This window comes from Liolophura sinensis, chromosome 10 (assembly GCF_032854445.1).
Source record: "Liolophura sinensis isolate JHLJ2023 chromosome 10, CUHK_Ljap_v2, whole genome shotgun sequence".
Classification (NCBI taxonomy): domain Eukaryota; kingdom Metazoa; phylum Mollusca; class Polyplacophora; order Chitonida; family Chitonidae; genus Liolophura; species Liolophura sinensis.
Genome location: NC_088304.1, coordinates 11,516,638 through 11,588,726, shown reverse-complemented (window position 1 = coordinate 11,588,726; position 72,089 = coordinate 11,516,638). Strand labels below are relative to the sequence as shown.

Below are 72,089 nucleotides of genomic sequence, written 5' to 3'. Positions count from 1 at the left end.
TCATTGTGCTATCACCACTTAGAAGCGCAGTCAACAAAAATAACGAAGTCCGATATATCGTATTTGTACTTTCCTAGATTCTTCATCTGCATATAAATACACACGAGAGTGCCTTTGTCGCTCTTATCACCAAGGTACGTCGATAATAAAAGCAAGCTAAGCTTTAGAATCCGCTGTCCCTAGTCGAGAGTCGCGCGACACATTTCAAAAACAACCTCAGAAAACAGGTTATAGGGACTTAGTAGTAAACAAAACCGGTAGCATGTAAGAGGATAGCAGTCAGTAGCTTCCACCGATGCAGGGAAGACAGCCGATATTCAGGGCATGACATCCGGTCCCAATTTAAAACTCGTCGCCTGTGATCAATATTCAGGCCTAATACAAATATTGTTGTCTCAGAAATAAGCATAGATGTTTGAACAATCAGATGAAGATGAATAACGTAGCTATGACAGCTATATGAAACAGATTGTCAGAAATCTGGAACTGGCGAAAATTCTTTTATTCCTTGTCAGCAAGTGTTGACAAAGGTTTGGTGGTGCAACTTCTTGAAACCGCGACAAACTGGGTTTTGAATGGGGATTTGTGTCTTTTAGAATTCCAGTAAATTTGTGATATATCAGTGTGGCAAGAAGGAGTGTTTGTGCATTTGGTGACTTAGCTGTTACAAGTCATGACTTCAACCATAAGGAGCGTCCGCATCGGGGACGGCAGATCCAGAGTCAATCCTGGGTCGAGTCACACCTAAGACCTAAAAAGAGGAAGTTGTAGCTTCCTCACTTGGCGTTCGTTATTAAGGGGTACTGCAACGACTGGTTGACCCGTATTAGTACAATGGCTCGGGCGAGGCGGCTATCATGCCTTGGGTAAGTCGTCTCAGTAAAGCAGCACTAGGCAAAGGAGCGGTGGAAATTCGTTATGCATCAGGAGGCACATTACATACACTGAGCACCCCGTCGTCATATGACTGAAAAATGTTAAGTACGACGTTAAAACCTCAAGTACGCACTCACTCACTCGCTCACTCACTCAACCATAAGGTCACGCTATATGAAACATTTTGACATGTATACACCGCACACCACCTACAGGTAAATACAAGGATTGACGGCCTTTGTGTGTCCAATTTCCCTTCGAAGACCATTTGTCTTCCACTAATATGGTGTGCATTTAATAAAATCTTAAGGCCATCGTGTAAGTGTAAATTTCTCAAGTAAACATTAAGAAACACGTAAATAACTAAAGAAATTAGGCCGAAAGACATTAAGACGTTTAACGCCCAAAGCAAATCGCCAGTAGCAGTATTAAATTTAAAGTATATTGCTATACAAGGCATACCGATACTAGACATCGAGGCTGAAGGGAACGACTTACGTTGTGCCCGACTTGCCCAAGGGCAGCACGCGACAGATGTCCGATTAATAATCAGAAAAGATGTAGGATAGTTTGGTTTTTTTTTTCGATTGACTTTATTATGTCCTTTAACCGAATAGAGCGGTTTGCACGTGACATCATCACCTTCAGAGAACAATAGCCAGTCAGCCATATCGGAGTCCTGCCTACCTGTCTTGGTATGGCCACATTACTCCAAAATGGCTGCCAGAGGTAGGACAATAAAAGAGGTCTCTAAAACTGATCGGAGAATTGTTGTTTCTGCTGGTAACAGGCCCATAAAGAAGTAAGCTCGATCGTAAATAGATCAGTCAATTGAATGGGGCGTTTATGCAGAATATGTTCATTATCAGTATTTTGAACCTGTAAAATACGGGGGTATAATATTGATCCCCTTTAGATCATCGAAGGGGATGGCAGGCTGGCGCGGCGAAATAACCCATAACCTCTCACCAATGAGGTGGCTGGGAGTTCATACCTGGATAGATCTGTCAGCAACATGCGGATGGCCGTGGGTTTCTACACGGCTCAGCCTGGTTTCTTCCCACCAAAATGCTGATTGCCGTCGTGTACAGGTGAAACAGTCTTGAGTACGGCGTAAAACACCAATGAAATAAATAAATAAATAAATAGATCATTGTTGTCTAAACAACTCCAGTAAAATACAAAAATATAAATTGTAACAGAAATTGGTAATATGTTTTTCAGTAATGCAGGCAAGAAATTCGATATTCTGGGCAGGACAACTAATTAAAATTTCGAGCTTGAAGTGGTGAATATCTTACTGGTAGAAAACAAATATGTCTCTGTTGCGCTTTCATGTTAGAGTAAATGCTGACAGCACACTGTCAGTACATTTGGATTGGTTCTTGCTCTAGACCTTCTGCATTGTTTTAATCTTATTGAATGTTAAATGTGATGACAACTCGGCATTTTAAGTAATTCTAGACCAGTGAGGTGTAGTGAATTGCAAATAACAGCACTGCATTTTTTTTATTAAAACAAAATCATGAGATTAACTGACAAGACGCCGTATTTCACGGATTACGTGTGACCATTTACCAATTATCACACTATTGTCGCTGCTTTGGTTTTAATCTTTATGCTGGAAGATCAGTTATTATACTCAGTTAATTATATGCGAAGACGATCAGTTAATTGCGGTTAAGGATACGTGAGTGCCCGGGACACGTCACCCAGGGAAAGCAAAAAACTTTTTCATCATGCAGGACGTAACATTTGTAACATAGAGACTTGCATCCCCCATTAGTGGGGGATAAATGGTGTTCAATGAACATAAAAGTTCACAGATGTCCTTAGACCATTGTCGACCGCTCATTGTCACCAAGGTTTCTATGAACAGTTACACCAGAGCGATGTACAAATCCTCTAAGGCTGATATTGAACCGAAACCCCATGTGAGTTGTGGTAAAGGGAGCACTCATATTACTCTACGAACTAAATCCCACCCCTGCAGAGTACTATGCTTGTCGCCACATAATAGAGACAAATGCTCTCCATTTTTATTCTATAGGAAGGTAAACTTCAATTAGATTTGGAGGAGAGATGCATGAATTAAATATTGTCTTTGAAGAAGCATTAAGGTAGTACCAAGAACAGAAACACCAACACTGCCGCTTGACATTTAGCGATAGAACTGGGAAAACAGTACATTTTCTCTAAAGGTCAAGATATTACGGCAGGAATAAGCCAGTGCTGAAACGGAATAATCTAAGCCGTTGAATAAAGCTTCATCGACTGCCCTGAGATATATAAGGACACTTCAGCTAAAATTTAAAAAAACGTTAAATGTCTGTCCAAAATACTGACATTAGGTGGGTTCTTGAAAAAGTGAGTGGCAAAATTTAGTTTCACTCTAAGTTTCTTAAATTTTACAATGTGTATAGTTCTCCTGTGAGAAAATATAGCCAGTGACCACAACCTAAGGCACACCTGCTTGATAATTGTGTCTAATTCCGCTTAACCCTCGACTACAAAGGCCTGCGTATTCATTATGTTGAACAAGATCAGCACCTTGGATGCATTTATTTATTTATTTGATGTTTTAAAAGCTGTGCTCAAGTGTTGAATCTACGAACAATTGCAATCAATGCACAATTTATTCACGACACCTTCATGATCTAACATTGTGCAGGACTTAGATTCTGGTTTAATTCATTCGCCAAGAAACCTTTTCTCGAACGCAGTCGGATTTTTCCAACACACCGTGACATGTATATGCCAAATAGGACGCATATATCGTCAGCCAACATTTTTTTGACCGCCATCATAGAAACTTGGTAGGCCTACGGCAGCCAACTCAATAAAATCTGTATTAACCCAATGGGACCTCTACCGCAGCCTAAAGCGGTTCGTGGGCAAGATGTAAAGCTCTTATTCACTCTTACTTTTGTGATAACGATGTGTAAACAAACTGTTAACGTATTACTCATACATTCAATGGCCAATCTACCATTTGACCGAGTAAAAAGGTAACCGATGATGTAAATATTTAGTGCACTGTTTTAGAGCACACGCATGATTTATTTATTTGATTGGTGTTTTACGCCTCACTTAAGAATATTTCACTTATACGGCGGCGACCAGCATTATAGTTGGGGGAAACCGGACAGAGCCCGAGGGAAACCCACGACCATGTGGTACGGCCGGAGGAGCATACTACATGTACTGCATGTATATAGTAGTTTATGTGGCAAGTATCCACTAAGCGTAAAGCTAAACGCAAGGACTCTGCACTTCCATTTATAAATGAAGTGTCACCTTTGTACCAGTTGAAAATCGTGTTGTGGAATAGATGTCAGTTGATTAGGATCATAGAGATATTCAATGGACTGTTACCACGTATTAAGGAGTTTTGCTAGCAATCGACCAAATGTGGATGTAATCTGTGCGTCTGTGCGCATACTAGCCGTCAGCAATGGTGAACGTTCCTGGATAAATAGTCGCAAGGCCAATTCCCAACTATCAAAGAACCAGAAAAGTACATTGAGTACGAAAATAGAACGGAATCATGTAAAGAAATGTCGGAAAGACGCAAGGTATATCTATAATTTATAAGGCTATAATTTAAAAGTTAATCTAGACAGACAAATGAACTTCACAATAGGGTGATGTATTTATATTATTGTATCAACGAACGAGTTTAACACACTATCACATCGCTTATGATACACATTATTCTGACTTCGTTTATTGTACTAAGCAATTTCTATTGTAGCAATGTATGTCTAATTATGTAATAGATAGGCTGAGAAACTCAAGCAACTCAGTGGGCAACGAGACATCCAATAGATGGTATAACCCTGTGTAGTCAGCGTAAGGGAAGACGGATTTGTTATCAATTGGCCGCGTGGATTTAGCAGTGACCTGTTCGATTAAATATAACAAAAAATACAGCCAAGAGAGCCAATTAATTACAAAAATGCAGTGATGTTAGTTGCAATCTATAGACGTCACACGTCTAGAATTACCCAAAAACGCTTTATTGACTATACATTTAATAAACAGTGACATGGCCACAGTGGAAGGTTACAAGGCCTTGGGGATGTTTAGGGCACCAGAATAATCAGCTTGCCGTCTAAAAAAATCATTCTCTATGAATGTAATAAAAGATGGTATAGAGAGTGAAACTGGAGCAGCGACGCGGCAGTGTGATAGCTGGCAAATGGTCACTTGTAACTTGTGAAATTCGGCGTCTTGTCAGTTTACATCAGTCTCTTATTATAGCTGTTCGTGTAAGTGCACAGTAGCAATTTACACGCTTTGTAGCACCATGGCTTAGGCAGAATTAAGTGAAAATAAAGCAGTGATGTTAATTGCAGTATACTAGACGCCACTGATCTAGAACCACAGGCTCTATGAACAGTACATATTTCAACCAATGGATTACATAAAACTATGAGCAATTCTTTTGACTACAGGACTTATCGAAATCAAGGCCACGTTCCCGCTGTCTAGAATCACCGATTGCATGGTTTATTTATTCAGGTTGCAGGAAGACTTTCCGACGTACGGCCGGACAGGAAACCAACCTGAACGTGCTAACCCCGGCGACTATGGAGATCCCCAGATTGTATGAGTTTTGAACCTAAATAACTGATTATTAATAATTGTGTCCTTTCCCTAATAAAGTCCTTAAGCAGTTTTTCTCGTGTCAAGGTCATCCTAGCATTTTTACTTCAACTCGTTGGCTATAAATCGTTGTTTATCGTTTCTTTCGTTTCTTTTTACAGCGGCTTTGGTCTTTTTCTGTGCAAGGAAAAACTTTCTGTTGCCGTGATTGCTTTGATATCAAATCTTGGAAGAAAGAACGACTGAAAATTTTGGCAAAAAATACAAAGGCCCTTAGAAAGGCTTTAGCGGAAGACAAAGAATTTTGTCACCACAGTCGGCAAATACACCATAAGACGTCGCAGTAAGGAGATGTTTGATGTAAGGAACATGTATTTGAGGGAGAGTTAACGAAAATAATACGCTTCGGAGTAATATTTATATCCGTATTTTTTATGCGTAATTTTGTTCCACCGAACGATTCATTCGAGAGATAAGTATCTCAAAATCTCAAAAATGTTTTTTGGTTTATGTTCTAAGCAAAAAAGGAATTTGAACATGAAAAGAGCCTAAGCACAGTGATTATTGATAAATGTACCTGGTTAGACACATATACCAGTGAACCACGGCCACTTCACTTTGCTCTCCAACAAGAGTCTTGGTCTAAAGCTCTTCCTATTAGAAGTGCTTAAAATGATACTTTGTACAGCCTTATTGCAGAGGATAGCATTGAGAGCTAAAAGCAAAAGGTTGAAATAGGCCATCTCGTATGCACCCATGCTCCATTTTTCTTCATTTTTTTTAAATTGTTGTTTAACGTCATACTCTAGAACACTAGACGTTTGATATGCCGTTTTAGAGGCACACGGGTGAAACTGAAAACCCCAAGTATATGAGAAGGTATAAGTTAGTGACAGGGTTTACATTCCATGCACATCTTATTTGTTGTAGGCAAGTGATCCCCAAGGAAAAGTTAGTGACTGGTCAAACGGCAGCACAATGTTTAAGACTTGTTACCAATGCCATATACGGACATGTGCAGTGAGGGCGAGATAAGCAATATACAAATCCGCTGTACAAGCTCAAGTTTGAGTCACATAGTATACTAAAGTAATATTTACACCTCACGTGAGCAAAGTTATTTTACAGGTAACCGAGTTTCACTTAGTCAGCACGAAAAGTGTCCGGGCAAATAAATAGATTGATTTAAAAAAAAACCTTGTGTTATATTCTCCATATATACACATTACCAATGAAGTCTGGACACTTAAAGCTTTGTGTACATAATACCTAAGATGTCTTTGTCACGCGACCTGCTCAGTCTGCTTATTGCTTAAGCAGAACTGTGTCCGTTAAGCCCCGTTCACACTCAGCCAAATGTTGTGCCGAACCATTAACAAAAAGTAAATTTCTCAGATTGGTAAGTTCATGTTTACGACATTCTTTGAAATTTTGAAGAACTTCAAACGAACTATAGCGATCTCCACACTCCCTGTATGACAAACTTACGAATAATTAAGAATGCGTTAGGACACTATATGTCGTAAATTCATATTCATTCGCAAGTATTCCGTATTTATTCTGCATATAAATCGGCTTTTGAGAACTGACGATGTAGCGATGCTTCCGGAATGATTAAGTTATTTTACGATTGGTACCCATAGCTTGGCGAATATTTATGTAGGTTTTAGAATTACGAATGATTACAAACTTTCGTCCAGTTACGAAATTTTTGAACTTCTTGAAATTGTCGACGACATGAAAAATAGAATACGAATTCATTTCGAACACCCACGAACCAACACAAAAGACCACGAATGCAAATACGATTACGTTACGATGTCAATTCGGTACGATTCAGTAAAAACATCGTCTAAGACTCAACAGGCCTTTAATTAACATAATGCTGTACTTAAGTAATATTCATCTCAAGTTTTACTTTTACTTAAGAGTGTTTCGTAAAAGTGGGATGTGGCCTGTTCCTTGATGGCTAGCTTCATCAGGATTGGGTAGAATAAAATGCTGTAATATTACAAGATTCAAGGACAAATATTGCAGAAGACGTGGTTGTATATGGCGAAATCCAAAGAAGACGTAGGAATCCCAACATATGCAATATTACAAGATTCAAAGACAAATATTGCAGAAGACGTGGTTGTACATGGCGAAATCTAAAGAAGACGTAGGAATCCCAACATATGCAAATAATCTTTTCATCACCCGTTTCCCTCATTTACGCTAATTAAACAATTGCGTCAAAGACTGGTCATTTGAAGACATTTTGTCGTTCAAAGGAGAGAAATAGACTGTCTCTCGAGTTTCCTGTCAGCCTCACACATTAGTCGTTTCTTTGTGGCGTAAATATACCGATAAATAAGATGAAGCTTCACATTGGGAAAAAGGAATTATATTGAAAATGGGTAGTAAAAGGTAGTTAGTATGAGCGAATACCGTAATGACCAGGTCTAACCTGACGCCTCCGGCCATTGCAAGTGTGGCAAACTACGTGCTGTGCCTGTAAGCACGCTCCCATGTAAAAACGCGACCCGGCACCTGTGCGAGGTCAAGTGACCACAATTTCATGTGATTGAACACCAAGACGTATGCATGACATTTGCTTGTGAAGATAATTCCCATGCCACGCCTTACAAATGTTGAGTGTGAACGTGTAGATGGCCAGTCTACTGTGGTTGTTGCACGTGCCATGGGATGCAGTAAACGAGCAATTCACAACCTGAGAACACTTGTGCATCAAATGGGTACGGCATTTGATCGTCACAGGTCAGGATTGTAACATGTGCCAAAACATGCCGAAGACAATCAAAACTGGGCTACGTCATTTGCGTAATCGTTTTTTTTTCGACTTGAGCGCAACCCCATCGACCACGCATCGGATGCTCTTGGAAGAAGTGTTCGTTTCCTTGTCGCGAACGCGGGAGGGTGGGGTGGTGGGGGCATACACGGTACTGAATAACCCACAAAACAGATGGCTATTCCGTGTTGACTGGAAGGTGCACAAAACGCATTTGAGTGTCTAATCCCGCTTTAGTGTACGCTCAGTACCTCCATGAACCAGATTTATCCACTAGCAACTCACTGTATTCTATGTTGGTATGTATGTTGGAAGTAAAACGCATGAGAAGTTTCTTTTCTCTGTTCAGCATAGCATCCTAGTTAAGGTTTACACAGCAGAAAAAAATTTTATTTGTGCGCATGAAATTTGTCACAATGCAAATTCCCAAAGACTAGTTTCATCACTAAAATTAGCTTGACAACCTATTAAAATTATACATACATGTAAATGTAACGGAAGACAGTTACCTGGAAGTAGAAGTAGTCTTCATGTTTAAAACATTGAATAGGTCCATATCTGTATTATACAAAATGTCATGATATAAGGTATCCCATTTACGCTTTTATTGTATATATGTATGCACCTGTATGCTTTAGGTTTATTTTCAGTCACATGACGACGTGAAGTCATTGGGTGTGTATACATGTGCTATGTCTACTTGTGACAGCGCGAGTTCAAGCCGCCAAAGTGCTGCTGCCACTGAAGAATCATGTCGAAGACACCGGACATGACACCCTACCCAGTCACATTATACTGACACCAGACCAACCAGTTCTGTTTCCTTGCTCTAACCTGTCAGTGCTGAGCGTTAAGCAAACCAGCAACAAGTGCCATTTTTAAAGGTTTTGGTGGTTCATACAAGCACAACATTGATATTAAAACCACGCTTTCCTTAGACTCGGATCTACAAAGCAGTCGTGGGCAAAGTTGGTTGTTGATATATTGTGTTAGGTGGCTATTTGTAAGAGTTATGTGGAGGAGAGCCTATTGTATAGTGATAAATATTGTACATGTGGAAACAAATTTTCGGTATTATATCACGTCGCAGATTTTATGTAAAAGCTGACGACATCTCCGGATTTCGGATGTCTGGACGACTTTAAATGACCACGGCCTTGAGTCTCTTAAGATGGCCGTGACATTAAATAATCATTCAACCAGACAGTTATTGTGGTGGCGCAAATAAAATGTGTCGTCTAATTGTGTTAACATTACGTTTTCTTCCGTCTCAGACATTTGGCAAAGCAGAAATATACTATTGCAGACAATTTAGGCCACAACACTCTGCCCTATGTAGAGATAGTTTTGTCTCTTTGGTCGGTTAATTAGGCCAACCCCCACTGACTAATTGTTGGTAACTGTAATGGTAGGAAAGCCGTAACCTTAACCAACAAAGGTTCTTGTCAATTAGAAACACTTAGTGTGCCTTCCAGCCACGTCAAAAGCGACTAATGGCTTCCTCCTGACACACAAGTGGTTCACGTGTTTTCTTTATTAAGCTTTTTTCAAGAAATGTTCCATTTACCTCGAATAATACTTTGTGTGTCCTGTTGTTGGGTGGGTTTGGAAAGTCTGAAGCGTGAGCTTACCTGCACATGTAGATTTTAAAGTAATAAACTTATAGCATTAAGACGTCGCCGACTAGACGAATAGTACAGTTGGGCCATGCAAAGCGCAGTGCGTGAAGTTAGTTAAAACTATAATCCTCTTCTATGAACACTTGTTACAAAAACTCTTTCAAGGACAATTAGAAGAAGGTGTTTTTTTTTTTGTATGTCAACTTCTCGGTTTATTACGCACGACGTTTTGGTCTGAGAGCTAACATAAAATTTCTAATATATACAGTGTGTAAGGGCTACAAAAAGGGTCGAGACTCGTTCAGGTAACAGAAAACCAAAGATAAATTCAACCAAATAAAAAAGTCAGTAACAACAGATTGGAAGAACAAAGCAAAAAAGCGGCAAGCTTACGAGACTGGAAGCCTGTTCAGGTCTAAGCACGTCATATGCACAGGAAATGAAAAAAGCGTTTGTCACGATTCACCTTAAAATCAGCCCGGATATATGTTTTTTAACCGTATGGCTTCGAGGAATTTTGTTTTGGCTTTTCTTTACAGCAAGAGGTTGTGTTGCTTTCCATTGAACTCTGTTGTGGGTTTTTGGTCATACAATCTGCAGAAGCTGCCTTTCCGTCACATTTTTAAAACATTTGCCCGGTATTCTTGACTGTGACGTTTTGTAGTCATTGTTTCTCCAACATAAAACCTATTATAGCTGCACAGTATTTTGTAAATATTAACTTTTTGTATGGGTTACAATAGCAAAAGACTTGGCTGTTTGTGAGATTTTTGTGAGGTTGCATCCAGCATACAATCGATGAATACTGTGCAAAAAAACTTCTTTTTATAAAAACACAGAGCAAGCAGAGGATGCTGACCATAACAACGGACTTCAGATGTGTGGATAACCTTAATTTACCGCAATCTTCAGGCCAAGGAGGGGGATGCTTTTGATCGATGTCTGTAACGATGAGCTGACCATAACAACGGACTTCAGATGTGTGGATAACCTTAATTTACCGCAATCTTCAGGCCAAGGAAGGGGATGCTTTTGATCGATGTCTGTAACGATGAGCTGACCATAACAACGGACTTCAGATGTGTGGACGACCTTAATTTTCTTCAGGCCAAGGAGGGGATGCTTTTGCTCGATGTCTGTAACGATGAGCTGACCATAACAACGGACTTCAGATGTGTGGATAACCTTAATTTACCGCAATCTTCAGGCCAAGGAAGGGGATGCTTTTGCTCGATGTCTGTAACGATGAGCTGACCATAACAACGGACTTCAGATGTGTGGATAACCTTAATTTACCGCAATCTTCAGGCCAAGGAGGGGATGCTTTTGCTTGATGTCTGTAACGATGAGCCGACCATAACAACGAACTTCAGATGTGTGGATAACCTTAATTTACCGCAATCTTCAGGCCAAGGAGGGGATGCTTTTGCTCGATGTCTGTAACGATGAGCTGACCATAACAACGGACTTCAGATGTGTGGACGACCTTAATTTACCGCAATCTTCAGGCCAAGGAGGGGGATGCTTTTTGCTCGATGTCTTTAACGATGAACTGACCATAACAACGGACTTCAGATGTGTGGATAACCTTAATTTACCGCAATCTTCAGGCCAAGGAAGGGGATGCTTTTGCTCGATGTCTGTAACGATGAGCTGACCATAACAACGGACTTCAGATGTGTGGATAACCTTAATTTACCGCAATCTTCAGGCCAAGGAGGGGATGCTTTTGCTCGATGTCTGTAACGATGAGCTGACCATAACAACGGACTTCAGATGTGTGGATAACCTTAATTTACCGCAATCTTCAGGCCAAGGAAGGGGATGCTTTTGCTCGATGTCTGTAACGATGAGCTGACCATAACAACGGACTTCAGATGTGTGGATAACCTTAATTTACCGCAATCTTCAGGCCAAGGAAGGGGATGCTTTTGCTCGATGTCTGTAACGATGAGCTGACCATAACAACGGACTTCAGATGTGTGGATAACCTTAATTTACCGCAATCTTCAGGCCAAGGAAGGGGATGCTTTTGCTCGATGTCTGTAACGATGAGCTGACCGTAACAACGGACTTCAGATGTGTGGACGACCTTAATTTACCGCAATCTTCAGGCCAAGGAAGGGGATGCTTTTGCTCGATGTCTGTAACGATGAGCTGACCATAACAACGGACTTCAGATGTGTGGACGACCTTAATTTACCGCAATCTTCAGGCCAAGGAGGGGGATGCTTTTGCTCGATGTCTGTAACGATGAGCTGACCATAACAACGGACTTCAGATGTGTGGATAACCTTAATTTACCGCAATCTTCAGGCCAAGGAGGGGGATGCTTTTGCTCGATGTCTGTAACGATGAGCTGACCATAACAACGGACTTCAGATGTGTGGACGACCTTAATTTACCGCAATCTTCAGGCCAAGGAAGGGGATGCTTTTGCTCGATGTCTGTAACGATGAGCTGACCATAACAACGGACTTCAGATGTGTGGACGACCTTAATTTACCGCAATCTTCAGGCCAAGGAGGGGGATGCTTTTGCTCGATGTCTGTAACGATGAGCTGACCATAACAACGGACTTCAGATGTGTGGATAACCTTAATTTGCCGCAATCTTCAGGCCAAGGAGGGGATGCTTTTGATCGATGTCTGTAAAGATGGGCTGACCATAACAACGGACTTCAGATGTATGGACGACTTTAATTTACCGCAATCTTCAGGCCAAGGAAGGGGATGCTTTTGCTCGATGTCTGTAACGATGAGCTGACCATAACAACGGACTTCAGATGTGTGGATAACCTTAATTTACCGCAATCTTCAGGCCAAGGAAGGGGATGCTTTTGCTCGATGTCTGTAACGATGAGCTGACCATAACAACGGACCTTCAGATGTGTGGATAACCTTAATTTACCGCAATCTTCAGGCCAAGGAAGGGGATGCTTTTGCTCGATGTCTGTAACGATGAGCTGACCATAACAACGGACTTCAGATGTGTGGACGACTTTAATTTACCGCAATCTTCAGGCCAAGGAGGGGGATGCTTTTGCTCGATGCTGTAACGATGAGCTGACCATAACAACGGACTTCAGATGTGTGGATAACCTTAATTTACCGCAATCTTCAGGCCAAGGAAGGGGATGCTTTTGCTCGATGTCTGTAACGATGAGCTGACCATAACAACGGACTTCAGATGTGTGGACGACTTTAATTTACCGCAATCTTCAGGCCAAGGAGGGGGATGCTTTTGCTCGATGTCTGTAACGATGAGCTGACCATAACAACGGACTTCAGATGTGTGGACGACCTTAATTTACCGCAATCTTCAGGCCAAGGAAGGGGATGCTTTTGATCAATGTCTAACGATAAGCAACATGATTCTTTTTTTTTCCTTCCACCAATCAGATTCTATTTTCCATTCATGCTGTAATCAGTCAATCTCATGCATCTCTAAGTACTCATACATTCATAATTTTGTTTTAACTATTTTCAACTATTTAAATTTTCCCACCCCTTTAGAAAATCGTCGCCTTTCCAGGATATATCAGCTATATATTTTTCGATTTTATAATGGTCAGTTACCGTTTTCTGCAGGTTAATTATGTTTAATTTGGCGTCATTTCGTCTCATGTCAAAGATGTACTTTTTTGCTAAAATTGTCAGTAAATTTAAAGGTGAAGAATTGTGTTTCTCGCTTTATCCCATAATAATGACTTTGGGAGTTATTTTAATATCAGTTTTCCACTTTTGTGATAGCCACTGTTCGTATTCTGTCCACAATTTACGTGATTCCGGACATTCAATGAAAGAGCGTGCTATAGTGTCCTTACCGAGTCTGCAATAATTACAAATACTGTCGTGTCTCTGTCCTGTTTTAAACAGATAATATTTTGTTGGCGTTATCCTGTGTAAGATTTTGTATTGAAAATCTCGTAGCTTGGTGTATTGAGTGCATTGATAAATAGATTCGAATACCTTTTCCGAATCAGTTTCTTTATCTAACCTTACAGTATCGTTCCATTTTTCGTGGATTTTGATATTTTGCTGCAACTCATTATTTAATAAATCGTAAAAGCGTTTTGTTCTTCGTTTTTGTTTAGTCAGTAATCGTATGTTCGATGGAAGGGAGGGGCAATATACATCATGCTTCTCATTTATCGTGAGACACGCGGTTGGAACATTTCGAATTAACCTATCATAATCTAAGAAGGTACCTTTCACTTTAAATTTTTGTTTGAAATCTTTAAATGTCAACAAATTTCCTTCTGAATTTTTTAAATCTCTTATAAACCTTACATTATTTTGATACCAGACATGATTCTTTTTAATTTTTGTTTTGCCTTTATTTCGTCACACCATTACCAATTAGATGAAACGTTACAGCGAACACCGAGGGGCCTCCGTGGCTCAGTTGGTAAGCTCGCTTGCGCAGCGTAATGAACCAGGAGCCTCTCACTAATGCGGTCGCTCTGAGTTCAAGCCAGCTCATGCTAGCTTCCTCTCCGGTCGTATGTGGGAAAGTCTTCAGCAACCTGCGGATGACCGTGGGTTTCCTCCGGGCTCTGCCCGGTTTCCTCCCACCATAATGTTGGCCGCCGTGGCATAAGTGAAATATATTCTTGGGTACGGCGTAAAACACTAATCAAATAAATAAATAAATAAATAAATAAATACAGCGAACACCTAATATACGAGAGGCATCTGGATCCCACGACACATACATAAACTGACTTAATGATGTAAACATTTGTTTAAATGTGAGGGTAAATTTGACTTAATCACAAAGCACAAGACAAAAAGAGCACACCTGATTTGTGTCCGTGTATTATGGTAACTGTCTTACAAATACAAAAAAAAGCAAAAAGTAGTCGTTAACTGTGATTGCCACAAACCTGTAGGGGCTGCTGGTGTAGAACAGACGATGAATAAGTGAATAGATGATAAAACCAGAGCTGCGGCGACTATGTGACAATAGATCGTTGAAATCTGGCTCCTTGTCTGTCTACCACATATAAGGTTTTATTCCGTTTGCTTTTTGTTCATGTTTTGACAGCTGAATCCTTTCTATTCCATTTACCTCGGGTAATACTTTGTCTGGGTATCCTGCTGTTGGGTGCGTCGAGTAGGTTTAGAACGTCTGAAAGTAACCAAAATCCAGACTTGAATGCAACCAAATAACAAACTCAGTAAGAACAGATTGGGTGAATATGGGAATCCATGCAGGGGTAAACGCTTTTCAAAGTAAGCTTACACAAGACTGGAAGCCTCTTCTGTTGAACGTACCAGTACATCATATACATGTACACTGGGAATGAAAAGAATTGTCACGATGGGCCCCAAAATCAGTTTGAGTTTTTTCTGAATAGCTGAAAGGAATTTGGAAATGCAGAGATTAGACAGTGAGGGGTTTGTTGCTTTTCGTTGAGCTCTCTGTAATATTATCTGAATTGGTTGCCTTTGCGTCAAATTTTTAAAACAATTCTGACGACTGACCAACATTAAATTCATTACAGCTAAATTCTATTGTGCAGATTGTAATATTTCGTAGAAAAGGGGTATAATGGCAAAAGCATTTGGGTATTTGTGATTGTCATGTGGGACTATGTCTAGTATACACATGTGGCTCTAAATTCTGCTAAAACAACTCCCTCGCATAAAACTACATGCAGCACTAGTTGAAAGTGGAACTTGATCATAGCACCAGATTTCAGACGTCTGCAGTACTTTTATTGACCGCGATCTTTAGACCAACTAATACGATGCTTTTGCTCGATTTCCTTGCCAACGAGTGACATGATTGATTGTAATTTTTTCTGATGTTCTTATTTTATCCGATCATTATGCTGATTAAACGTTACAGGAAGCGCCTAATATCCCTGAGATATCTGGGACCCACGGCACACATTTAAATCAACTTTGAGCTGCATGTACATGTTTTTTAATGGAAAGTTAAGTTGAAAGGACCATGTTGTTAAATCTGAAAACGTAATACAAAAGACACACATTGTGCTTTACTTCTATGCAATGTAACTATGTTCCAAATATAAACGCAGTTTTTTCTGCCCGTTAACTGTCACGTTTTAATGGAAATAGAGTGAATAGGCTGAGAACGGGCTACATCTGTGGTTTTTCTGATCCCCTAAGGGCTGCTTTCACAGATACTGTATCTCCATGATTCTGTAGTCAAGCTGGGCTCCTCGTTTAAACATTTTCTCACCATAATATGGTTGCAATAATGCTTTAGTACCGATAAGGCTTTATCATTCTTTCACTCCACCATTAGTTGATAACCGGGCTGGATGGGTGGCTAGATCCAGGGTCAATCCTGGGTCGTGTAACACCTAAGGCCTTAAAGAGGAAGTTATAGCTTCCTCGCTTGGCGTTCAGCATTAAACGGATAGTGTAACGACCCGTTGATCCGTATCAGCATAATGGCTTGGGTAGGTCGGCCTACTTGTCTTCGGTAAGATAAAGCAGCGGTGGAAATCCGTCCTGCAACAAGGCGGTACATTACACGTGCATGCACTCTAAAGACTCCTTCGTCGTCATATGACTGAAAAAATTGTTAAGTACGACTTTAAACCCTAAACACTCACTCACTCCACTAATTCATTCAGTCAGTGTGTAGGTCATGCGTGGTATGCTTTGCAATCAACATGCGGATGATCATTCATTTTCACAAAAAAAAACAATCAATTCACGTGCAAATTTTCAGGGTAATTTTCCGGAGAAGTTTAGCAAAGCTTATGGCAAGACTTACTTTACTGATCAAGGTTTATTGTCCTCGCTCCTATCAACCGCAGGCAAATCGAGGACGAGTGCGCGAGTCCAGCTTTCGCTAACACAACGATTCTTTGTCAGGGAATTTATACATTCTCACTAAATATGAAGCCTTGTTAATCGGTTAGTGATGTCTATGTGGCTTTTGAGATGTCGTATTTTCCTCCAGTATGTGATGGGCATATCTGTACATGTTTGTCACATGTGGGGATGTTCGTTATAGAAACTCCGTAAATGACAATCCGGTTTCCTGCATCTATGAAAGTGATTACAATCGTTCCAATGACAAAATCTTGAGTATAGTGTTACAGAAGTAAACAAATGAATATAATAAATACACAGACTGATTAATTCCATTGATTTTATGTTAATGCATTTATACAGTGCATTGCGGATGAAGCTAAATCTTTTTGGGCGCAACCATTTAATCGACAAAGTTATTTTGGTGACGGCAAAAGATCCTAATAACACAATTTGCCACAAAATTGCGTCAAAATTAGGTTTTCTTCCTTCTCAGACGTTTTGCAAAGCAGAAATGTACTTTGGAAGACAAGTTGAGCCCACACTAAGCCGCATGGGGATGTAGATATAGTTTGTGTCTCTTTAGTCGGCCACCCTCACGTTGGTCGGCGTGGGTAATGGATGGTATCTGTAATGGCAGGAAAGCTTTTAACCTACAGAAGTTCTTGTCAATTAGAAACACCTACCGTGTTTTCCAGACAACTCAAAAGTGACAAATGGCTTACTGCAATGAAACGATTGAATCACGTGTTTACTGTATTAAGCTTCATTGAAGAAGTGCTATTCAAGAATTGTTCAACAAGATACTTGTTGTGCTGAAATGAATGTAATAACCCCTTAATTGAAACTTAAATAAAACTAAGACACAAATACAAGTATTAGCACGTCATATTTACTGGAAATAAAGAAATCTCTGTCACGATTCAATGCCGTGTTTTGCTGTATGACTTGAAGGAATGTTGTTTGGCTGAGATTAGATCGGTTTACACTGAGGGTTTTGTTGATTTCTAGTAGCGTGTATAAGACACAACTGAGGTATATTGACAAGAGGCCGTACCTCACTGATTACGTGTGACCATTTGCCAGCTATCACTCTATCGTCGCTGCTCTGGTTTTTCTCTCTATGCTGTACGTCTTAATTATACAAATCTCGTCTTGTAGCATTTGTTAATCTATGCGTCGAAACAAATACTCGTATACCAGTCTCATCCAGTATTGACGTCGCAGGTCAACAGTCGCGAGGCTAATTCCTAACAGTGTGTAACAAAAACCACCAAAGAACTAAGCAAGTATATAAAGTGCGAAAATAGGACGGAATCACGCAAAGAGAAGCAGTTAGCAGAGTTAGAGTCCATAATATCAGGCACTTATGATTGTGTCTAATTCCGCTTAACCCTATGGACCTATGGACTATAGATTCACCGTGTTGAATTAGACAGCTACCTTGGATATATAAACGGTTGCCATCAATGAGCAACTGAGATACATACTTTATGATCGACAACTTACATACTAGTACTGTACACTGTTCGAATACTGATTTCTCGTTCGCCTAAATCTTTCCTTTCCAACATATTTGAAAACTGTTGCCTGCTTGTCATTGCATTATTCCGTCTTAATTTCGCACTTTTTATACTTTATCATTTCTTTGGTTGGCTTGTGTTAATCATCGTTTAGAACATTGTGGCAAATTTCCATTAACCACGCTGACCAACATGAGGGTTACATAAGTATCCGGTGGAAGAGACGAAACTGTTTCTACACACGCCACTGTAACATAGCTTTAATTATTTCCCAAAATACGTTGGTGTATTTTGGCTATTAAAGACAATGCATTAAGAGCTAGATTGCTGAGACATTTTGGACCGTCCTGGGGGTCAGTTAAAATGTCTGGGGCAGTTCATCAGTCAGATTTTCGTAAAAAAACAACCTGTTTCCCCTAAGAGGGTTTGTAGTACAGAGTGATATTGACAATTTGTTGAGTCGCTCTACAGCTGTCAAAATGAATTTGATCGCACGTCTTCACACTGTAACACACTCAGAGGAAGTGAAGATGTGTTTGGTGAACTAGGTCTAATGAAAGACACTATGATTAAAATTAAGTTGCATACTGCGCTACAACTGCTAGGCGAGGACATATTTCACAACTTAAGCAAGTTGAGGAAGTGCTCAAGCGCATGGAGCGTCTTGGTGTGATAACTTCTGTCACAGAACCGACTGATTGGTGTTCACGTATGGTTGTTGTACCTAAACGTGGTGGAAAAGTACGCATTTGTATTGATCTAAAGCCACTTAATAAAGCCGTTAAGCGTGAGTTGTATACTTTACTAACCGTCGATGTCATACTTCTTAAGCTAATAAATCCTAATCCTTCCTAATAAATTGACAACTTTCATAACGTCTATTGGCAGATTCAGATTCTTGAGAATGCCATTCGGAATATCAAGTGCCAGTGAATTTTTCCAATTTATCCAGTGTTCTTAAGAAAGTGAGTGAATCTGACATGAAACTGATTAAGGAGAAATGTGAAAGTAGACAGAGTAGTGTGGAGTTCCTGGGACATTTGGGTAGTAAGAATGGTTTTAAGCCTCATCCTGATAAAGTTCAAGCCATAAAGGAACTATACCCACCTACCGACGTTAAACAGCTCAGGCAGGTAATGGGTATGATCAACTATTTGGGGAAACATGTTCCTGAAATGGTCGAGATAGCAGGACCGTTTGATGACTTGTTGCAAAAACATGCAGTGTGGTCCTGGTATGAACCTCAAGAGCGAGCGTTTCAGAAATTAAAGGACTTGATTTCCGAGTCACCGGTCCTAGCTTTTTATGATGTTAATAAGCCGACAAAAGTGAGTGCTGACGCTAGTCAGTACGGTACTGAGGCTGTGTTCATGCAACAACACAGCGGTGGGCTGAACTCGGATCCATTGCTTCATGAAATCAGATTGTCAACTGAAAACGATCCCGCCTTGCAGCAAGTGTTTGACTATACCATGGAAGGTTAGCCCAGATTCGTGCACAGTATTGATAATGATGTTCGTGAGTTTCACAGAATCCGTGGTGAACTTAGTGTTGTTGATGGACTGTTAGTGCGTGGGACGCCCGTTGTTATTCCTGGGTGTACGCTGGAGAGTACAATGGAGAAACTTCATCATGGGCTCCCGGGACTGACTAAATGTCGTGAGCGAGCCAAACAGACAGTCTGGTGGCCAGGACTTAATGGCGCAATTGAACGTGTCGTGAAACACTTCCAGCACTGTCAGGTTAACAGCACTGTCAGAGCTGCTCAACGCAACGAAACACTGCGATCTGCATCACTACCAGAACGTCCTTGGCAGAGAGTTGGTGCAGATTTGTGTGAAGTGAATCGTAAGAATTATCTCGTAGTTGTAGACTACTATTCGAGATATATTGAGATCGCTTACCTACCCACTACAAAGGCCAGTGTAGTTATTGGGAAACTGAAGAACATATCTCGTTAGTGTATCCCAGAGACATTCTTAAGTGATAACAGACCTCAGTTCACTTGCAGTGAGTTTGATGTTTTTGTGAAAGCGTATGGCATCAAGCATGTATCTAGTGGCCCTCAGTTCCACCTGTAAAACTGTGAAGTGAAAAGAGCTTTGCAGACAGCAAAGAACACTATACGTCAGAAGGATCCATTCCTTACATTACTGTCGTACAGGGGTACGCCTATATCTAGCTTAGGCTACAGTCCTAATGAATTGATGTTGTCTCGGAAAGTTAGAACGACTGTTCCTGCCTCGCCCAGTATGTTTTGGGCTAAATGGCCTAACAGAAGCGAGATCCAGCACAATGATAGCCGAGCTAAATCCGACCAGGCCTATTATTTCAATGAGAGGCATGGTGCCACAGACTTGTATGTGTTACAGCCCAGAGACAACGTTCGCATCAAACTTGACAACGACAAACAGTGGAGTCCTGCCGGTACTGTTGTTAAAGAGTCTGGATATACGAGATCCTACATAGTACGTGGCGAAAATGGTGGATTGTACCGTCGAAACCGAAAGCATTTATTCCATGTACCAGGAGATACTCATGTGTCGATCAATCAGGCTGAACCACCTGATTTGACTGTGACTAATGACGCGAGTGTACCGACAGCAATCTCTAGTCCACGGCAGTTGTCACCAGATCGTTCTATTGATGGAGCATCTGATCAAAGGCCATCATTTGGACGTCGTATCAAACCGGCCAAGCGATTAGACTTGTGACTGTAATCTGTAGTTTGTAGTCTAACTGATGATAATCAAAATGGACAGTTAAGGTGTTTTCTATATGAGTTATGTTTGTCGTGTTCAAGGTTTAAAATTAATGTGTGCTCTGATGAAGTATCCCACATTAAATTAAATTTCTTTCAGGAAAGATTTTGCTTTAGCAATTTCAAGTTCCGGACGGACAATATCTAAAAAAAATTAGGAGTGTTTTTTTGCTATATCATTTGTGTTGCTGGATCGAAAACCTCCCCAGCTTAACTGAACTTGAACTGTAAACTTAAAAGGGGGAGATGTTGTTATATGTCATTGCATTGTACGTAGAACAAGGGAGACTACTGTAGTTGTCACGACAGTTTACGACTCTGCACCGCTTGTTGGTAATAAACACTTCTATGTCACCCCATCGACGAGTCCATGTGGTCATGGCAGTTTGTACAAATTAATTTGAGTGGAAGAAAACCTAAATATCGCACGATTTGGTGACAGATATGTTAAGATTTATTGCCGTCACTACAATAACTACCAGTGATTGAATGTTTATATAAAAGATGCAACACTTAAGCGTTCTTTTCATGTACAATTGTGCTATGGATGTGCATTTAATACAAAATGATTGAAATTAAGCAGTCTACGTATATATGTTATTTTAAGTATTCCTTTCAATGTTCGTTAAGGCCATGATCAAGAAGTTTTCAGTTAAACTTTCGCGTATACTGATATGCACTACTAATCTTATTGTTAAAAATCCCACGTCGTCGTGAATCCAGTTGGTGAATCCGCTAATAGATCAGTTATCATTTCGGTCGCCATTTTGAAAGAATCGTGGAGACGAGTCATATCATTTATTCGCGCCTTTCTATTGGTCTGTTTATGTATCTGACTGAGCTGCTGGCTTACGTACTGCCGCACACGGTGAGGTTTTTCGCTCGCCTGACAAAATATCAAACACGCTAGTGTGCGTATATAAGTAGCTCCACCAACGTAACTGATAAGCGATTGAAGCGACTGGCCACTTATACTACGTATTTTGGCCTCCCACATATCATGGCAATGTGCTGGGAGCAAATTTTGCAGTCTTTACTGTGTTTGCCTTGGAAACAAAATCGCTGTGGAAGCCCCATGAGTAAGTCTTCTCCAAACTGCAAACCTAGTTTTCATCAGTCGGCATGCATAGTAACAAGGTTTAACTCTTCTGTGTACGGATGTAAATTAATATTGGCTGGGTTTCCCCCAAAATATTCCGCTTGACGAATGCGTGGGTAAGGATTTGAGAAGCTGCATTTCATTGTCTGGGTACGTGACGTACCTTGACCTCGTGGGAAAACCCAGAGCACTGATAGGTTCTCTATGACTGACCTAACAACAGGCCAAACTCAAAACATTTTGCTGGTAATATGTGCATACCATGACAATAAAATCTGCCGCTTATCATCCGAGAGACAGAGGTAAAGGTAGTCAATTACTCAATCCCATCAAGGTTTAATAGAAAAGTTTCTATGTAGTTTCTGTGTTTTCCATTGAGACCGCAGTCGTTCCAAATGTCCATTTTCCATTTTAAAGACCGGCACTGCTATGCAGACAGATAACGTTTTCGGCCCCGCTAGTCGACAAAAGTGTGGTCTCGCATAATTATATCGACATCAGGCAGCACTAGCCCGGGTTAATATTTTACGAATCTGAGATTGAAACACTTCGTCTTTGCCGCTAGATATTGCCGGCAAACATGTGTCCCATGCCACGGTTAACGGACAAACGTTCTCCATTTTTCCGCACTCTGCAACTTATACGTAATCCAAACGAGCGTTTGCCTCTTAAATTCAGTCCTGCTAGATACTTGACTCACACTCTCGCGAGTCAAAAACTGCGCGCACACCATGAAGTTTTAATTACTCGTGGTAAAACAACTGAGGTTTTGGCTGTCGTCTGCGGCGGACTTGACTAATAAACAGTTAGAGTGCGTAGATCTATAAATTTGCTGACCAAGCGCTGTTGACATTAACCTGAGGCTGTGGGTTCACAGTGCTAATATTGAGAGCCACGCTGGGTATATGAACCATTGCAATTAAAGTGCAACAATATACGAATACTGATTTCACTTGCTACCCTAAAACATTCCTTGCGTCTTTTTAACATCATTGTTGACTACTTCTCTTTGCATTATTTCGTCCTAATTTCGTGTTTGATATATTTATGTAATTCTTTGGTGGTTTGTGTTAAACGTCGTTTTGCAAATTGGCCTTGCAATTATTTACCTGAAACATACATTTTCCTTGACTGCTGGTATACGAGTGTCTGTTTCGACCCACAGATTCTCTGTTCTGGGTTTTCGTTAATATGGTCTAAAATGGCTGACTTTCCAAATCATTAAAGCAGATATATGATGTCTTCTGTCGTTCATGAGTCACAATAAGTCAACAACATAAAACTCATTACAGCTGCACTGTGTTCAGTACAGATAGTAACTTTTCTCTCCAGTTTAGTACCATGCCAAAGTCATGTGGTTATCTGTGATTGTCATGTGGAGCTGTACTTTTTACATAGTGATAAATGCCACAAAAACAACTCATCGGTAAAAAAAACAGTGTAGCGGACCTCAGACGTGTGCGCGACTTCAATTCACTGCGATATTTACCCTAAATAGTAGGATACCTTTTCTCGATGTCTGTGCCGATGGCGATATAATTGTTTCTAATTTTGTTTTCGCTGGGGCTGTCGTTTCATGGCATCATTACCCGAATCTAACGTTAGAGTGGAAGCCTAATATACCAGAGACATCTGGGTACCATGGCACACATGAAAATTGACCTGGATCTTGAAATAGAAGTTGAATGGACTCTAGTTTGTATGCGAAAGCGTGACACACATATAGTGGATTGGTTCCATGCAATGTAACTATGTTTGAAATGCAAATGCAGCTTCGTCTTGACATTAATATTGACACTTTATTGAAAAGTAACTGAATAGGTTTAGAATATAATTGAAGACGTACAGCACAGAGAGTAAAACAATAACAGTTTGATAGCTGATAAATAGTCATACGTAACCGATGAAATACGGCCTCTTGTTAGTTTATCTCAGTCAGGGTTTTATTCTCACTGTTCACGTAAAGGCATAAATAGTAGCAATTTACAGGCCCCCTAGCAGCATGGCTTACGCTGCGTTATGTACAAAAAATGCAGTGATGTTAATTGCAATTTATAACACGTCAGTGAATTGTTCAAAATGGTTATTGTTTCCTGGTTTAAACATGTTATGTCCGAAATAGTGTTAAACCGTTATCATAATTTCATTAGTTTCTTCATTCATACATTTATTCATACAATAGATGTCGAAATTTTAAGAGTTACGTTTTAAACAATGCCGGCATTAACAGTTGTCATCCACTTACATTGATTGCGACTTAAAATTTTCTCGCTTCATATTATTGGCTGTAGGCAAATTGAGGACGAATGCGCGAATCGAGGATCTCAAAAAACTCAGACGGTTTCAAAAGTAACAAAAGAAAAGGTTAACATGTCAATGCAGCTGGTAAAGACTTTTTGAAGATGTTGAAAGAATCCTGTTCCTGTTCAAGTATCAGCACGTCATATCCAGTGGAAATAATGATACCTGTGTCAGGATGTCGCTTAGGGTTTTTATCCGCATGTCTTCAGGGAATTTTCTTCGGCTGAGAACAGATCGATTTCAGAAAGGGGTTTTGATGTATTTCATACAATCAATTCTGTGTTGACGGTTTGTTTTCGACAATATGATAAGAAATGTAGAATTCGTTATAGCTGTATTTTGTAGATAGCACCTTTAGGATAAAACATAATGGGCAGCTGTCTTTTACCATTGCTTTCAATCACCTTGTGTAGCTCAGACACACACAGTGTCCTCGAGCGTCAATTCACACCTCTGGTGAGTTTAAATTCCTACTAAACTGCATTTACATGAAAAGTTAGAATAAAAACCCTGGCTGAGGTAAATTGGTAAGCGGTCATATTTCACCCGTTACGAGTAAACTTTTGCCACCTAAAACACTGTCGTCGCTGCTCTGGGTTTACTCTCTATGCTGCACGTCTTTACTTATATTTTACGTAACCATTTCATGTGCACTTCGTAAATATCCATTAAATTAGAGGTAGTTATTATGGTGACGCGAATGAGAGGCGCCTCCGTGGCTCAGTTGGTTAGCACGCTAGCGTAGCGTAATTTTCCAGGAGCCTCTCACCAATGCGTCGTTACGAGTTCAAGTCCAGCTCATGCTGGCTTCCTCTCCGGCCGTATGTGGGAATGTCTTACAGCCACCTGCGGATGGTCGTGGGTTTCCCCCGGGCTGTGCCCGGTTTCCTCCCACCATAATGCTGGCCGCCGTCGTATAAGTGAAATATTTTTGAGTACGGCGTAAAACACCAGTCAAATAAATAAATAAATATGGTGACGCGAATGAATCCTAAAAACACACTTATATAGCAAAACAGAAATGTCCTTTGAAAGGCAATTTTGTGTACATTAGCCTGTGGTATGTAGATATGGTTTCGTCTTTTTAGTCGGTTACATTGTTTCCCGTGATTAACGAATGGTAACTGTAATGGTAAAAAACCTTGACCTTAAGGATTACAAAGATTACGGCAATTGGAAACACCTACTGTGTTTTCCAGACACCTCAAAAACGACTAATGGTTTCCCGCTGGCTTACTTTATTAAGCCTTATTCAACATGTGTTCCATTTGCCTCGAATGTTATGTTGTGTATCCTGTTGGGTACCTCCAATGGGTTAACAACGTCTGAAGCGAGAGCGTCATTGTACATACAGAGAAGACGTCGACAATTAAGAGAATAGGTCATTTGAGCTGCGCAGCGGGCAGTGTGTAAGATAAAAAAAAAACATATCCCTTATCAGTGAACAATTGTTAAGAGACTTTTTGAAGGACATTTATATTTATTTATTTATTTATTTATTTATTTATTTATTTATTTATTTATTTATTTATTTATGTATGTATGTGTGTATGTATGTATTTATTTATTTATTTGATCGGTGTTTTAAGGCGTGCCCAAGTATACGATGGCGGTCAGCATTATGGTGGGAGGAAACCGAGCAGAGTGCAGGTGGGAAAGGGAGGGAGGCATTTAGTAGGTGAGATGTTTGTAATATGTTAAATAAATTGTGTGGATATCAAAATCTAACATTATATACGGTTTTATACTATGTGTCAGGGGGATCATGAAAAATCCAGATTTGGTAGTAAACATTTTTATTTTCAATGTAATAACGACATCAGTGACAAAGGATTCGTTGAATATGAGAGGAGTTTTGGGCACTGTTTCAACCCGGTCCGTTCTGGTGGAAGAATTAGTACATCATACACACTGGGAGTGAAGACCTGTTTACAGCTAGGGGTTTCGTTCCTTCCCATGCAATTAATTCTGTGTTGAGGGATTTTCTGCAATATGGTCTGAAATCGATGACTTATCAGCAATTTTTTGACACATGTTTTGATGTTCAAAAATGCAAATATATTCCCAGCACAATTCTGTAAATTCCCAGATCAGAAGTATAAATCTGGGCTACAGCGCCCACAAAAGTTATATGGTCGTGAAAGAAATGGTTACTTAGTAATAACCCGCCAAAAATGCCCTCTCGATCTAAAACGCCAATTTTCGTTCAAACAAAGCACTGCATGTTTACTTTACAGTATGAAGATCAACGTTAACCAGAAAAATATCTTTACTGAAACTTTCGATTCAGTACATGTTTGGAGCTTTACAGGTCGCATGCTGGCCATAACAAGAAGAGTAAAACAGAAATGATTGTTTTTCATGTAAAACCGCAGCCGAAACGGCGAGACCTGGATTCGGTCACACGACGTCATTGGTTAAGGACCAGATTGTCCTGGCCAGCCAGTGCTTCAAATAAATTACGCAAACTGAATAATTTCAAACATTTTTTTTCTTGTGAAGTGTTGCCTCGAATGGTACATTGAGAATGTTTTCTTTTGTGCGTCGAATGGATTCACATCGTCTGAAAACGTCCATGACTAAGAAAACAGCGTATCTGAGCTGCACAAGCGACAGTGTGTGAGGTCAGAAAAACCATAACTATTAAACATTAAATATTCAAAAATATTTGCCTGGCATTTAAAGGCTGGGAGGTCGTAGTAAAGGTGTTTATTGGGTTTATTGCGGACGACTCTTTGCTATAGAATCTAAAGCCGCTCTTAAGGCTGATAAAAAATAAAATTTATTATACTATGTACTACGTGTAAGGGTGAGATTAAACAAATGTGCATTAAGTAATGTTCAGTTAACTGAAACATCATGCATTCTATGCAATGACAAAGCCAGGACGAAGGACTGGGTGAAAATGGCAAAGAAGAGAGAGTAAGCATTGTTTAAATGTTACACACGATGGGAAGCATATTCTACTTAAATTGGCTTAGTATTAAAAAGTCATGTCCAAGGCGAATCAAAAGAAAAGACCTTTGTCATGATTCACCTTAAAATCGGTTTTGAGTGTCTTTTATGGGTCTGTTGGTGAAATTGCCAGATTCCCATTACAGAGATATGAAAAAAATGTGAAGAAAATGTCTGAGGTAGTTTCACCGTGTCAGTGCGCCTAAAGAAATACGTTGTGTACTATCGTCAAATATTAGCTTCCTTTCATGAAGTTTTCTTCATTACTTCGTTTGGGATTTATATGTAATGATTACGCCTTGAATAAAAAATGTAATTATGTTTTGAGTCGTGTTTTCATTTTTTATTGTTTCAGTTTTATGTTTCGAAAGGTTATCGTATGCGCTTAGTTAGTCGTAAAAACGCTGAAGGTAGCCATAGAATACCGGTACCGGTAATGTGTTAGTTATCAGACGGTGAATAAGCCATCTGGCCTTGATTTTGACCCTTTTGATGTAATTCTGAAAAAGATCTATAACAATTGGACAGATTAGCCAGTTGTGACTGTGTGTGTCTTTTAAACTAATTTTGATTTTCGCACCGTAGGCCAATCGCTGTGCAACGTTCACGTGATGCTTGGGCCTCGTGGGCAACAAATCATTGTGCAACGAAAGTTTTACCAGGGCCAGCAGTTGCTGAGAAGTACATACAATGTAAGTGTTTTGGGAAGATTTGATTGTTAAAGTTTACTTGAAAACTTGCAAATAAATTATTTATTTATTTGATTGGTGTTTTACGCCGTACTCAGGAATATATCACTTATACGACGGTAGTCAGCATTACGGTGTGAGGAAACCGGGCAGAGCCCGGATAAAACCCACGACCTCCCGCAGGTTGCTGGAGACCTTCCCACGGACTGAGGCTCCTGTGTCATTACGCTGCGCTAGCGCGCTAACCAACTGAGGCACGGATTCCCATGCAAATAAATTAATTGTTATCGTGAACTAACATTTTTTGTATTAGACGTAACGTTACTTCGAAAGCCGTTAGTTTTGCGCATGTGCGTGTGGCCATAGTCTTCACGAACTCAGTTCGAAAGTGAAAGTAAACTTTTAAAACAAATGTAAAGACATTCGCTCTTTAATTGTGTTGTTGAGGGATTATATTGATTCACTAAACATGAAAGTGCATTTATTTCGTAGATAGTAAGTTTTCGTTTAAATGGGATACAATGGCAAAGACATGCGGCTATTTGCGAGAGACATGTGGAGCGGTACCTAGTATATTAAAACGATAAAAACTGTGCAAGCATCTCTTCTGCACAAAACCACAACGCGGGTTGTAAGTGGAAGTGAACCACAACAATAGACTTCAGATGTCTAGACGACTTTAATTAACTGCTATCTTTAAGCCATGAAGTAGGTTGACTCCGCTTGATGTCAGAGTCGATGACCAATATAATTGCTTCTTATTTTCTTTGGACTGGGGCTCTTATTTCATCCCATCATGACTTATTACGTGAAGCTACAGGGAGCGCCTAATATAATACAGACACATATAAAGTTTCTTGGGGATGTGAACCTTCTTTGAAATGGAGGACAGACGGATCGTTTTACTCAACTGGAAGCTCAGTACAAAAAGTACTTATATGTTGAGGCTTTTTCCGTATGGTTTGAAGTTTTGAAGAAATGCTTTAATGTTCGACTAACTTCGAACTCTTTACAGCTGGCTATGCTCGACTTCAGAGCCGATGAATAACGTGACTCAATTGGTTTATCTTGTTGCTCTGGTTTCATCGCATCAGTATGGATGCATCATCACCTAATATACCACAGACATCTGGGTTCCATGCCAATTATATAACTTGATTTGATCAACAATATACTCTGAGTCAAAACAGACGTTCGTATACCAGCCGTCAGTCAAGATGGACGTTTCGGTTGAATAATTGCACGGCCAATTCCCAAGACGACGAGATAATACCTCTTGTACATCAGTTAGGGTTTCATTCTAACAGCTCATATAAATTCTTAAATAACAGCAAACTACGCGTCCTGTTTGAAAGGGTACCACTATCGGTGAGTAAAGATGAGAAACAACTGGCTTGTTTAACTCGATGTGAGGCGATGTGAGGCTATGTGAGGCGATGGGCCTTACACAAGATCAAATAAACAAACACGAATACGTTATATAGTATCTTAAAGTGAGTTCCTCAATCTACGAATGACAGTCCGATACCGATAAGTGCTTTATTCTCCAACTGGATGTGAATGTGTAACTTCTTCAGAAGCGTCCGTGATGCTAACTTCAGTAGCGTTCGTGATGAAGAGCTGTCGATGTATTCTTCCTCGGAAATATACGAAAGGTCGGATGAAATATACCAAATGACACAAAGAGACAATGAGCGATACAAGCTCCAAAATAACGTCTCCAAAAAATAGCAAGTGGTAAAACACAAGCTCACAAAGTGTTCTGTACAGAAAATGGAGTACAAATGACGAATGTTGAATGGTGTAAAAGCCGACATCTCCAAACCCATCAAATTCTTTACAGTGAATGACTGCACTCAGATGACTTGAATGAATGACTGCGAGCTTCACTACTCCCTCGCTCATATTTATATGTTACCGCAAAAGAAAATTCTGGATGGTTTGATCGTAAACATGTTTACAACACCAATACGTATTTCCGAATGTACAGTTACACTAAACCCTTCAACACCGAAGCCTCGAGAACGTTGGACTGACCTACAGCGTAGGCTATAATCGAATATGACAGGTTATTCAGCATTGCACAGTGATTCACGTAACCCTGTAAGTTATTTTGCTTTGAGATGGGATCGATTTTTCACTTGCAGGATAAAGCACTGTCAACTCGAGAAACAGACATTAGGTACGCCGCAAGCGTAGATAGTATCACAGTGGCAAATCGTATACAAAATGCACTCGTAACGTTTGAGCAAATAACTGACAAAGAGATATACCCCGTGATTACCCATGGAACGCTGAATGGACTAGCTATTGTGTATGAAGTTAATTCTTGGGTGTAAATCTGGTTTGATCAACAAATCAGGACGGCATCTTGCTCTGCGTATTAAGCAGTGATGTGCGGTGATCAAATCTTACCTTACTTCAAACAAAATAATACATAAGAGGTAAATATAATATTTAATAACAATATTTGTTATTGAAACAGTCTCTTGTATACGAAGTGCAACAGTCGCCTGCCGACCGATAGGTAAGCTTTTATATTAATATCTATTCATATTAGAAAAGCTCAAATTAGGCTTTGATCAGTGACCAACTGTTCAGAACTAATGTAGAATTTATGGTTTGGGTGCAATGTGAATACGTGCATTTTTTATTTCTTTGTTATTTAATGTTATATGACTCACTTGTACGATGGCGGTTTATTTGTAGAGGAAACGGGGATAAATTATGGACGTTAGACTACGCAAACGTCCAAATAAGAGCCGTCGATCGCTTTTGTGAACAAGGCTACAAGAGAGAGCAGGGAAATCTACAAATAAAAATTCCCAATTCTGGGTTTGAACGCACACCTAGGGAATGGCAAGCTGGGCACCTTAACCACTCGCTCCACAAGGTGTTTATACATTACTCTTTACATCTGACATTAGCACGTCTAGTAATCATCAAGCAACATAAGCCTTCAGTCAAAAATTGCATGTTCTTAAAAAGTTACATTCCGAACGGGAAAGAACTAAATTTTGGTCGTTACATTGTTCTGCAATAGAGAATCAATGTACAAATTTTAAACTCCCTAAATTTAATGTTTGTAGATGTGATTGAATTTATGACTTACGTCTTCACACGTTTAATAAACTTGCAGGACGGATTTTTACCGCTCTTTTATCTAGTGCTGCTTCACAGAGACGACTTACCGAAGGCAAGTAAGCCGCTCCTCCCGATCCATTATACTCATAGGGGTCAACCAGTCGTTGCACTATACCCTTCAAGCTGAACGCCAAGCAAGACTGTTACAACTTCCTCTTTTAAAGTCTTAGGTGCGGCTTGACCCAGGATTGACCCTGGATCTACTGCATAGCGGACGCCATACCAACTGTGCTATCTCGGCCAGTATCAAGCGAAGAAGAAAATAACAGACAAAGAAATCTCATACAGAATGTCAAGGCAACAAGTTTATTACAAAAATATAATTTTTAGGATAACAATTATGTGGAATGAAACAGAAACAAAGTGATAATTTACATTGGTCTGTGACATATATATTAACGTCTCTTGCATACGCTATATTTAGGAATCAATGCCATAAAATATATAAAACTTATGAGCAAATAAATTTTCTGGAAAAGTATGTACTCAGCTTTGTAGAATGTAGTGCTTTAGGACGACCTACTCGTCCATGTAACCATTTGTTGTTCTTTGTTTTATTTGTTTGTTTGCTTGTTTCGAACATTTTCGGCTGGAAGATGTTTTCTAAACACAATTTCGAACACTGTCTGCTCGAGTAATTTAAGCTATGCCATCATATCTTGTTCATCTACCTTGCGGTGTGGCGGTGAAAACTTTGAGAAAATAGTGCCTTTCATCCGAGGAATGCGTAAGGATATCACGATCATGAGTGCGCCTTGGCATCAGAACAGATGTACTAAGGTTCAGGTCATCGAGTGCTTTGATCAGAAAAGGTACGTTTAGTGCAAGATACCAGTCAACAGTTTTCAATGTTGCTGAAAAGACGTAAGGGATATTTTAGGGAAATAAATGAAGTGAATATTCAAAACGTGTGACATTCAAATATCCAACGTGACGATTTAACTCAACACGATAAATATACAGCCCCTTGTGCCAGTTAAGCAGAATTAGACACAGCCGTGGTGCATATGAAAACATGTGTCGTGAATAAGCATTTCATACCTCACAGTTGTTAATGTCTAACAACATAAAATTAAGCGAAACACAACAGCCTAGAAATACGTTTGCGTTGTAACTTTCACTCATACAAGAAAAAAAAACCAGCGTACAAGTGTCTTTTCATGGTGGGTGCACGGTACAAATTATTATCTCTTTTCACAATTTAGGATTGTGATGTTAGTGACAAATTGCGTAATATAATTATGATATATGACAGGTGGGGTTGTGTTTCTAAATAATTGGACAGTTTGTGATATAAGACGAGCTAGGACGTTGACACCAGAATTTTCTAGCCAAGCATAGAATAACATGATGGTATTTTATTCTTTTCTTTGATCCTTCAACATTTATAGCCGCTTACTTTAAAGCATGTCTTTGCACAGGTAACACTTGATGTTGGAAAAATCGGTCCAAAATACACAAAACAAAAGGAATAAGGCTGATTCCAAAAGGAAACACGAGACAGTTCAAAAATAAAAAACTCTCTGTCCGAACAGGTTTCAATGGAGATCGTCTTTTATATAATATATATATATATATATATATATATATATATATATATATATATATATATATATATATATATATATATATATATATACAAATCTGCATTATACAGTATTGGTAAAATTAGTAAAATGATCAACAACATCACGATATTCTGAGATCATGCAGATTGAGGATAGCCTTATGATATAAAACCGGGTGAGAACATTTAAACATATGAATATGAGATCTGTTTCATTGTAAAAAGGCATCATATTCTTCAAAAATGTCTTCCTTGGTATAAAAGTCTAGAGTACTAAGGAGTAACAACCTTACGACATTTATGTTGTAACATTTTCTTTTAAGGTGTCTTAAAATGGTCACGTCATGATACAAAGGGACGTCACTGCGTTGTCAAACCTGTTAAATATTGTACACTTACGGAGAGTGGTTTTCAGCCAAATGGAGTTTCGGAAATTATCTGAACAGCTATTCGCTCTACCGCCCCCTCACCCTATCCTCTCAATCCCCCCGCCTCCCTTTCTCTCCTTCACAGCTCTAATCGTCGATGTACAAGCTAAGCAAACAAGCTTCATATCACAGTATGACAAGTCGGCTGGACAGCTTGGTTTCACACAGCTTCTGGTGTAAACCTTTGCACAGCTCCATGATCGTAGAAATTTTCACTTGCAGATCGCATGAGTCCACGCCTTGAAAGACGTCTTTCAGCAGAAAGATGAGGGGTGTAAATGTTAGGAATATCAGCCAGTCACATGCAATACACGTCAAAGATCCACATTGTCAATCTTAGTTTTGCATTGTCTCTTTTGTGTTCAGAGTTTGTCTCCATATTTCACCGTTTGTGCTTGACTTTGTCACCTTCCCCGGTCAACAAATGTAATAGAGATCGTGGTATGTGTATTAACCAAAGAGATCAAAGGCACACCGGGGTAAGCACCCAAAGGGTCTCCTGAGCAGAATATATGGATGACTAGCTACCTACACTCTGCGTCGCCAGAAAAATTTACAGCTTTCTACTTTTCTTCTAAATGCACTTATAACTTCACACTTTCCTCCCAAATGCTCAAATAACTTCCGGAAAGATTTTTAAATTCACATTATGCTTCCTCGAGAGTTCATACTTTCACACATTCTTTCCGAATGAGTTCGCCACTACACACTTTCCTCCGGCGTAGAGTTACTATTGAATGGCCAGCTCAGAGGTATACACGACAAGCACATTTTCGTATGGATCTCAGACACTCGTACACACTTCCCACTCTCCGTGCTTTTCATAGTTTTACTATTGATTCTACAACAGGCTATGTCCGCGAAGGCACGTCGGAAGTTGTAGTTCACGGCCACGTATATCAACGGGTTGACGAGAGGCGCAAATTTGGCGAACATTGCAGGAAGTACCGTCAGGTTGAGGGAAGTCTTGGTTGAGCTGCCATACGACAGCCACAATGAGGTCACGGCATATGGCATCCAGCAGACGAGGAAACCAAATACCTGAAGGGCTATCAGCTGCAACAGAAAGATAAGACGATCTGAGATCAAGGATTATGGCATACACAGACGAGAATTACAATGTGGTCCAAAAGTTTAAAAGATCATACAAACAATTTGGTCTGAGTTCCTATTGTTTACAGCAAACAGACGAAATTAAAACGTGGGTTGAGACACCAAAACAGAAAACTGACATCAGAAATACAATCACGAAACTATCCTAGACTTAAGTCAAGACTTCAGTCATTTAATTTTTATGTTCCTTTCCGTTATTTTAACTGAAATTTGTTGTACTTAACTTACCCGGATTTTACGTTTTCAAACAAAATTTTGACATTGTAATTTAAGATAATACAGTTTTAAAGTGATTTAAAATTTTGAGTTAAGTCTAAGCTTGCTTTGTGATCCCATGGCCGGGTTCTATCAAACCAATGATTTCAAAGGCTGAGAACCAATTAGGAACTATGTCTGAGATCCCAAAGGCTTCACAAACAAAGGAAAGATGACAACAAGGTTGGACACTGTACACAGGATTCAATCACTCAGAAATAGGAAAACATTATCCTTCTACAAAACCAAAAAATGGTACTAAATTTCAGAGTTTCACCTAAAAGTACATCAGAAATCAAAATAGTGTGGAATCTCTAGTCTAATCTTTTCTAGTCCGTAAAAAAGACATGGTCAGTGCACGTGCGAAAAGATGACACACGCTATCTTAAATCGAAACAGTGGCCATCAGCGCGATAGGTGGAAATTTCATTTATAGACAGTTTAACGGCTTCCGAAATATGGATTCCGTCCATTACTTACAATAGCTGTTTTCTGATCTCCAGATTTGCTCTTCCTGCTTTTAGCACAGACATTGGTCTTGCCATGCTCCCTGACTTTATGCGCTATGCACCCGTAACACACCATGATGATGGTCACGTTGATAGTGATGTACAAAGTAAGGCAGCCGACAAAGGAGACAGCTTCTGGGGAGTGATTGTACCAGTCTACCGTGCACGAGGTCTGTGATAAGGAAAAAATCAGGTCGAATGAGCATCAACAAGTCATTAGCATCAAATAACAGTATGATGACAAAACTACAGTTTGACTAATTCTCGACCAAGGACGTCCAATATGTTACAATTAACATCATTGCATTTTGTTTTTGTTGTTTAGCCAATTCTGTCATGGGCGTGCACGCATTTCCATGAACAGTCAAAATAAAGTGCGAACTGAGATAAATTGACAAGAGATGTTTTTACATCGGTAGCGTGGGACGATTTGCCACCTATCACACTGTCATTGCTGCTCTGGTTGTACTCTCTGTGCCGTATTTTGTTATAATGTAAGTGACAATATAAATATCACTATTGACTATTATCAACAATGTATGTAAGACTATAAATAACATTTTGGTAATTGTAGACCAGTAACGTCTAATATATTATAACGGACATCCCTGCATTTTTATTTTTAAATGATTCACTGTATTTTTATTTTTAAATAATTCTGCTAAGGAGAGTCGAGGTTTCCTTTTGTGACCATTTACATAAACATTTAGAGTAAAATCCTAATTGAGAAAAATTGCCAATTCTTCCAATGGTGTCGTGCTCTGACTTGACTCTAAACTGGGCTATTTTAGTCTAGACATGTCCCCTAGATTACGCTAGGGGGCGTGTAAATTGCTACTATTCATGCATTTATATGAACACTTAGAATAAAACCCTGACTGAGGTAAATTGACGAGAGACAGTATTTCACCGGTTACGTGTCACTATTTGCAAGCTATCACAGTCTCTATGCTGTACGTCTTAATTATATTTAATATTAATAATGCATGTAATGATATAAACCTCATTGTAAACAATACCAAGTAACGTATATGACGACAGCAATGTATTTGTTGATGAAAATAGCACTATACGCATTTGCTATGTATGTGATGGTACAAATTCCATTATCAGCATTAGCTTTGTATGTGGTAAGAGAAATCACCTGTGTGTAAGAAAAGACGTAGTACAATCAAAAAGAGCTGTTTGTGTGATAATATACTTTCTATGCATACATATAGCTGATTTTAGCATATGAAGTAAAACCAGAGCAGAGACACCAGTGTGATAGTTGACAAAAGGTCACATGTTTATTTATCTATTTATTTATTTGATTTGTGATATTTGATTTATACGCCGGCAGCCAGCAATATGGTGGGAAGAGACAGTGCTTAGGTTTTAACGTCGTAATTAACAATTTTTCAGTCATATGACGACGAAGGAGTCCTTGGAGTGCACGTACGTGTAATGTGCCTCTTTGCTGCAGGACGGATTTCCACCGCTCTTTTATCTAGTACTGCTTCACTGAGACGACCATTATATTGGCACAGATCAACCAGTTGTTGCACTATCCCCTTAATCCTGAAAGTCAATGAAGGAAGCTGCAACTCCCTCTTTTAAAGGTCTTAGGCGTGACAGAGCACGGATGATCAGCAGAATTAGGTAAAAGCTGTCATACGTTATATGTGATTGGTACTCATGTCTGTATAAGCTATTCCGCGCTATCCAACGTGATAATTAAATCAAGCACAATCTTCATTATCTAATGAATTGCTTAATTAATGAACGTTTACCTGGAAGGGTTCCAGGTGATATCTGCTCCAGCCCAGAACAGGAAGAATGGCGAATAGTAGGGCTTCTATCCAGATAAAACACAGCACTGTCACTGCCTGCTTCACCGTCCGAATTTTAAAATCTGAATAAAATATTTTCAGAAATAATTTACATTAAAATTACGTACAGAAATAAAATTACACATTTGCTACATTATGTACTTGTCACGTGGCTAGCAACAATGTTTCCTTGGGTCTGTAAGATAAAATCTTCTACAGAGGAACATGAGATCAAATTACAAAGTCATTTAAATATGACGTCTTGACGCAACCTGCGGATGGTCGTGTTTCCTATTCGGCAGTGCTGTGACCCCAAGACTTGTAAACAGTGGAGTCCTCAGGACACTGAGTCGCGTCATATACCAAAAGCAAGTTGAGTTCACAAGCGATTGTGTTATAGGTTTTTGTTTAAATCTGTCAAAAACATGAAATATAAATTTATTATTGTTTATAATTAAGAGTATTTCACTTATACGATCATGTTTCTTAATGGAGGAATCCAAATGGAACCTCGAGAGTGCCACCACCCTTCGCCATAAACCACGTGACGTAAAGTCGTACCAGGTCATGTTTGAATACGTGGCTCTTATTGACCAAAATGCTCCCAATATGCAGAGAGGGCATGCGAATAACTGAGTGAGCAAGGAGGCTAATATTTATTTATTTCATTGGCTTTATGACAGCGTTCAGGTTTAGGGGTTGCGGTAACTGCCCACTGCCGGGAACAAACTATCACCTTTCACTAGGTACCTGACCAACTTCCCCACTTCAAGCCGCTGCCAAAACAGTGAGAGTTGGAATCGAACACGTGATTTCGTGGGTCAACGGCAATAAGCCAGCACTTGAACCATCGTAGCAAGGGATGCTCGCAGGTCAGATTAATGGTTTGTGAGTTGATTAATTAATTCTTTATTTCATTGTTGTTACCTGAGTTGGGACGACAGACGGTGATGTACCGGTCAAAACTGAGAAGGCTCAAAGTACTCATGCTGACATTGCCGAAGAAAAAGCCAGAGAAACCGTACCATTGGCACCCAGCCACTCCGTACAGCCATTTCTGTGGGAAGACAACATTCACCAATCAGTGGCCTTTGTGATAATACCAACCATGACAAATGACACTTTAGCCAATTGGGTATTTTTTTACATCTATATTGTGTTGCAGATTCAGGCAACTTCGATTTGTTCTGTAGATATGCGTTTACAGCTGTAATTTTACATAAAAAGTGGCTCGGACACAACAAAAGGAAACCCTAGTGTTACTGAAACAACTTTTTGTGTAATGTAACAGCATGTATATTTATTTATTTATTTATTTGATTGGTGTTTTACGCCGTAACCCAAGAAAATTTCACTTATACGACGGCGGACAACATTATCGTGGGTGGAAACCGGGCAGAGCCCGGGGGAAACCCACGACCATCCGCAGGTTGATGACAGACCTTCCCACTTACGACCGGAGAGAAAGCCAGCATGAGCTGGACTTGAACTCACCGCGACCGCAATGGTGAGAGACTCCTGGGAACAGCATGTATACTACTGGCTTGTGTACGTGGCAAGGTATGGGGGTAACCTGCGGATGGTTATGGCTTTTCCCGGTTTCTTCACACCATAATGCTGGACGTCGTCGCCCAAGTGAATAACTTCTTGAGTACAGCGCAAAGGCCCAATCAAATTAAATAAATAATAGAATGTATACATTTCGGTTTTAGGTTACATGTATAAGTGTTTTAATTTTTGCTTTGTTGTTAACCTGAACAACATTTCGCAAAGACGACGGTTTTGAGGACCTATGTAGGAAACCTCCGCACTTTAACAGGTGCACCAAGGGTCAAATTGAGACCAGGCCGCAGCCGGACACAAAACACGTAACCCCATTGGTAAAGGGCGTGTCTTCTTCCGGAAAAATAGATTGGAAGAGCAATAGATAGAGGAATATCCCAATGGGTATTTTACTGTTCTCATTGCTCATGAGGCCTTACTGAGAGCAATTGGCGGTCAAGGGAGTTGAAGATTGCTATCTTCCACAAACATTGTCGCCAGTAAATTGCCAAATATTGACCGTCGATGAAAAAGACCACCACTGGTATAAGTGAAATATTCTTGAGTATGGCGTTAAACAACAATAAAATAAATAAATAAATCAACCGGCGGCTTTGTTGACAATTATTGCTGTATATCAAATATACATGCTTAAATGGCTAAGTAAGTAAATTTCCTGATCGCTTACCCCTGCAAAGTTGGATCGGATGGCGAATGGATAGGCCAGTACCACAACCCCGATGTCGGCTAGGCTAAGGTTGAGCAACTGGAGATTGGTGGCCACTCGGAGATGACGAGTTCGAACGAAGATGAAAACCACCAGCAAATTAGCCAGCAATGCTAGACATCCTGAAACAAAGGCAAAGGCAAATTTATGACGGTTAATGAAATCTCAGTAGACTAATTTGAGGCCTAAACAGATTATCATGTCGAAAAATATTATTGTCTGTTGCGTCAGGCTCGATAATATTTGACTGATAACATGGCAGTCTGTGGAGGACTCTGGGATATAAACCAAACATTTAAACAAAGATTATCGCGTGTGCAAACCATAAAACCATCGGTGCATTGATTTAAAGTGATCTACAAGACACGTTAGACTGTGCAAATGTTAAATGTTGTAAGGCCCAGTAGGAAACGTGCGATCGGCGAACTGTCCAACTGCCCTTGAAAAGACGTGACATATCCCCGGGGAGGTGTGTTTTTACAGTGATGTGTATTTTTACGGTTACGGACTATCGCTGTAGTGCAGTGGATGGTCATCGCCATCACGGTGATGGGACCAGAAGTGACAACAGAAAACAGAAAAGACTGATGTTCATCTGATACACCTGCATTCTTTTCATCAAAATGTACACAGCATAATTCTATAGGACAATTTTACCGAAACAATTTTACTGATGACTCTGATTCTAGGCGACACGATGGCTTGAGCATAAATAGTACCTATAAAGATAAATAGAAATGAACCAAATACCGAACAGACTCTAATGTTTGCAATTTTGTAGCATATAGGTATATAGGACGTGTTTGTCCCAAGTTAGACCTCATCTGTGCATGCGTACGATCCGTACATCATGTGGAGTGACTTATAACCTGGCAGATGTGGCGAATGTTTGTCAGACGCTGATGAGATATAAGGCTAGGTAGTACACTTAAAGACGTGCGGCATATACAGAGAGAAAAACCAGAGCAGCGACGACAGTGTGATGTCGTGAAATACAGCCTCTTGTCAAAATACCTCAGTTAGGGTTTTATTCCAACTCTTAATGTAAATGCTTAAATAGTAGCAAATTACACGCCCCCAGCACAATGGCTTAAGCAGAAATAGGTGAAACAAATGCACTGATGACAATTGCAATTTATTAGACGTTACTGGTCTAGAATTACTCAAAATGCTGTTTTGTCATTGCATGTAACATACAATCACATTAATGCAATGCAAAGGGACCAGGCATCGGGGGGCTTAGTCCAAGAGTAGAGTTCTGGTTTATGCAGGAATACAATGTAATTAGAGCATGACGTACAGCATAGAGAGTAAAACCAGAACAGCGACGACAGAATATGCGGCAAATAGTCACACGTACCCGGGGAAATACGGCCTCATGTATATGGTGTCCCAGTGGGTATTGACCGATTTCTTCCACCCGTGGGATATAAAGTACACAACTAATGAATAGCCGTAGTTACTAACCTGTGGTGGACAAGTAGATGCCCATTCCCACATACACATGTTCCGGAAGTACAATGTGCCCGAAGATTTCTTCCTCCTCAGTCTGAAGAGTTATGTTTATTTCAGCTATTTTGCCATCGTTCTCTATAATGAGTATCTCGGACTCCAACAAAGCCATGCTATCTGCGAATAGATAAAATGACAACAAACGATGAGCTATGAATTTGTAAAAGCAAGCGTGTTGATATGATATCATCAATAAAACATAGCAGAATCAAGCGTATAGCTATTGTATATGCAGCCCTGTACTCCCCCTTCATAAAATGAACCAGTAATCAAATAATAAAACACGTAGCTATGCATCAATCGCTACAAAGTGACACAATAATGAGAAACGTGTAGCTATGCATCAATCGCTACAAAGTGGCACAATAATGACAAACGTGTAGCTATGCACCAGTATCTGCAAACTGACACAATAATGACAAACGTGTAGCTATGCACCAGTGTCTGCAAACTGACACAATAATGACAAACGTGTAGCTATGCATCAGTATCTGCAAACTGACACAATAATGACAAACGTGTAGCTATGCATCAGTATCTGCAAACTGACACAATAATGACAAACGTGTAGCTATGCACCAGTATCTGCAAACTGACACAATAATGACAAACGTGTAGCTATGCACCAGTATCTGCAAACTGACACAATAATGACAAACGTGTAGCTATGCACCAGTATCTGCAAACTGACACAATAATGACAAACGTGTAGTTATGCGTGTAGTTATTAATATGTAAACAGACGCAATAACGACTAACGTTTAGTTCTATTATCTGTAGACAAAACAGCTACCAAGCTGCAGGTAATCTGCCTGCAAACGGACACAATAGCAGCAAGGTTTGCTGTTTCAAGCAGAAAAATAGTAACAAGCATTTAGCTATGTGAGTATATTATCTGCATGGCAAAATAAAAGAACAAAATAGATTCATCATGCATTATGACGGCTCTTCATAATGTTAAATTAATGAACTGAGCTCAATAGGATATTTTAGTGTTAATCCACAAAGCCTCGTCTGTCAACGAGACCTGGTACTCAGCAGAGGCATTACTCGGTTTCAGATAAAACAATGAAAATCGACTTTTCCAAAAAATTGCGTTAGTCAGTTAGAAATTGGTTAACTTATTTCATCAGTTAAATGTAGACTTATATGTACATGCTGGAGAACGGGAATTCGCCCGCGCTCATATTATTGCACTAAAACCAATTTTTTATTGTTTTTGTTTTTTGTGCGGTACTTTTTTTTACTGCTCTCTTACAAGACTACTCGAAGGACGCAGAGTGACGCGACAAAGGACGGGATATTGTTGGACTACCTGATGTACGTCTATATCCTCATGGGGTAATCCATTGCTCTTTGTTCTGATACTTACACTGTTTGTTCTGTGAAATCTTGCATAGGGAGAATTGTAAAGCGATTGCATTGCATGGGACCTTGGTTTCTCAGTCAAGCATAAGCAGAATTGATGCAAGAAAAAATTATTGAGGCAATAAAAATAGTGAAGGAGTAAAATATTGTGAAAGCTGTCCATAAATAAATGAAGCGGTAAATAAAAACTTGGAGCAATAAATAAATAATGGAAGCAACAAAACAAAACAAATTTAAGCAATATAAAAATAATGAAATACAAATCTAAATAAAGTAACAAATAAATTACACAAATGAAACAGTAAATAAATAATATATATCAGTATGCAAGTCATGTATACAATGACTGGTTTATTCTATTAATTCCTCACCAGACAAGAGTAAAACTCATTCTTACGCCAGTATTGTCGATGCTAACTGATCCATCATACATTTATCGCACTTAGTTGACAACGGGCTAGAAAGGTTTTAGCTTATCCACTATGTGCTTAACTGGTAACATGATTTGCAAAGAGATAAATCAGTCTTCAGTGTTGTGACCTAGTATTACTTGTCGACGTATTACTTCTCCCATATAAACGGGTTGGTCTGGAGTGACCCTGGGCTATGCTAATGTACTTTGATCGTTGCAATGACTTCCGCCCTGAAGCTTCCGTCATCGGTGAAGATGTCATTACATGGTTTAATGAAATGACAATAAATTGGTATTGATTGGGTGCTAAGGGAGATGGGAGATAATTCAGGACCCGTTCTGGCTTATAGCTTGTAGCAAAGGAAAACGCTTGGGATTCTCAACCGCGAAAGCTGGGGTGATAAAGGTGGATGTATGGAAAAACATGAAAAAGACAAAGCTCTTGTCTAACACCATGTTACTGAGCCCACAATATTGGTTAACGCAGAGTAAACCTGGTAGAATCTGTGCTGAACTGTAAGTCACCCCTAAAGCTATTTACATAACCACGCTATGCCATTGCCCTTTGTAACAAGCCTGACATCATTTGCAATACTCCAGAAATCGGGAGCACGCTGCGACGTTTAGTGCGATCAGAGAGGTCCGCGTCGCTGCAGGCACACTAGGGCTCAATCCCAAAGCATGTTGATTTTTATATTTTTTTTACCCTACGGTCGTCACAGTTTGAATTTTCTTTAGCACAGTTTTTAAAACACCCACCAAATACATAAATAAATCGAATTCAGTTCGGTTTCCTCCCAACATTGTTTTGGCCGCCGTTGTATAAATGAAATATCTTTGAGTCGTACGTAAAATAAAAATGGCATAAATATATAAATACGTCATATATCCGCAGTATAACTCCGCAATAATTAGGATTTATTGTGACTCAATAGTTCTTGGTTTTCATTTACCACCACCAAAAAGTAATACACCGTCATACAGCAAGAGTGTAACTCCCCCAAAACCTAAGACTCCAGCATGCTCCTATACACCGGCTTTTGTTTTGCCACTAACAAATGGGCAATAACGTCATATATACCAGAGCAGCAATAACAGAGGGCACAGACTAGACCTATAGTTGGTCATGGTACACTAAAGGTCACAGGTATCACCCATGATGGATTCAAGTTCTCTGGAAATAACTGGGAACTAACTGTGTATTATGTCAAACCCGTGAGTTCTATTTGATTTAAATTAGTTCAAAGGTTTTTAATTACGTTAGGGGTATAGTATATAGCATTTCACCGTATTGCTGAGACCTCGGGTAATTAGGCAGTTAATTAACATAGAGAAGTTATACTTCCAAACATAAAGAAAATGAACAATGCCAATTATTGAAAAAGCGATATTGGGAGCAATCGAGCCGATTCAGTAAACGGAATTTTAAATATAATTTTGAGCTTAACATGTTTTTTACATTCCAAAACAGTTCGTTTTTAGAAAAATCGCGTTTCTCCTAGCCGCTGACAAAGTGAAACAAAAAAAAATCTAAATAAATAAAGCACGGAAATATTCGTGAGTGAAATCGAATCAGAAATCACTTCATAGCAATCCTGGTCGACATCACCTGTAAATGGTAAGGACTGGGGAGCACAGGTAGATTGAAGAATACGCTTACCTGTGTCAATCATGGTGAATGTAAGGTAGCCTGGGGTCGGTAACACAAACAACTGGCATCCATCCCAGGCCTCCAGCCTACGGTGTTTGCCAGTAAGATATGAGGGCTGTCCAAGAACAGCAGTCACTTTTGTACCTGGTCACATTCGACACACCATCCAGTCTAACATATCGTTGTCAGCTAAGCTCCCCGACGTCTCCAGTAAATCCACAACCTCTGCTGTGAGCTGCCGACGATTGCCATCGATTCCTGGAGAACCCAAGACCGGTGGACTAAAACGCACGCGTATTAGGTACTGAAAAGTTCACCTGTCACTCACTCGAGCGGTGACACCACGTGCTAACGTCGGTCACGGAAAAGTCGGGGAGTCTCCGACATATCGGCCAATCTCGCTCTCTCCCTCTGGCTAAGTCTGTCTCTCCAAACAGCTGATACCAAGAATGTTTGAACCCAGGTGTAGAATTCAGGTCTTGTCGCATAGCTTCAAACACAAAGTGTGTGGGCATGTGTGTATTTGTGTATCCATACGTGCAAATGAAGAAGATAAAATAATTAAATAACAATACAGCATTATCATTAATTCTACGCCAATTCCGTCTAATATGCAGATGTTAATTTCACCCCATTTTTTTAAATTTTAATTCCGCTATAGCCATAATGCTCGGTACTGTGCTCCTATCTAAAGTAAAACGTGTGGAATAAAACCTTAAAAGGCCAGGTTTCATAGGTTACGTGTGACCATTTGTCAGATATAACGCAGTGGTCTTTGCAGCGGTGTTACTCTACATGTTACAATCTTCTATATTAAATTCAAAGCTTAACATTTTTAAGCTTAACTATATATATAATTATATATTTTTTATTTTAGAGCAATTTTGACGTTTGAACACATTTCTGTCCATATTTTAGATCCGTGTAGCTTGTTTTACCTGTGATCAGTAATATTCATGCTGGTGACAATGGACGTTTATCACACCCAGTGTTTTTTTATTGGATTGGTGTTTGAACGCCGGACTTTTTAAGCATTTCACTGCATGATATACTTGACTTTGGATTGCTCTTAAAACTTAATAAAACAAAGGTGCTGTCGAAGCAGCGAGAGCTGGATTCGAACCCTGATCGATGAGATTGATGTCTGGAAAGTACTTGACGAAGGACCGTGATTTACTCCCTGTATTTATCTGACTGTTATTTTATTCCATGCTCAAGAATATTTCCCATATACGTTGGGTTGCTAGCAGACCTTCCCACGTAGGACCGGTTTTCAATAATGATGGAAAGGCGTCAAAGAATGAGCTTACAATTCGTAAAGTACAATTTCACGGTATGCCCCTTCTGTACATGTATAATGAATTGTTGCACAAATCCGCTTTAAACCAACGACGTTTCCCGGTCATTGATTTTAGGAAAAGTATGGCAAGGAGTGTCCAAAATAAAATAGTTGACGTGACAAAACAATACAAGACAATGGATATAAACTGTACAAATGCACATCCGAATATCTCGCTAAACATTGTATAGTTCTAAGGAAATGGTCCGTTTACACTCGGGTATATCCTTCATTTACCAACCAGTTGTGCAGTTTAACTCAAATGATAATGTTGAAATAAGCACTACAGAAAAAGATTTACAAAACTTAACAGAGTATTATAGCATTTTCAGCGAAAAACATATTAAGTTCGTAAACATTAAAGTCGTATCAGATAAAGCTCTGAAGATACATTTAAAAGAGTAACTTATCAGGAGTCTGTTCATTTACTTATTTTCTGTTTTGCCCCGCATTTAAGAATTTTTCCCTGATTCGACTGCGGCCAGCATTATGGGAAACTGGGCTCAGCCCGAAGTAAAGCCACCTTCATCCGTGGGTTTCTGGCAGACCTCTCCAGACCTCTCCTGGACTAAGCTCACAGCGACAACACTGGTATGAGGTTCTTAAGATACAGTGCTGCGCTAGCATCCTAACCAATCGGCCACGGAGGACCCCTTACAAAATCGATAATATGAACTTAATGGTTGCAACACCGATTAAAAAAATAAATCTGATGTCTGCCTGGTGATCATTAACCGGCAAGAAAAGAACTAAGCTTCCGAATCAATCGTTACTTATACTTCTTCAAACATTGCACGCAGAGCTGTAGCTATAAGGTAAAGCATTTTTTACAAGATCCTTAATTATCCGACTCCAAACCATCAATTATAGACCTATATGTTTATGCACATGCTTGAGCAAACTGCACGTCCCCGACCACTCTGGATTAAGCAGAACTAGGTAAGGAAAGATGATGTCCTGCATCATAAATCGCTGGTGTGCACTGCCCGAATTTTCCGAGTGCAGAATTTTGGTCTGAAGAAATTGATACTTTAAATTTGCTGGCTACAATATTTATTGGGGGAAAACAATCTAATTTCCGAAGATCAGCAGTTTTGACTTGCTTCTATATTTATTTTCTTGGTATTTAGTGTACGTGACAAAGAACATGGCACCATAGCGCTGCATGGTAGCGAGGATAGTGGATTGATTTTCAACTCAAAAAAGGCAACTTTACGTCATAGTCAAATTTTGCCAAAGATTTATGCGTGACCAAAGAGGCTTTAGTGTAGATTGTGTAAGATAATGTTGATCAAAAGACAATATTTGTTTAGTAGTTACCGTACCAGCCCCTACAAATGAACAAGAAGCTATCTTCAAGGAGGGAGATAACTAGTCCAAAGCAGATTTAGTTGTTTCTCTTCATCTTAAAGGTAGACAGTTGGCGAATGCTGTATTTCGTGGATTTAGCGGAGGCTTTCTAGCTTGTGCGTCTACGCGGGTTATGGTGAACAGATTATTTTATTACATTTTGCCCATTAGAGAAAAACCGTATAACTGTTTGCGCTGTCTAACGTTCGTTGAAGACCGCTTGTCTTCCATCAATATGCTGTGCATATCTGTATGTAGCATGTGGGAAAGTGACTAACGTGCCAAAGGTCAGTGGTTTATATATACGGTGTCCACCAATCATGGAACTGACCGTCATCGTATATAAATGAAAATTACTTGAGTATTTCGTTATGCAATAATTAAATAAATAAATAACTACTGTAAAAAAAATAAAACGTTCATTTTTATTGTCTGGGTTGCTATGCCTATGTTTCCGCGAGGCATTTGGTTAGGTTTACCTCATGATTGCCCAGTAGGCACGTGTTTTAAAGTTAAAAGCTGTCGTGTAGAAATGTTTAACAGAATAGCTGTTAATTTTACACCGTTTAACACATATGCTATGAGCGTCCTTCATAAATTACTGCTACGCGTTCATTTCCATAGGGCAAAGGGTTTCGTATTCATTTGGAACTTTTGATATTCAGCCGCAATGATAAGTGACACTATCAGTGTTTTTACCCTTATAGTGTAACAGTGCGTTAAATATTTCAAGCAGTATAGAAAATTGCTTGAGCATCTAGAAGATAACCTTAAAAACACTGCTTAGATAAGATAAAAAACATGTTGGAAAGTGAAATATATTTCGGTCGCAGATATTAGAAATTGGTACTCTGAACACCTGATGGGAAAGTAATCTGACCGTTATAGGATTTTATAGCAACAAGTCAACAGCTTTTATTTATTTATTTATTTATTTATTTGTTTATTTATTTATTTATTTATTTATTATTTATTTATTTATTTATTTATTTATTTATCTGATTTATATTTCACGTAGTATTCAAGAATATTTCACTTTTACAACGACGGCCAGCATTATGGTGGGAGGAAACCGGACAGAACCCGAGGGAAACCAAAGGACATCCGCCTTCTCACGTATGGCTGGGGAGGAAGCCAACATGAGCTTGACTTGTAAATGTTTAAAAAGCAACTCATTCGTTCTCTTACACAATGGCTTAAGCAGAACTACATGTAAAAATGCAGTGATGTTAAAGGAGAAGAAAGCATTAAAATGATGTCAAAATCAGATGAAAGAGCGTGCAAACTTACATGCAAATATGCTCCTTAATTTTTTATTTCCTTGTTGTTGAATGCTGTACTCAGGACTGTTATACGATGTTTGTCCATGTTAAGGATGAGGGAAAACTGCCTGCCCAGAGTTAAGCACCAACGCTTGCCACGTACCTGACAAGCCCTTTGAGCTGCGGTTTATATAAGCCTACCTTTGAGACTCTTTGGTTGAATTTAAATCCACACATGCAACATAGCATCAGATTGAATCCTTACGTTGAGTACTTTGCCCAAGACTCTGATCTGACTCAAGATTCTCGTCTGGCTTAGGACCAAATCCTTCACTCGGACAAGCATCTTGAGTCAGACCAGAATCATGAGTCAGATCAGAATCATGAGTCAGACCAGAATCGTGAGTCAGGCCAGAATCATGAGTCAGACCAGAATCATGAGTCAGTGCAGAATCATGAGTCAGACCAGAATCATGAATCAGATCAGAATCGTGAGTCAGGCCAGAATCATGAGTCAGACCAGAATCATGAGTCAGACCAGAATCATGAGTCAGACAAAAATCTTGAGTCAGACCAGAATCATGAGTCAGACCAGAATCATGAGTCAGACCAAAATCGTGAGTCAGGCTAGAATCTTGAGTCTTGGACAGGGAAGTGAGGATTCAGTCTGAGGCTAAACTGCATGTTTGTGGGTTTAAATTCTAACCAAAGAGCCTGACTGGCACGCTTATATAAACTGCGGCCAGTCAGTCAAAGGGTCAGTCTATAATGTTTACATCTGACAAAATTATACAGTGGAATTGTCGAGGTCTTAGGAAAATTTTATTTAAAAATTCAGCTCGTCCAGTTATTAAATCCAATAAGGGAGTTTCGAGTTCGAACTTTTTTATCGTTTAAGGTAGAAGTCCAACTGTATCATGTAACCTGTCAAAAATGTTAGGCTACTATTTTTGCCCATCTTCATTGTAACACGGGCGTTTACTTGTGTCTCTAGAAAAAGGTGAGAGAGGTCATCAGTAAGTCAACTTCAGCAAAGGTTGCCGAACAATTTTCACCAGTCATATGGCACAGTAGGACTGTTTTTACCTTTCACGACAAAAGACTTACTTCCAAATCAAAACGCCCCTATTGCCCTTTGTCTTCAGAAAACTCACCTGAAGACATCTAAAAATAACTTTTTAAAATTGTCCACTTTACAGCATCTGCTCTAATGAGAAGATCGAGCTTGTGGGGGCTCGTCTAACTTCATCCATACAAACATTATCCATAATTCTCTGCTTCTGAAAACAGAACTTCAGGCTGTCTCCGTTCGAGTTTCGTTCTCCGAAACAATCCCTTTATGTTCAATTTATATTCCCCTACATTCTTCTTTGGCAGCTTCACAGTTACATAATTTAAAGAGCAATTACTTGAACTTTTTATACTAATGAGAGATTTTAATTCCTATAACCCCATAGGAGGGCAGAAATAATATAAAACATAAGGGCAAACTCCTAGAAGAGTGTTTATCTTCTCCATGGACTGTGCTATTTCAGTGATGGTTCTTATACCTATTTACATCCAGGTAATGGAACTTACTCTTCTGTCAGTCTCACTACCATCGATCCATCATTTTCCCCTGATTTTTCGTCCGTAAGGTGGGCGGTGATCTTTATGGTAGTGACCACCTTCCCAGAAGTCTCTCACCAATGCGGTCGCTGTGAGTTCAAGTCCAGCTCATGCTGGCTTCCCCTCCAGCCGTACGTGGGAAGGTCTGCCAATAACCCGCGGAATGGTCGTGGGTTTCTCAGGGCTCTTCCCGGTTTCCACCCACCATAATGCCGGTCGCCGTCGTATAAGTGAAATATTCTTGAGTACGGCGTAAAACACCAATCAAATAAATAAATAAATATGCCAAAAAGCTTAAAGCTCATGCAACAAACCCTGCCTACGATTGTGTTTGTAAACCATTACACGTAGATAAATTTAGCAGATTTGAATACTGATTTCACTCAGTCGCCCAAAACATACCTTGCGTCTTCCCTACATAGTTGAAAACAGCTGATCACTTCTCTTTATATGATTCCGTCCTATTTTCGCACTTTATACACTTTCTTAGTTCTTTGGTAGTTTGTGTTAAGGGTCGTTTTGGGAATTGGCCTTGCGATTATAGGCCCAGGACGTCCTTATTGGTTGACGGTTGGTATACGAATGTCTGTTTTGACGCATATATAGATTAACAAGATCCCTCGATTGGGTCCTCGTATATGGGGTCATATTGTGGAAGCTAACATGAAGTTAGAGGAGATTGAACCTGTGTCTTTTTTGGGGTCTCCTCCTTGGCTTCTTCCACACCTTTAACTACTATGTGATCTACGTCAACATAACATCATAAAGCAGATACAAATCCTCTTAGAATTCCGCAAAGTTTTGCTGAAATTAAGGTTACTTCTCCAGATTCATTTACACTGATGGGTCTCGGGACGGGGGCAGTGTTGCGTCTGTGGCTGTCCTAGAACAGCAGGTGTCTTCTCTTCGTCTCTCCGCCTCATCTTCAGTAGTCTCTGCCGAGGCCACGGCTATTGTCCAGGTCTTATCATATGTTTCTTCTGGACGTACCCGAAAGGCGGTGATTTGTTGTGACTTGCTTTCCTGCCTTTGGCAATACAGAAAATTAATTTAAAAATCCTTACATAGAAAACTAATTAAAAGAGGCAAATGTATTATATTCTGTTGGATACCAAGTCGTATTGATATCATTGGAAACACAGCCGTAGACATGGAAGCCTAAGCTGTCCTTAATAAATCTATGTCTTAAGAGAAGATTTAGTATATTGACTCTTTTTCAGATATTCTTAAATATTTGACCGGGTGAACGGGGCCTACAGGCCCATAATAAGCTGTAGTCTATTCGCCTTGTCATTGGCTATAATTCGGATATCGCTCATTCTCGTTTAACCCACAATTATAATCTCGATGGAAGCACTGCTCCCGAGTGTTGAATATGAAAACCAATGCGACATTAGACGTATTTTCGTTCACTCTGTGTTCATTTTGGGCAAAAGTTTAACACAGTCGACTCTGTATTCCATTTATTTGACAGCATTTAACTGGTCTTAAACATTTCTGTCTATTTGGTTTTATTTTGACTATTTTTATAACATCGAAAATCATTCACTGCTTCTTGATTTGTAACGTAAACAGCTCTCTGCTGACATCTGTTTGCGTATCTACAAAGGCGAGGGGTTGTAAAAGTACACGACGTCACATTCACTTATACACCTTTTGTATACAGCCCCTTGTGATCTGCGTATGTCAAGACATATCCTGTTTTTGACTTTCAAGCAGTCAGATCAGCTACAAACAGGCTGTTCTTAAATAAGTACTTTGACAAGCATATTCACTCACTAGACATGCCACGAATTTTAAACGATACAAACGCTGTGCCGACTTATTTGAACATACGACATTCCCCGTGTAAATCCTACCAATATACAAAGCAAATCCCTTTCAAAATGTTTTATTACGCGAAATCAGCTACCGATACTGAGATGTCTATATACACTTGTAGTAGATAAAAAGGGAACCTAAATAATGTTAAAAATACGATGATCTTCGAAAACTGGCTGGTTCAACGTGTAGTGAGCCAATAAAATATAAGGTCTAATAAGAAAATTGTGTTTAGGCGCTTTAAGACTTTAAGCCTTAAGACAAGAAAATGTTTTAAAGGGAAGACGGTAGAACCTTCAGCCCGTGACACTTGGCTTGAGCTAGTAATGAAGAATGTTGCGTATGCAATCGGCCATGTCTATATACTAGTACTCAAGCAAAATTCAAACAAGGTCTGAAGGGTCTTACCGTGCGAAATGTACTTTATGTTCCTCAGAGAAAATACTGTGTTAATCCATCGAACAAAGATCCTAATTATATTTATATCATACTGAATACCAACGATGCATAAATCCCTATACCGAGCTCACTTTATTACGGAGACCAGAAGCTGTATCACCATATTTGTATCTACTCTTCACGAAGGTAATGCATCGGCTGTATACCGGCATACATGTATGACTCGCCGAAAAAACTAGATGCTCAAATACACGTATTGTACAAGCACGTATCCACTTGGGGTTTCTCTACTCTATACTATTATTCTTTACAACAACATAATGAATACAATTTCAACGCTAGTTATTTCGGTGTTTAATCGCAATATTAACGTCAAAGGCAATTAAAGCGTTCTTCAGTTTGACCACACACTAAGGTTACCTTTCATTGGATGTCGTGTGGTTCATGGAATTGCTGGAATATCGCATTAATATAATACCTATAAGAAATTCGGGAAAGTTGAGTATCAAAGGTGCATAGGTATTCCAGTCTATTATTAAAGGTTTATTACGAATACGACTATATACAGGAATTGTTTAAAGTAATCCTCATCGGTCTCGTACTTAACATTATGTTTTTTAAATTGTCGGCCATGTTTTGTTTGTTAATGAAGACAGCGAGGCTTTTTTCCGCCAGGACTATTGTCTGCGAGGCTTTTGCCCCACCGCAGCTTTCGTCATGTATTGACCAAGGTCGGCAGCTGCTCCATTTTGTTACTACGTAATATCCTACCTTTTGAGATGTATGTAATATACGCAAAATAGAAAACTTAATTGAAAAGATACTGCCTCGTCTATGTCTCTATCGGGTAAGAGTACTCTCCTGAATATTTCGGGTTGGCAAACAATTAACGCGTTTTGAGAATTATTACCCACAATGGGTACTGTGATGCCCTAAGTTGAATGATAATTTTTAGAGTCCTTTCCTCATCAGTCTGAGTGTCAAATCCATGGCTGAAATGTTTCAAAAAGCTTATTTTTCAGCTGCCATGAGCAGTCTATGACCTGTAGGCGTTGTTCTTGCTGATTCTTTTGTTTGTTTTTTTTTTTGTTTTTGAAGAGGGTGGAGGTTTGAGCGGAGCAGGTGTACGCAGTACGCAGGTATTAACTGCACATCTGTCAGTTTGTTTTGATTTTTATTAGTGCCCCAAGAGTATCGGAGGAGAGATAGACTACCTCTGTCGGTCCATCATGAATCAATTTTTCGAAATTTTTTCAAACTAGTCATTTCGATGAAATGAAACCTGCTCCATTCATTTACCATGACAAGTTACAGATAAAGTTTTACATTCGGAAGATTGAACCCATTTTTGAGACATTTTGGCCGTTTTTGGTGTCGCGGGCTTTGACATAGCTATTCTTCTGAAGGCCCAAACAGGTTGAAGTTATTAACATAAGGTAAAAGAAAGCTAAAATATGAATAAGGTTCATCATACGCACAAGTGAAAACTATGCGCAAAAGTGCTTTTATTTATTTTTTCAGGTTTTTTTAAAAGAGTCTTGAAGGCAATATTTGAATACTATGATGGGCCCTATGAGCCACACTGACGGTATCTAGGAACTCTGACGTCACGTGACTTTTTTTCCTGAAGTTCGCCAGAAGTGGTGAGCGTGAGTACTTAGGGTTTAACGTCGTACATAACAATTTTTAATATGACAACGAAGGAGTCTTGCATGTACGTGTAATGCGCCTGCTTTTTGCAGGGCGGACCGCTCTTTTATCTAGTGCTGCTTCCACTGAGACTACTTACCTAAGGCAAGTAAGCTTACCCACACCATATTAGACTAATAGGTGGTTACACTATCCCCTTCATGCTGAACGCCAAGCGAGGAAGCTGCAAATTCCTCTTTTAAGGTCTTAGGTGTGACCCAATCCAGGATTGACCCTGGATCTACCTTAGAATTTTTAGTGATGCCTACTTAGATTTTTAGAGTTCTTTTCCAATTGTGCGACGCATAAACAGCACCTGTGCGAGATTCCAGACCGATAACAGACCGGAAACAACACAACCACCAGCTTTTGATGGCGAGAGAAAAAACATATCCAGTCTACACCCACCACGAGTTACACTTAGTTACACGTGCATGGGGTTCGTACTTAACAATTTTTCAGTTATATGACGACGTGCGTGTAATGTGCTCCCTTGTTGCAGGACGTATTTTCATCGCTTTTTTTATCTAGCTATGGTGTTGGAAAGACAAAGGAGTGTTCTTGGCGAATGAATAAAATGTCAAAATCCTGTATCATTCTAGTATATAAGTCGATAATCAAGATATATATCTCAGTTGCGCTTTGATTCTGACTGTTCATATATCCAACATGGAGATCTAATTCAACACGATTAATATACAGCCCCCACCTCCGGTTTAAACGAAATTAGACAGTTATGAATCAGAGTGCCAGAGATTTGTCCATATATACCTCCAAGAGAATTTTACCCATTGTAAAACTTCAGAAGCTTACAGTAAAGGCGTTTGATGGAATAACCTTGACACACACGCTTTTGCAGTAATAACTTATGACGCCGAGTAACATCGTCACCTATTGGAAAAGGTGTAAATAGACCAAGCGCAATTGGACAGTTATTCTGGGCACTCTGTCCATTTACTTACAAGAGAATTATACTCATTGTAAAACTCGAGTATCTGTCTGGACACAGACATTCGTAGCAAAGCCGTCATAGAAAACTGACCATATGGATCAATAATTACAAGGCCAATTCGCAAAACGACGTATAGCACAAACCAGCAAAGAACGAAGAAAGTATATGATGTACGAAAACATGTACGATGAATCGTGTAAACAGAAGCAGTCAACAACTTTCAGTGATGCTGGAAATATGCAAGGAATGTTCAAAGCAGGGTATGAAACCATTCCTTCTTTGGCCGGGCTTGAGCCCGCATCTTGTGTTATGGCAAACACTCTGACCTCTCCACCACGCACGCTAACCCTTTAATAAGGTGTACCTCGGAGAAAATTATACACTGGGATTGAAGATGCCTGGATCTTATTTTAACTGAAGTAATGCACATAGCGCAATTTCTAACTTCATTTTTTCCTTTGCTTCACTCGGAGATACCTGACAAAAACAAGATTGCCCCTTAAAATTATGAACTTGACAAAACCTGCTCCAATAATGATGATTAAGCATGAGGCCGCTCTCCATCTTTGTCGATAATATTGTCCAATTAACTGTTTTTATGGACACGAAGCTATGAGCATGTGGCCATTTGTGTTTTCGTCTCCAAAACGACAACATTTCGATAGGCTTATATTCTTTCTCATTCTTCTAGGTTACGTCATTCAAAAGAACAGCTATCCAGGTCTCATGAGATTTCCAGGAGATTTCCCCACTGAGACAGAAATAATATAACCCATAAAAGCAAAACAGCAGGATATAACGGCCTTACACTGCAGACAGTATAAATACAGCAGCGACAAGTTTATGATAGCTTCTAAATGGTCAATAAACGCGTCCTGATTTTTTAGTCATAACCACTGTGTTTTAAGAGTAATTGGCTTGCCTATATATTAAACATGAATTTCACAAATTTATGAATAAAAACCAGAACGCGTTTATTATGTGACGATAGAAAACTGACCATATGGATCAATAATTAAAAGGCCAATTCCCAAAACGACGTATAGCACCAACCAGCAAAGAACGAAGAAAGTATATGAAGTACGAAAACATGTATGATGAATCGTGTAAAGAGAAGCAGAGAAGTTTGCATTGTTATGTATGACTATTTAACGTCTTCATGTACTGTTAGTCTGCGGACCTTTGTGAAAGCATAACAGGCCCTGTTATATATGTACGGCGCGGACCTGGTGGAAAGCACCTTGTTCAATGCTCTGTTTATTTAACTGGCTGTTCATTGGCTGTTAATTCTGTGTTTAAAAATAGTTGAATCCACCTGGGACGTATATAAGCCGTGTTTTCTGTGCAGAGAGGAGGTATTTTTGCTGCATCCACTGGGAGCCAGGAGAGTGTGCGACGCTCTCGTATCGAGTCCATTAAATTGATATGAGCTGGTGATGCCAGTTTCATTTGGGAGGACAGATTTTTATGCCGGCACCGTTTGTGTACCACAGTAGTACTGATGTCTGGTTTATGTGAATTTCTGCGGAAGTCACGTTTATTGGTGTTCGGATCTTTATTATGATTATACAGTGTTGACTGTGTAATTTGTTTAACACGCTGACCTCACCTGACCGACAAGGTCGTCAAGGACTCTAAACTGAAGTTTTCAGTTTTGCAAAGGACGTTCGTTCTGCCACAAGGTGACATTACTCTACGTCCCTGAACGGCTCGTTTGTGAGTTTCTGCGGGAGCTGACTGTTTTAAAGTGGATTATACCTCCATGCCTGTATTTACCCTGTGTTGTGCTCTGCGGGTGTGACGTCATTCAAAGGCTTGACTGTTCCAGTTCTGTGTAACATGTGTACTGCGTTCGCTATCCTAGCGAAGTACCTGACTAGGACGATTTGTGACTTGTGTGAATTGTGTGTTTATCCCATGGTCTTTACGTTGGATCTCCTGGAACACGTTCCTTGGGATGCAAAGGTGAACTGGAAACTTTTAAAGACCGGTAATACTGATGTGTATGTTTTTTTATGTTGTTGTTGTTGAACTGTCTGTAAAACTGTACGTCTCATTTTATATATAAAGCCATTGTTTACATTGCAATATTGAGTCACTGAGTCTGTTTTCTGTTGCTGTTTTCAATACCGTAACAGCATGTACCAAGAAATGTGTTTATTAACCGTACGTTTATTATAGTGTATAGTTGTTAAGAACGTGTTACCAGGCAAATCTTCGATGAAACAGATTCGGATGTATTAGAGATGTTCTGTAAGGTTTGCATCACTCCAGAGGCTCTGAATGGTGCAGGTGATCCCTAATTAAAATTTGATAACGTAACAGCTGCCATTTCCTTTGGCCGATCACTTATTAGAATTTAATGACATAATAGCTGTCTGTCCCTGAGACCATTTCAAATCGGAAATCCGAGAGTAAACAGGGATTGTGGCAAAACCATTATGGATCGTGAAAAATCATGGCACAAACAATACAGCAAACGCCCAGCATTTGAAAGATGAAGATGTAGTACCGTTAATGACAGGAAAAAAAGAAAAGAAAAACAACGTGGGCAATTTCTCGAAAATGAGCTCCAGAGAATTGATCTTGAATTCAACACCTGATAACGTTTATTATAAACTTTTAACACCTTACTACCTGAACCACTTGACACTTTTTTGGGCATATTTAATAACATTTAAATGGCTTGCAATTTCTGATCGTCATCGTAAGAGGCTTGTTTATCCTGGTACAAAAATCACGTGGGATCCCGGTGGGGTCCGTCCTAGTTATGTCCCCTGTGTCCTCAAACCAATGCCCGTTATGCGCAACTGAGATACACATTTTACTATCGACATGTCATAGTGTAGCATGATACACGATTTGAATACTGATTTCACTCAGTCGCTTAAAACATACCTTGTTGCTTTCTTGGTTGGTTGACGGCTGATAAACGAATGTTGGTTCAACGTGTAGTTTCCAATCTGCTCTATGTAAAACTAGCAAACGGGTAATTAAAGGTGAGACTTTCGAGACTTCGTAAAACCAACGATTTATTGTCTGACACATTATCTGCATTTCGATAAGGTCTAACAATTTTTTTCACTGTACTCAAATTGAACTGAAAACTTGCGTGACTTCTTTAAACCAACTATTTACTAACTTTATGTATGGATTTCGATGAAGTCGATCACGATTAGATCACCTGATTTAATTTGAACTCAGAACTTGTGACACCTGTTAGAACCAACGATTTATTATCGAGCACAATACCTGGATTTCGATACAGGTTTTTCGATTTCATCGAGCTCATACATTTTCGAACAACTGGGCCGAGATATTAAACTGTGCGCCTTATAAGCAGCTATGTTTTCGTTTCGACGAAAGCTGTGAGACCGATGTAGCTCGGTGATGTGCAACTCAAATCCACCATGTGCAGGAGGTGCGTCTGATTATCTGTTGGCATGATAATATTTAATTGCCACTGAGATATATTTTTCAAAAACACGTTGAGGATATTCTATTCAAATGAGCCACATTATCTTTAATTAAATACATAGGAAAAAGAAAGCGGTGTTGTTGCTTTTAATTTGACGATAATCTCAACCCGTAACGAACAATGTAACTCTAGTCCTTGCTCATGGTGTAAATGGCTTGCCCTCACACGCTTGGAAAGATGTGAAAATAGTGTGGATTAGCACATATTGGAAAATGTGTAAATAGACATTTTCTGCGTGTTAATTAACTCCTCTTCTCTCATCAAGAAGCCAGTATTTGACAGTTGTCATGTTATGTACTAAATCGGCATCACACGTAAAAATATTGAACATGTATCGTTAATAAGATTTATGTAGATCTATTGTGATATTTCATCTTACGATCTGCGACTATTAACTGGCGCGTTAATTAACTTCTCTTCTCTCATCAAGAAGCCAGCATTTGACAATTGTCATGTTATGTACTAATTATTTCATGCTTGGTGACTGGAGTAACACAACCCAGGATACTGTTAAGGTACATACATGGCCTAAAAATGCCACAGATTGCGAAAATTTGAACCAGATTTCATCAAAAACACCTTTCGATTACGGAGGATTCGGTCGTTGCCTTACAACGGCCAAGAGGCCACAGGTTCTCCAGTTCCGTTCACACATCACCTATAGGCCCTGTGCGCTCATAATACACGACAGCATGCCGTACCTTGAAGCCCGTAACGGGAGCCCAGGCAAAATTTAAATTGGCATTTCTGTGTGTTACCTGTCGCTGTTTCCATTATTATGTCGTTTTTTATTTTAGTTTTGCCGGTGATAATTTTCTAAAATATAAAAGATTAGCTCGATTGTTACTTTCACCTTTTTAACCTAGGGATAATATAACAGATGTATTGGTCTCAGCTGCAACTCACAATCCGCTGGCCCGACTGCATGGATACTCGTGTCACGACCGGTTTCGCAATTACCCAGGTGTCTCTCACCAATGCGGCCGCTGTTAACTCGTCCAGCTCATGCTGGCTTCTTCTCCGGCCGTAAGTGGGAAGGTCTTGCAGCAGCCTACATATGGTTTTGTGTTTTCCTTGGGCTCTGCGCGGTTTCCTCCTACCATAATGCTGCCCTCTCGTATAAGTGAATTATTCTTGAGTACGTCGTAAAACACCAATAAAATAAATAAATAAATAAATAAATAATAAATCTTATCGTGGAAAAACATATTGCGGCATGCTTTTTAAAAGAAGACACAACAGTAGGCATCAATAAAGTATCCTACAAATAGTTCGAGAAACAATTTTTTTTCTTTTATGAGGTTGCACACGCGAGACATCGCAGTTCAAAGTAAACAAAATCGGGCACATTGAGACAGTGGAAAGCTCTGCCGTGTTATCAGTTTTAACCAATCAGGCGCAAGCATTATCTACAACTCAAGGTCGCAGTTGTTTCCGCTTCCGTTGCCCGAGACCTGTGTTGCCTTTTAACCATAATTATGTACTGACTAGTGACGTGACATCGCGTTTTCAGTTGCTCTATGATATGGCCCATCCCATGGCTTCCTGAGATCTTCTGACTGAAAGCTGATTGATAGAGTTACCAAGCACGTCAGAAAGAAATGCCTATAGCCATTTACAATCTTTCCATTCCTCTTCCTAAATAATTCTTTCTTGTCTTTTCGATTTAATGTCTCAGTCATTATACCCCACAACATGCATTGCAAGCAGCTGGTTTGCATGGTTTTGTCTGATTGATACCTCGTAATCTCTTTCTATAGTAAATTATATCTTAAAGATAAAAGCGCCTTCATTCCTTTTAACGTGCTTCAAGGATGATAAACGCCCTGAATTCTATGCTCAATTTATTTTTCTACACGTAAGGTCCGATTCAATCTGATTACAATCAGGTCGTATTTATACCGCTTAGCGAACAAACGACTTACTTCCCATCCCAGGCGCGTTCAGTGGCCTGCAGTGAACCGAGATGACGTAAACAACCGGGAACAGTTGATGTCTGTCGGAAAGAAAGAAGAATTCCCTGCTGCGGAAGTAGCTTGGCTCGACAACATGATGAGAAATGCCAAGGAAAATGTATGAATGCTTTACTTCAAACGATTGGTTGTTGTGTTGATTTAAGTTCGTCATAGTGAAACAAATGGCCGGTGGGAGTACAACAAGAGTAAAACGGTACTATCTGCTTTGCGGTCAGATGTTACTTGGTTGTGGCTTCACGACTTGTGATTTTCCGTAAGTTAATCGAAGCTTCGCCAATGTCCGTGATGGCTGTCGTGTTTCCAGCAGCGCGTCTGTAATTGGCTGAAAGAGACACACTCGTTGAACGCGCTGGTGGTAGGAAGTGTGTCAGATCGTTCCTTGCGAAGCGTTATACATACGATCTGATTTTAATTAGATTGTGTCCGATTGTCAATGATGACCACGTCGTTAGTGGGAGACGCTATTACACAAGAACACCCTCGGGCTCTGTCCGGTTTCCTCCCACCACAATGTTGACCGCCGTGGTATAAGTGAAATGGTCTCGAGTTCGGCATAAAACACCAATCAAATAAAAAATATTACATTAGAACAACATTTTGATATGTGTTCCATTCAGGCGAGTTTGTTTTCAATAACTGAAGATTACTTTGAATAAAAACATCATAGAAGTTGATGATTAACACGTTATTCGCTTTATTAACTTTTGTTTGCATAAAAATGAAAACAAAAATTAGATTTCAAAATAACATACAGATTCCAGGAACTTATTTTGAGAATTAAAATAAAATGTCAGAATAACTTTGCATGTTAAATTTAACTTTCTTGTAAAACTCAAGTGTAAGAGCCTGACGGGTTTATCTATTCATTTATTTATTTATTTGATTGGGGTTTTACGCTGTATTGAAGAATATTTCACTTATACGACGGCGGCCAGCATTTTTCTGGAAGGAAAGCGGTCAAAACCGGGGAAACCCACGACTTTCTGCAGATTATTGGCAGACCTTCTCACGCCGGAGTGGAAGGCAGCATGAGCTGGACTTAAACTCACAGCGACTGCATGTGTTAGACGTATCTGGGTCATTACGCTGCGGTAGCTCGCTAAAGAACTGAACCATGGAGTCCACCCCCCTCCTCTCTCTCTCTCTCTCTCTCTCTCTCTCTCTCTCTCTCTCTCTCTCTCTCTCTCTCTCTCTCTCTCTCTCTCTTTCACTTATAAGACGTCTGCCAACATTAGGGTAGGAGCAAACTGGGAAGAGCCCGGAGAAAGGCCACGACCATCCGCAGGTTACTGTCAGTCCTTCCCGGAGAGGAATCGAACATAAGCTGGACGGGATTTCATAGCGCCCGCATTGAGGACAGGCCCCTGAGTCACGGTGCTGCACCAGCATTTTAACCCTTTATCCATGAAGGCCGTAGTATTGGAGCTGGATCATCCACGTCGTCTTTCTTGTTCGTTTAATAACTAGTGACGACTGTAATCCTTCATTAAGTGAAGAGAGTTTCTGAATTTAATGACGCTCTATAGGTTCTTCAGAGATTTGCAAATTAGCGTTGTGTAGGAAGTTCACTTCGTTATTATGAAGATTGTGTGGATTTTATAGTTGTTATCCGTGGATTCTTCGGATCAAATTCACTGGTGGTCAGAACTTTACCACTAGCTCTATGTTATTAAATATCTGTCCTTCACCTTTATCCTTCCCCTGGAGTCATTAGTTACATCGTTACTCTCTCTCTCCAGATCATACCTTAATTGGTAACTTGTACTGTATACAGAAATGATATTATGTCGTTCTGTCTAGTAAAATTCCCTTCAAAACAATTCTACACAGAAGGATGTTTTTTTTTTTATTTTGTGTTGATTTAATGTAAGTATGCTTAGGATTTGCTCAAACTTCACAGTTGTTCAGTCATGCGACGACAAGGAGTCACTAGATGTGTGTGAACATCTATATTGTGTCTCCTTGTGGCAGGGCGACTCCATGACGCCAAACTGCTGACGTCAGTTTTATTGGAATAATAATTTTTATCTAAACTCGATTAATATGGAAAGAGCATTCCTCTTTTTACACATATCGATGACTAAATGTGAATACACAAAAAAACATTTTAATACAGAAGGAACAAACGTTAACATGTAAACATAGGTTTATGTAATTAAGACATTTTAATAAGAAATAACAGTTCTCCATTTTTGCATGTAGGTGAACATGTCAACTTAAAATATTCTGCATACCACTTATTATCCGGACGATGTAAAGTGTCATTTATCGATATTCATTCTTTCGATTAGTTAAAGTTCCAGGAGTTAAATCTAGAATCTTCATGGTTTCAATCGGAAAATTATCATGTTTCAAACTGACTATTCGTTTTAAATCGGTCATAAGATATTTTACAAAATCACTCTTCTGAGTCGTTTACATTTCATTTCATTTAATTCATCAGAGCATGAACAAAAAAAATGTTTTTCAGTTTTAAGACAGTACTGGACAACGTTGCATCTACTTTTATAAACATCAAGAAAATGCCTTTTTGGTCTGACGGGAGCATAATCCCCAAGGGTTTTAAACTATTTCATTAAACTATTTCTAAATAAAAAATAATTTAAACTTTGAACTTCAAACTTAAAAAGTCAACTCAAAGCAAACCAAAGGAACTTTAAGGCATCATTCTCCTATGACTTCAGAATTCTGTCGATGTCTTGCTTTTTTAAAGCCTTTGCTAAGTAAAGAGGCGCCAGACTTTTCTGGAGACTGTCTTCTTTGTTTATTCCATACTGATGTTTTTGGCAATTCTGTAGAATGCTTTCTAGTGTGTAAAGGATTTAATCTACTTATATGGCTAGGTAAATTAGAAGTTCATGGTCAGATCTGATGTTGGTTTACAGAAAAAAATATATTGATAGGATATATTTTTTAAAAAATGAGGCACACTATTGATGCTCTTCACACTATTAAGATTGGAGGCTTTATACTTCTATATACGGCAGGAATACGAATTTCAAGCATACCAAAAGGTAAGAAAAACTGATCGCATTATAAAATTTATGTTTTACATATTAAGACAAACGTTAACCAAAACGGACAGCGCGCAGAGATATGTACGTGCAAGTTTTAGTAAAAATATTTTTCCGGTTAATGTCGATCTTCATACAGTAAATTAAAAACACAGGGCCTTGTTGGAACCAAAACTGGCGTTTTTGATCGAGAGTGCATTTTTAGTTGGGTTATAACTAAGCAACCATGACTTTTATGGTCATATAATTTTATTGGTGATTCGACCAGCTTTTATACTTCTGATGCGGATATTTACGGAGTACCTCCCTGCCAACGATTCCCCGCCTTACGGTACCGGGCTCTTTAAGACTTTTTTCAAAGTTAACAAAGTCAGCATCGTTTGATTCCAACAATCAAGCTCTCACAATATCGACTGCGATCTGTCAAGTTCCTTGTAAATAGCGGTGGTTGGTGTACGGACGTATACGTTGTTACTATTTAAGCATATACATGAACAGTCACAATAAACCCCTGGCTGATCTACACTGACAAGATGCCGGATCTCACCGTTAATGCGAGTGACAATTTGCCAATTATCCCACTGCCAACGCTGCTCTCTGTGCATTCCGGCTTCCTGTGTCCATAAACCTCGAGAAAAGTATTCATTTACTTATTTCCTTGATGTGTTAAGCCGTCCTCAATAATATTTCACTTATACGACGGCGTCCAGCATTAAGGTAAGATGAAGAACCCGGGGGCTAAATCATTCCTTATATTCCTTTACGATTCCAGCTGCACACTGAAGTAAGTTGTGAGTTTTAAGTCAGAATGTTTGTAATACAGAAATACAGAACAGAAATATAAAAATGCGGAGGTTCCCCATTTTCGTTCCCTCGGAAACGTGACCACCATATTATATTTCTGAGAACGTCACAAAATACTAAAGGACGTAAGTAAACAACTATCATTCATCAATGATGTGGACGGCATCCCAACTGTCGGAAACATGGAAGTGGCTCCGAAAATTGCAAACTGCAGGTGAAATTTGTAATGTCAAGAGTATGGGCGAGTGCCTGAAAATTGCAGTTGATGAAATACGCAGAGCGAAGAGAATGGACGTGTGTCCGAAAATTGCTGCCATTGAATTGCAGTGTGAAGAGCATGGAAGTGTTTCCGAAAATTGCAGTCGTTGAAATGTACAGTGTAAAGAGTATGGAAGAGCATGGAAGCGTGTCCGGAAATTTCAGTCGTTGAAGTGTCCAGTGTAAAGAGCACGGAAGTATGTCCGAAAAGTGCGGTGGTTGAAATGTGCAGTGTGAAGAATATGGAAGTGTGTCCGAAAAGTACGGTCGTTGAAATGTACAGTGTAAAGAGTATGGAAGATTTCAGTAGTTGAAATGTCCAGTGTAAAAAGCAAGGAAGTGTGTCCGAAAATTGCCATCGTTGAAATGCGCGGTATGAAGAATATGGAAGTGTGTCCGAAAGTGCGGCGTTGAAAAGTGCAGTGTGAAGAATATGGAAGTGTGTCCAAAAGTTGCAATCGTTGAAATGCGCAGTGTATGGAAATGTCTCCGAAAATTGCAGTGAAATTATGACTACAAAGCTGCAAAAGTTGAGACATGAACGACAACAAACAAAACATACAAAGGAGAGAAAAAGAATGAAAGAATAATATGGCTTTCGGCTTTAAAATGAATATGTCCAAAACAACAAAGACGCATGCACTTAAACCAAACTAAGAAAATGAAAGAATTTAAAGCTCGAAAAGCACAAAAATGTCATAATAAAACATAAACAAAAACATACAAGGATATTGCATGCACAATAAATCTTCGGATCTACGTCAATGGCCATCAAATATTTAAGGACAACACCCCCAAGCGATACTACCAAGCAAATGAAATACAGTTGTGTAGAACCGGTTTGGAATAAGAGCAAAGTCCACACGTTATCTAAGTTATCAGATGGAGCACACTCCGGAGTAACACTCCCATCGGGAATACAGCTGTATGTTAAATGAGAATGCCTGGTGCGGCATCTGGTTAGAACTAATCGGTTACCTTGGGAATTACCATGAGTATAAATAATTATAGTCAATGATATGGTGAATTCCATGAAGTTTATTATGTTCCTATATTCTCGATTCACCATGTCAAAGACGACAAATATATTTAACAATATTGGATCTAACATAAGAAAATCTTTGGTAAAGGTTTGTGAAGGGCAGCTTCAACCTGTGTGTTCACAGCTGTGTTTCCGTTTCAAGTTGTGGATGGAGCTTGAAGAGGAGCTCGAGATCTATTAGATAGTCGCAGACGTAACTCTTTAATCATTCTTAGACCTCTATCAGAAACAAAGAAAAAAATGAAACAGTATCAAAATAGTTGGCACACAATGTACGGCAAATGTCATTAAATAAAGAAACACACCACAATAGTCAGTCGATTTGTGTCTCAAACCCAGTTATAGAGACCATATATCATCGATCTATTTCTGATTCCCGTGAATGTTTACTTATATTATTTCAGTATTATTTTGGCCATATGACGGCGACGTCTCGCAATATAGATACGCCGCAGAAAACATATCCCGACACACATATTAGCCAAGATCGATTTGAACTCTTGTTGTAGAGTAGTTTAGACGATGGTATTAAAGATGCTTGTGGTTAAGCTGCTTGTGGTTAAGATGCTGGTGACTAAGATGCTGGTGATTAAAATGCTTAAGGTCCTGGTAATTAAGACGCTTGTGGTTAAAATGCTTGCAGTTGAGATACTTATGGTTACGATGCTTGTTGTTACCATGCTTGTGATTAAGATCCCTGTGGTTAATATGCCTGTAGTTACGATGCTTGTGGTTAAAATGCTTGTGGTTGAGATGCTTGTGGTTACGATGCTGGTGATTAAGATGATTGTGGTTACGATGCTTGTGGTTAAAATGCTTGTGGTTGAGATGCCTGTGGTTACGATGCTGGTGATTAAGATGATTGTGGTTACGATGTTGGTGATTAAGATGCTTGTGGTTAACATGCGTGTGGTTAAGATGCTGGTGATTAATATATTTGTTGTTACGATGCTGGTGATTAAGATGCTTGTGCTTAACATGCGTGTGGTTAAGATGCTGATGGTTACGATGCTGATGGTTACGATGCTTGTGGTTACGTTGTTGGTGATTAAGATACTTGTGGTTAAGATGCTTGTGGTTAAGATACTGGTAGTTAAAATACTTGTACTTATAACAAAAAAACTGCACCAGTGACTTAATGAAAAAGTGCTTCGTGTAAATCGAGTAGCTTTACAGTTTCCCGCCAGAGCGAGGCGGGATAGCTTGGCTCACATTGAACTTAAAGAAAGCAAGCAATTCAACCAATAACAAAAAAGTTTCATTTATTTCTCTTAAAAATTGTTAAGTGATAGATATACATGCAAATCAACCTGACGAACATCTGAGGTTAACTGGATAGCCACCTTATAACACTCGAAATGTCAAAAACAAAAACATCCGCTAAAATGGCTGACAAAAATAGAATTCCTGCAGAAACGAAGGAAAGAACAATATCAGCATCTCAGCGCAATGAATAAACAATGTTCTAAACGCGGACTGAGTTCTACAGTAACTTCTTTCTAGTATAAAGAGGTGGAACCATTAAATAATTAAAAAACCAACCAGAGAATAGGGATTATATTCGACGGATTGCCTTAGGAATGTCTTTCTACAAATGTACCCGATAAATTAAACTACATGTCAATCTTCTTTCGGAAAAAAAATCGTGTTAAGTGATCAATGCCCCAACTTGTAGACTTGTATTCCTTCAATTTATTTATTTATTTATTTATTTATTTATTTATTTATTTATTTATTTATTTATTTATTTATTTATTTATTTAGTTGATTATTCTATAGCATCATAGTAGAAGAAAATAATTTCGTTTTAACAATAGAGGTCAGTTTTATGCGGAGGAAATTAGAGAAATTAATGGTACCAGCCTCGATTGGCATGTTGCTGACCACTCTGACCACAAGGGACGAACAGAGTTGCATGTCGTATTGTTTAATGACAAGTGGTCCTTAATGTATGACTCCCGGAGAGATGTCGATCGATTATTGTCATCAAAGCCCCACGAATATTTTCCTCTTCTAGTATAAAGCTCGCACCTACCGCTTAGATTGGGCCTCCGTGGCCGAGTGGTTAGTATGACAGTGCAACATAATGACCCAGAGGCCTGTCTCAAAATCGGCTTCCTTCTGGCCATACGTGAAAAGACCTGGTAGCTGCCTACGAATGATCGTGGGTTTCCTCTCATCATAATGCTGGTCGCAGTCGTATAAGTGAAATATTCTGAAGTGCCACGTAAAACACCAATCAAATGAGTAAATGAAATACATGCTTATAATCACACAGTACACGACACCAGACATGACACCTCACCCTCTCAGTGCTAAGCGCCAAGCGAGGCGACAACAAGTACCATTTTTAAAGTTTTTGATATGACCTGACCAGGACTTTACATGACACGGATCGGCGCTTTCTAAAGGTTTTGGGTTGGTCAGAAAGTTTACTGGATTCTCGTCTTTTCAGACATACAAACAAAGGTCCCCTCAAATATACGGGAATGTACCACAACGTACTAATATATAAAATCTCGTTGGAACGTGAATATAAAAAGAAATTTCGAAATGATTAAAGTTGATTCAGACATGTTGGTTTTCTGGGAGACAGCTCAGGACCCAGTTTCACAAAGATGTGTACGATACGTGTACGATAATCGCACATATAGGACAATGGTTATGGTACGTGGTGTAGTCACCTACAAAATATCGCGCAACAAATGTGCGATAAAAAATGTCGTACGCCGCTTTATAAAACTGTGCCCCTTGTGACGTTTGTGTAATGGAATGCGTCAGCAAATTAACTGAAACACAGTTATTGTAACTAGATCAATATCGCAATAATAGAGATGTTTTATTGTTTTATTGTTACATTATTAACCGTCTAGAACCGTTGTCTACGTTTCCTGTTTTATTTTGTCACGCACAGTTATGTCCAGCGAGCAGTAAATCCTTGTAAATGGGGAAGTATTCAAACAAACATGTGATTTAATATAATCGCGTTGCAATATTCTTACCAGACTATGTTACGCTGTTACAAGATTTGCTGATATGGCCTAATTATACACACGGTAAGTAAGCTATGATCATTATATGTAATCATGTATGTAAACAGTAAGTAGTCCATTTATATTGCGGATGCATTCGTACGCGTAAAATAAATATATTCATCGTAAACAACATGAGCGGTTAATTTCTTTTTACTATTTGAACCAATGATGGTTTCTTCAGAGAAATCTCAAGATACGTGACTGCTAATTTCAGATTATGAAACTGGATATTTAATGTCAAGTAGCCTAATTTGAAATCGCCTCGCTGACATTGGAGTTAAATGGGGAAAAGCAGAACACGGCTACTGAACAGTGATGGCCAATCCCTGACGTCAATGGCGGCTTAGTTTCCTTCTTTCCTTACAGGCCTGTGTGCGATAAAACATACCTTTCCACTCCGGACTGGGTTTCGATTTCCAGGAGTGTGACTGCTAAGAAGTTTGTCTCGGGGTCTATTTTCTCTGACGTTCAACTACATTACAAAACACTGACATGCCTATATATGGTATGTAAGCGTTTTCATTGGAACTCGAAGCGTATCTAGAAATACGCAAATCCATTAATCTTGTTTACCTGCGGTTCACATGAGAGTATGTTCAAGGGCGCTGAGTAGGTGACCATGGATATACTGACGGTTGTTCTACAACAACAATTTTCAAGATCACTGCCAAGTATTTATGGCGATGATATGTATGAACGCTTTACGGGCACGTGATTTAGTAGTATCATGCAAGGTCCGGCCTACATGCGTTTCACCTGTACTCTTAGCCCACGTAACGTGACGTCGATGAGAAAAAACGTTTCACTCCTACTACAATCTTCTACAGACTTCATCCTCCCTTCCTATAATGGCCATTACTATACCTCAAGGTATTATTTGTCTAAAATCGTCAATACTGCCAATGTGTCGTTAAGCTATAATCATTCAATCATTCATTGTTTCTTTCCGGTGACTTTTTGTTCCACCTAATGCATGCACAACATATATAGTAGTCAATGGGCAGTTTTGTAATATTTTTTTTTATTTTAATTTGGAATATTTGCCTTACCTTTGTCATCTGCAACGACGTTGTTGTCGATAAGAGTTCAGTGTGAGGGGATAACTTCTTCATCTCTGATGTCGAATAGACATTGCGAAAATGTCATGTTTACCATGTAAAACAGAACGTAAGGAATGAATGAATGAATGATAATGCCTTATCGCCATGTCAGCAATATTTCAGCGTGTTGTGGCGAACATGTTTATACTAAACCAATAAACTAATAATAAAAGCTAATAACAATATTTAATATCTTTCTTTCCTCGTTTCTCATGAACTTTTCCACTTGCCATGCATACATAGATTTTTATATGCATACCATATTTGTGGAAGACAACCCAACGAAAGTTAAACAGCGCCCACGGCCACTCTTGCATCGTCGATCACTTATTCGTCACCAATGTATCACGAAGAGCGAGAGCTGGGAAATCTTTAAATCCATGTCCAATGTTGGGTTTGAACCCGTACCTCTTCTGTCCTAACGACTGATAGAGCCATCACCGTGTCATCCCTGTTCATCATCACATTAAACATGGTAACATTCAGAATCCATTCACTGCTTAAGAGCACGGTGTCTCCTGACATAACTGTAAACCGTAATTATTTTTCAGCTTATAATGTGATTCTCTAACTCTCTATAAATGAGAGAGGCAGTTAAAGGATATATGAAACCCTTGGTTTGTATTTCTTAATTTACGGATTATATGGTAGGGGGTGATATATAAAACTACAAGAACAAGCCTATGAGCTTTCTTTTTGGGGCGTAAAAATTGCTATAAACTACAGTTTCCAAAAAGCCCCAACGGTCAGGCCGACAATTAAGTAGCCTCCCGTGGTGACAATAACGGTGATAGCTGTGAAAACAACATTGTTGAGAGGAGAGTTTCAATTGAGGGCGCCCAGCTGGTTCCGCGTTCCCAGTATGTTCATCGTTGACGTCACTTCCGAACATTTCCGACCATGTGTGCATAAGATAGAATGATTATTAAGAATTGTTAAATTTACCTCAAGAATTCATTTCTTTTCTTTCTTTTTTTTTATCTCTTTCTTCATATTGCCTTCATTTTTCGCGCATCTTCAATCAACCATTCAGTCAATCAACCAATCTATGTATAATTAAACAGTGAAAGACTTAACGAATCACTTTGGGTCACAGTTGATAGTGATGACTCTGGGTTTCTTCCTTGAATCTAGTCTGTTGGCATTATATCCACTATATGACATACGTTGACAAGGGCCCACAAAGGGCACGTTCTTTACTGATTGGCCTATCAAAGACAACAGTTCTGAGATATAGCATTACTCTGACGACCACACAATGTGGGAAGACAGACTAAGTCACCCAGGATAATAGATGATATGTCCAAAAGAGAATACATTGTATTGCGGCGCATTTGCTCACACAGTGCCACGTCTAAGAATGCTTCATAACAACAAAAATGTAGTATACATTGCGCGCTCTTCTATATTCTGGAATGTCGAAACGTTAGATTTCTACGCTCTCGTGAACTAAAGTCACGCTGCTGGCTAGTGGGGAAAAAACCTAGGATGTTCCGAACGATTATGAATTCTCTCTGACCTTATCATCCTAATGCCAAAATAGCATAAACTTGACATTTGTAAATTTTCATTCAACCTAGGGTGATGAGTACAAGTGAAGTCGGAGAGCCCATTACGAATGTAGCCGAGGTGGAAACGGATGTGATCATTAATTTGATTAAAAGGAATAAGCGGATCTTCCACGGTTATATGGATTCTCTTGGGTGTACGTTACGGTGTCGTTGCTGATTTTTTTAATATAATAGCCAGTTTATTTACATAGAATAAATTTCTCTTTGCAAAGAAGCTTTTGTCACCTTCTAAGAAAACGCACCGATAACGGCATTACTGTATCCTTAATAACAATCTAGTTAAAAATGTATGGTTTCGTTGAATTAATTATTTCGCTTTCATTCTTTCTTTATTAGATTAGTGTTTAACGAGCTATAAGTCTTTATAGCATGCATGTCGACTAGTGTCATGTTTTGAACATGGCGTTAATAATGTCATTAAAATAAAGTAATACACAAATAAAATGATATTAAAATAATATAATTATTATTTCATTGGCAGTTACAATATAAATATACAAACTAATGAATAAATACAAATATGATCTCGTCTTCAAACGGTAAGCATGTATTTTTTATCTACTGCATTTTGCTATAAAATAAAAAACACATTTTGTTTAAAAGAAAGGAATGAGACCTAAAAGACCACATATTAGCGAGAAAAATCCCTTACAGCGCGATAATTGGCAAATGCAACCGTTGGAATTAGTCTTATTCTGTGCATTAACCTCATGCCATAATGGTGCCATTCTAACTCTTCCATGTAAATGCCTTCATAGTAATGATTTCCGCCCACTTGAAGGTTTAGCTAAAAATATGCATTGGTGCTTAAAGCAATTTATTAAGTGTCACTCCATCTTCTAGAATTACCTAAAATGTTGTGATTTTGTTACATGTAACAAGCAGTAACGTGTTAATAATAAAATGCAATCCAACATTGTCTTGATAACTGGGTAAACAAAGCTTTCAGTCGTTAAAATTTTGGTTAACTGACTCAAGCCATACATGTGCTTTGCAAACATTCGCCGTTAGAATATCCATTATGCAAAAAATTCTAATTGGCTTAGAAGATGACTGACCTATCGGTCTGGTCCACCAGCCATTCCGTTCATATTTTGTCTGTAACACAATATCTCTGCGACGGAGACTATACGAAGGAGAGTGTAAACATGGCCTGCTTGCTACATGCCGGAAGGGCAAGATAATTGGGCTTTTAATCTAGCTTCAGTGTGCTGAAAAACATTCCCCCTGAATTGGAATCTAACGTCAGATATGAGCAAAACACAGTCTAAGACAGATACTGAGCCGCCAAGACAATGTAACCACGCGATTCATAGCTATGCTTTCTTGTGTT

The 72,089-nt window shown here is 39.3% G+C and overlaps 1 protein-coding gene across 1 annotated transcript; it reads right to left on the bottom strand.

Annotated features, from left to right (window-relative positions):
* Positions 1 to 33,860: 33,860 nt before the first annotated feature.
* Positions 33,861 to 50,936, bottom strand: LOC135476885 (visual pigment-like receptor peropsin). Its single transcript, XM_064757029.1, has 10 exons — positions 50,875 to 50,936; positions 50,456 to 50,644; positions 48,992 to 48,999; positions 48,275 to 48,571; positions 40,583 to 40,744; positions 39,077 to 39,237; positions 37,774 to 37,903; positions 36,808 to 36,929; positions 35,007 to 35,207; positions 33,861 to 34,214 (listed from the first exon to the last, which is right to left on the bottom strand). The coding sequence occupies exons 1-10, from the start codon at positions 50,934 to 50,936 to the stop codon at positions 33,861 to 33,863; spliced, it is 1,686 nt and encodes a 561-aa protein (XP_064613099.1).
* Positions 50,937 to 72,089: the final 21,153 nt, after the last annotated feature.

Coding starts and splice junctions, on each gene's coding strand:
- LOC135476885 (XM_064757029.1), bottom strand. CDS start 50,936: ATGAGCGATATCCGAATTATAGCCAATGACAAGGCGAATAGACTACAG. Junction 40,745..48,274: donor TCTTGGGCAAAGTACTCAAC/GTAAGGATTCAA, acceptor ATCTATTCGCAG/ATAGCATGGCTTTGTTGGAG. Junction 37,904..39,076: donor TCCGATCCAACTTTGCAGGG/GTAAGCGATCAG, acceptor GTCTTCCCACAG/AAATGGCTGTACGGAGTGGC.